The following is a 62,532-nucleotide window of genomic DNA, read 5'->3' on the forward strand; positions in this document are numbered from 1 at the left end:
GGCGTGCGTTGTGTTTACCCCCCTCGCCACTCGCTCGCTTGTCAATCCTATGTCACCGTGTAGTTTGTAAGCCAAATGAGCTTCATACTTCAATCGATACATCGACGATCCTATCACCCTCACTACGAAAAGGAGGTCGGCGGCATCTCACCTATCCACACCGATCACGGACTGCCACGAAATGCATCTGGAAAATGGTTGGCAGGCATGGTGAGTGGAGAAGTTGAAAGGAGAGCAGAAAAAGTGTGGTGTTCCAGAGAGCAGAAGATGGAGCAGCAACATTTCTCCCTATTAAATTCATCTTCCAATTTTCATTTCGCCAGTACGACTTTGCCTTTCCTTTTTTTTTCTGCGTTTCTTTTTTTATCATTTTGTCCCACAGACACATAATCACAAACAGGCAAACATACCCACACCCACACACACGCACGCGCACACACACACACACACACACACACACACACACACAGGCGCACGCGCGCGCACACACACACACACGCACGCACGCACGCACGGGGTCGGCACAGATCGCTTTGGGAAAAAATAAAGAGTGTGAGGTTTCGCTCGCTCCTGGCTATCGAGAGGTGTTACATTTTGCCGGAGTTACTTTTGCTGATTGATTCGGGACGTGTGTTCCATTTCAATGCGTGGATTCGGCGGGAGGGCCGCCCGACGACATAGCGCGCCAATAGGCGCACAGGTCCGACTCGATTTAACAAATTGAAACCGTTTCACGGGGTTCTGAGCGATTAACACCTTGTCGATGAAGAATCTGGTTTGATCGTCGGACTTGTTAGCGACTGTTAAGCGCGCGGGAGTTGCCGCGTTAATCAAATTGTCCCTCATATCGCTGGATAAAAACGAATTTCTTACATAGTCTCAGCCAGGAATGGATACTGTTTCAAATCCCCCCCCCCCCCCCAAATGGAAAAAAAGAAAACCGCTTGACTTTTTTTTTTATTAAGAAGAGGGTTGTCTTACTCATAAGCAACCATATGTTGCAGCGTGTTCTTAAATGTTGTGCAATTTATGTGATTAGGAAATTATATCCTTGGGTGTTAAAATACACGCAAACGGTTGTAACTCTTGACTTTTTCTGAAGAGTCATCTATCTACACGGACAATGCTGATCAGATTCTCTTTCTCTCTCCCTCTCTTTCTCTCTTTTTGTCTGCCCCCCCCCCCCCGCCATTTTGATAGACTATATTTGGATGTGAATCAGATAAAATGATCAGCTCAAAGAAACACAAATATAACAACCATATCAATCTTGGTCTCAGGTAATTTACATAAACGTCCTTGTGCCACGACTTTTATTTCAAATGATGGCAGGGGAAAGAAGTCAGTTTCATTTTCGGAAGTGCGAATGTGTCCTTTAATGTATCACCTGGAATTCTTACAGTACTATCGAACAATATCGACATTTTTGTATATTTTCTCCTCTCGCTAACTACTTCGACGATATGTACACTCTTGACTGCATTCACTTCGTTTCAAAGACGTTTATCTTACTATTATTATGATACTCTCCGAATCTATAACCTCTCATATTAGTTGAAACTATATGTTTTCTATTTGTATTACTCTTCACTATATAGTTGTTCTCAAAGCTTTCGTTGTGGTCGTTTTATATGTAGATATCATTATAAATATGAAGGGTAGGAAATATGGAAAATAAATGATGTAAATGGGAAAAGAACGAGACATAATTTAAGAGAAAAAAATGAGTAGCAAGTAGAAAGTTCTCCAAACTGTAACTTTTAATTAGAAGGAAAGAAAAAACCTCCATCGTGATCAAATGTGACGGCGCAACAAGTAGGGCGTTTACATGACTATGCGTGTGTGTGTGTGTGTGTGTGTGTGTGTGTGTGTGTGTGTGTGTGTGTGTGCGAGTGCGTATGAGTGTATGTGCGCGTCCGCAGTGTAGTGACTTCGCTCGTAACACATTATTACGTGTGTACGTGAATGTCGGAATGTGTGTGTGCATGTGTGTGTGCCTATGCTCTTGTCTGTCTGTCAGTCTGTCTGTCGCTAGGTCTAAACCAGTGAGTCAAAAGAGATAACACGTCAAGTGAACGATTGAATTGTCAGATCTGCTCCAACATTTCTTTTACTAAGGTATATACTATGACAAACACTGCCAAGGAAATAATCTGGGTTTATATATATGTTTAGAGATTCCTCACTGTATATTTGTTATATATTCATATGCATCAGTGACGAAAAGTGTTTCCGTCGCTTTACAACGTTGATTAGCAATTGCCACATTCATACAGTCACACGCACGTGTACTTAACCCCTTATTAAAGATCACATGCTATCTTTACTGACATTACATAGTTACAGACAAACAGACAAACTATCTTGCATACTGTATTTCCAAAAAAAAAAAGCGAACTTAATACTCACTCATACGCATCATTTTCCCCCGCATAATGTCTTTTCCCGATCTCCCCATATAACTTTATTTCTGGATATATTTTTTTTTTGATTGTGTGTCAGTCTTAGCTCTCTGCTCCGCTCTTGCATATTTTTTTTTTTCGCCATCTCGTCAGCGAAACCGCAGCCTCCTTCCCCGGCTCAAACCAATGATGGCTACCTACACATATATTATGGGCCGACGTGTTTTCATTTAACGCGCTCAACGTATACCCCTCTTCTTATCAACCCATCTTTTATTCAATCGCATCCGAGGGGAAAAATTCTCGCTGAAAGACAATCTTCGACTTACCTGCAGGACAGGGCCGGGTATATTATACGGTGGATGACTCCAGACACCCCCCCCCCCCCCACCATCATTCTCAAGTTTAGTTTGGGTCGTCTTACATCTTGCAGTCTCTTACCTTCCCGCTGTATTTTTCAATGTCTATATTTGTCTGTCTATCCCTTTCTCTCTTTGATATTCTTCCTTCTTCTTTAGTCTCTCCATCTGTCTCTCCTCTCTCCATCCCGATGTTTATCTCCCTCCCCCTCCATCTCTCCCTCTCCCTCTCACATTCCCGTTTCCCTCACACCACAGACAGTCGATTCAATAGACTCATTTTACCCGTCCAATTAAGGAAGATTGTGATTGCTACTAAGTGATTGTAATGTGCATGTATATCAGTTGAATGGCAGTATATCTCGCTCGGCCAATGCGCTCACTTATAGGTCCAAGCGCGGTTCTACCATCCCTGGGAGCGATGCAATGAAATCCAATCTATTGCACGCATCTTTGTCAAATTAAATGCGCTCTTCTATAACCGTCAAGGGCGGAAGAGCTATTCAACTACAACTCCTTTCTTTTTTCCCGCGATAGAAACCCAAAAGTTCAACAGAGATTCATAACTTGGGATTTGTTCAGCAAACCCATTATATGATTTGTGTGGATGCGTGCATGGGGGTGGGGGAGAATTCATATCATGTATAAGTTCATAGCACCTTTGCTCGAAGAGCTTTGTGATTACAAATCACAGAAAAATAAACGAAGTTTATGTGCATGTCTTCACTAAGATATATCAACGATCGCCAAGAGAATAATATTCTCCTTGACTCCTGCCACAATCATTTATCTTAAAGGGATGGCATAGTTTTGGTTGAGAGGGGCTTCCGGTCTTTAACTCTTTTTAAAAAATAAAATAACGAGGAACCACTCATAAAATATGGAAGAGCATAAAATTTCAAGAAGAAAGAATACAAGTCTTTGACTTACTGGGCATCATCATAGGTAATTCAGGTAAAGTGGTCCTAAGCAAAGGTGGGACACAACGTTTATTCGGACCACTTTGTTCTTGGACATCTCAGCCATTTCAAAACCAATTTCCATAAAATAAGCCTTGATTTCGTTTTAGATATTGTAAGCTTTTTATATTATTTTCATGAGTAGTTTCTCATTATCTCATCAAAAAAATAAATGAATTGATAAACATATAAGGCCCCATCTCATCTCAACTATGCTATTCATTTAATTCATAATTATCTGTCATCTATTTTTCTAAATCCAGAAGTATATACGTAAATTTTACCACGTTTATAACAACTTTTCTCAGGGCAACATAATCCCGGCATCCAAATGTAGACCAACACTTGAATATCAGTGCATGAACTCTTCGGATTTGCCAGTTTAGCTTAAGGAAGTATCAGGATTTGACTATATCTTGTACCCTAATCTCCTTCTGATCCTCTTTTTCTCTCTCCCTCGATATCTCTCTCCTGTTCTCTCTATCTCGATCTCGATCTCTCTGTCGGTCGGCGTAGCCATCTTATCGATCAATTTACCATCTCCTTTATTCGTTAATAATCATTTCCACAGTTATTCAGATGTTACAATACAGCTGTAATTTCCTTCTTTTGGAGAAAGTGAATATTTGCTTTTTGTTTAAGGTTATATCTTCATGTGAAATAGTGTTACATTCATTGCTCATCTCATTTTCTTTTCATTTTTTTACTCGTTTCTCTGTCACAAACAGATTCTCTCAAATCTTCGTTTTTATCAATACTCTCTCTTTTGTTGTTGTCTTTGTTCTGAGATCGGACACCAGTCGAAAAGTCCGATCAATGGCTAGCTTCCTGCTAGTCTTCCGCCGTTTCCTTCCGCAGTACTTCCGACACCGCCTCGCACCAAGATAGGGGGTTAACCGAGAGATTGCGTGGCTCTCCAAGTACCGACGATCAATTCCCTAGAGTGCTTCTCCTTACTCTCAAGCCTTTTTTCTGTCCGTCCGTATGTTTATCTCGCCTCTCCCACTTTCCCGCGCTTTCCATCTCTCCCTCTCTCTCTCTCCCTTCTCTCCATCTCTCACTCGCTATATACCCCCTCTCTTGCTGTATAAACATAATACAGATATGTATGTTATATAGTATAATCATTGTCATGAATAAACTCATCTCTATCTATCTTCGTGTAGTCATGATGATATTGGAAATTCACATTGCGCAGTTTGTTTAGGAATATACTCAACTGCGCATAACAGCTGGTGGATATTATGGAGAGATAAGAAGTTAAAACTGAAACTTAAATTGAAATCAGAACAGGAAATCTAGAAAAACAGTGCGAATACGGAAAAGGGGAACTAGTGATAACAAAGATTATTTCATTTATTCATTTGCTCATATTCAACAACAACAACAACAACAACAACAACAACAACAACAACAACAACAACAACAACAACAGCAACAACAACAACAACAACAACAACAACAACAACAACAACAACAAAAAGACAGGCTGACCCGTTGCCACACTTGATCTTCCACGGGTCCCTGTGATAAAAGATGCAAAGTGATTTAAACATGGATATTCTATGACAAAATTTATGCAAACATAGAACATAACATACAAGTAACTGCAACAAAAAAAGTGGCGTAGAAAATCAATACAACAATTTTTAAAAAGTATTATAGAAATTATTGCATATTGATATTACCTCAATGATTACATCATACGTATATATGTATATATATATATATATATAGATAGATAGATAGATAAATAAATATATTTCTCGCATATCGTGACATGTATCACATATGCGAGAAAGATAAGTGGTATGCACTTTTTCAACAATCAACAAAACAAACCAACAATTTTAACAAATTTTGAATTTGACAGCAAATTTAATCATTTGTTAGTCATTTTGGTCCTCGTCGCAATAGCACTTATCTAAGGTATAAAACACATACACACACTCACAAACACACATACACATATATATTATTTATATCATTCTAAGAGATATGAGTCTCCCTCTCTCTCTTCTTTTTTCTTTGTGGTTGTCGGTGTTTTTTTTTTTTCTCTCATTCTCGATCGCTGCCACGTTGTGATCACTGCAAAGCAAGGGCGCGTTTTCCACCCCATTGAGTCGTCAGGGAGGCGTCAGACCATACCCAAGAGGCATGCAGAGAAATGCTGGGGAGAAAGATGTCTCTGGGATATACGGCAAAGTGGAGAGACAGATCGGAGGTATAGGAGATTAAAGGGAAAGATAGACAACGGCAAGGAAGGAATGAAAGAGAGATTAGACGCAGCTGCGATAAAAATAATCTACACAGAGTTTCGATTTCAGTTTTTTTTTTTAATTTATCAATTTGTACAAACAAAATCGTTTTGACAAAATTAACAATTCTCACCTAAAATGTAAGCAAGAGTACTCAAAATAATTGGATGTAATTACACGTGTAATATAAGTATTATATTTCTTAGTTATCTTATTATCTTAAGATATATAGGAGGAGGAGACCGTTATCGATAAGCAATTCTCTTGACTGGGAAAACGGCCTCTGGGCTTTATAGTGTTTTTTTTTTTGTTTTGTTTTGTTTTTACGATTCTCCCTTACTTCTAACTGAAGGAACAAAATATATACACACTGATAAGCAACTTGAATTTCCAAGTATTTTTAATATCATTTGGCCGAGGAGGACAACACAAGGGGAATATAAGAAGACAGGAGAAAAGAAATAGATGATAATTACATGCACACAAGGAAGGAGAAGGAGAAATAGAAAGAGATTGACATAGGAATGGACGTGACTCCAGGAACAGATCATTATGGAAAATTCACATGACACAAACAACATCTTATGAGCAAGGAAACGGGAGACTAGTTTATGACATCTTTCAGCAACAGCTTAGGTATATTGTATCAAATGTGCATTTTGTGCAATTAAGTAGATATTGATGAATTTGATCAAGTTGATCAAGATAGATGTTTGTATAATGAGATTTATGTATAATTTTTGTGTCACTTTTGTATACACGGTTTGAATTCGCGTATAATATTTTACTGCATGTTAAAAAATGTGATTTAGCAGCACATTAGGTTAAAAAGATATAATTTCTCAGTTTTGTTTATATTCGTTTCATTGTAAACATGATGTTGACATTGAATGAAATTCAAATAAAAAATATTAAGAAGCATAAATTACGTAATAATGTCAGGTTGGCGCACACTTCAAGGCCTCATTACACTCCAAACTTTTTGGAAAAGTCACAAAGTTATGTCAAGTTTAACTGTTGAGGTTACATCTGAATGATTTGTCTCTTCTTGTCTCTTCTTGTTATGCTTTCGTCTTGAAGATGAAAGAAGAACCAGACCATTAAACTTCACGAACGCAATACAGATTCCTTGCATGGCGGCGTTTATTACCCTGTGAGAAAGAAGAAGCCTAATTGCGAGATCAATTATTGGTTTGTATTCTCTTTTACTTTGTTATTGCAAGATAAAGGTCTGAAAATATTGACCACAATAAAATAAGAAGAAAGAATGAGAATGACTTCAAGGTAAATATATTCTCCCTTGACAAAGAATTCCCTTCTTTTCGCGCCTTTCCTTCATCTCATTATGTGAGACTATTTAGCCGCGGGAAAACCAAGTGATCTAACTATCTGTGGTGGCCAACAACTATTGGTTAGCTTTGTTGTGGAGAGGAGGAGGGGGGGGGGGGGAACAACACTATATATGCTCCGAGTGAGATTTGCTTCCAGTGAGAGAAACCTAGAAAGCCACTCAACCATCCCAAAATCGAATACAAAGAAAAGCAAAACACAAACATGGTGTTCGAAGAGGGGATATCAATGATGTGGAAAGAATTCATCGAGAATAAAACGGCATTTTTTTGTCTCTCTCTCTCTCACTTATTCCGACTTGACACACACAGACACACACACATATATACCTGAGTACCTTTCTGTGTGGACATATATCTAGGCAAATGTATATATATATATATATATATATATATATATATATATATATATATATATATATATATATATATATATATATATATATATATAAACAATATGCGAGATGATTGAAAGAAATGTATTGCAAAGAGAGAGAGAGAGAGCTAGCGAGAGGGAAAAGAGAGAAAGATTGCGACATGGCGAAATTCCCTAGAGCTCTGGGATGCAGGAAAAGGGATCGAAAACATCGACTATGATTTCGCCGAGGAAGCCAACCAGAAATGATGACTTTCATCTTTTATTCCCAATTTTCCTAACACGTCAGCTGCTGTATTTTTTCTCCCGGTGTGTAAGTCAATAAGCTAGATCTATCGATGACAAGTAACAGACTTCTCCGCTAAGTTGATTTCTTGTTGCAACTCTCCGATAGTAATACAGAAAGTAATACTTCTGGCCCAGATCTATAGAGAATAGAGGAAATATTCCCACCTCTTTCTCGACGCCTTGTGTATATCTATTTTATTTCAGAATTTAACTCCTTCTGGCAGTGGAATGGGTCGATAAATGTGGTTTTCTCTTTGTAGAAGGAGGGAAGAGAGAGAGAGCTTGATGCCGATATTGGCATTATTTGACGAAATGAAACGTTGGGAAAAGAAGTAAAAGAATTTGTCACACATCACTACAAAGGGAAATATGCCTGATGTTTTGCTCCTCTTATTCTTCGGCCGGGAAATCAAACTTAAAGGCTGATTTTTGTTTGCTCTCTCTCTCTCTCTCTCTTTTCTCTTCCGTCAATAGAACAGGACGCAGATAATGACCACCTCAAAACCACTCCTCATTCAAGTTGACTCTTGATAATGGAGTCAAATGAAAAAAAAAACTGAAACAAATAAAGTTTCATCTAAATCTAATGAGAAATATAATATGCCAGGAAGTTAGTAGAATTCAAAATTGTACATGTTTTGATGAAACAGGGTGGACACACACACACACACACACACACACACACACACACAAATAATGCAGTTTTCCCATATAAAGTTGTCAGTGCTTGTTTATATTAATTCTAGATTAATCTCAAGCAAAAGATGTACCATTTTCTTGTGGAAGGTTTTGTTTACAAAGAGAAAAAAAGTAAAAAAAACAAACTAATTATGCTATATTACCTCATCACCCGATTTCATATGCGCTGCTGGTGACAGACCAGTTACAGTACACAGTGTTCATGGTGCACAAATCCTCTCCGAAAATAATGAAATCTCAAATGGAATATTTAGTATTTGCATGATGTAATACATTCACACTTCTTACAGAAACATCAAGGAAGGCAAAAGATTACCTGAACTGATATCCGATATAAACACATTATGCTGTGCCCTTTATCATCTAAACAGTTACCTTCATATATTTTAAGAAGAAAATAAAATATATGATTACGTTCGTGAACATATCATATTTACCTAAATGCTAATGTCCTACTCTGTAAGCACAAGTCATTGTATACAAGCTAGTGCGAGTTGCAGGCATACACACTAGTTTACGTCATGTTGGGCTCACACCCATCCGAGTCGTGATACACGAAATCTATAACATGTATATTTTTGCACATCATTTCTATGGCATGTGATATAGAAAGAAATTCAAAAGTGCATACATACATTCGTTCATTATGCATAATTTATACTGATTTGAGGGACATTACATAATTATTGTAGTTTTTCGTCTTCTTGAGATATAGAAATAGACAAATTGCGTAAACTTTTGAAATGAAAATTTAGATTCCATGTTTACAGTATGTACTCCCAAGTAAATGCAATATTTCTATATTTACGAATAGAGTGCTCCCGATTTATCTCTTTGAATATCAATGATTAGAAATTGAAAGTAAAAAAAAGAAGAAAACCAAATGAGACTGAGTGGAACGGCGAAATTGTGACGTAATGTAAGTCATATGTATGTGCATATTTGTATGTGTGTGTGTGTGTGTGTGTGTGTGAATATAATATATATATATACATATGTGTGTGTGTGTGTGTGTGCGTGTGTGTGCGTGTTTGTATGTGGATGTGGGGTTTTCTTTTTTGAGGGTGGGGTGAGGTTAAGACAGGATCTATTCGGCGCATTTCTGATAATTTAATTTCACCGTCGTTCTCCTTCCCCACCGTCACCACACGGAAGGGAGTTGCAGACATCCCGGGCCATTACAAACGCGGAAACCCATAAATCATGCATAAAAAAAGACGACATACTCCGCTGGTATGGAGCGGCACGTGGTCGCCAGGGGAGGGCTCGCCGACGGCGGGATTTCGCCCCGCAGTCTTCCCTGTTCTTCACTGATGGCATGAACGAGGACGAATTTTACCACGTAAACCACGCCCCAGCAATAACCGTTAGCTGTTTATAGAGCACCTCTACATCTTATCAAAGTGCTTGTATTCTATTAAGACACACGTCATTCTGATATATGCACACACACGTTTACTTTTTTCTTGGTACACGTACCACATCATGCTACCAGCGAATTTGGTTTCTTTTTGTTTGTAGTGAAAAAGTAAGGGGAGCTCCATTATTTATACGGCAAAAGAGAAAATGATTATCACATTACTGCTTGACAGGACTACATAGACACATGACTTCTTCGGATTCGCTTTGGTACTAAAAATTACCTAAATATATTGGTTTATATTTGCTCGCATTTGATGGTGGTAATCCAGTAACAGATCTGAGATGTTTGAAAAGACTTGATATCAACCCAATACTTTCATGAACTGGTTAATACAACTATGCTTTGTTTTAAAGGAGATATATCATCGTCGCTTTCTTGTTCTTCCCCTCTACGCATTCCTGATAGTTGTTTAATCCATTCTAATTTGCAAACAATACGTCTAAGTTACTCTGATTTTTCAGACAGTACTGACTATATGCATATCATTTGGATGGCACATATCAACACTGATCATAATTAGGTAGCTAACGAGTCGCCATCACCCTTTGTAATGCATTTACTGGTAGTTCAATATCTGATAACCTGCAAGATGATTACTTGTCGTATTGGGAAAGTTGACGTTGGATGTTCATAATCTCATCATAATTCTGTTCACAGTTTGAAACAGAAGCTACAATACATGTATTTTTATCAGCAGACCATTGAAACGTTAAACACGTAACTTGACATTTACCAATCCAGATGTTTACATTGCTTTCATGTTCACCGTTTTTACTTCATTTGTATGTGTGTGTGTGTGTGTTTAAGCAAATTACTAAACTCATATCATTTCTTGATTTCTTTTATTATCAGATTTTTATCCTTCATTTTCTTTCTCGATTTAGAAATACATGAATATCTCTCTCGCTAATAATGTTACCAAATAAAGGCACTTGTTCTTTATAAAGTCACAATACAATGAGATCGGTCTTCTTCACTGAGATCTTTTATTTCATTTTCCTAAAAACGAAATAAAAGACACTTAATGAATATGTGCATGTATAATGTATGTATATATAGGTGTATATATATGAATATATGTATGTATATATATATATATATATATATATATATATATATATATATATATATATATATATATATATATATATATACACACATAATGTGTGTTTGTTCGTGCGATTTCCTATGTATCTGTTTCACAGTTAAATACGTGCCTACTCCTTCCCCCATGTGCGCTACAAATGGAATTGATGTGGAAGTTGCAATAAGCTGGCCAATGATTGGTCGGCATGTTTATTGATTAGTCCAAAGTAATCACAACTATTGACATGATTGTTATAACGCAATTGTAATCAGGCAAATTGCCCAGGCCTGGAAAAACCGCCGTGATTGCGGCGTAATATACTATAGTAGTGGGCTTCCAGAGTTACGAAAGCCAATGGGAGTAAGCCAGAGAGAACAGACACGGTGAGAGAAGAAATGGAGAACGGGAGGTAGAGGGAAGGCGTAAAAAAATAACCGAGAAGAAACGTCGAATTTCAAAGGAATGAAGAAAAAAGGAAATCTTTGAGAAATGAGTGAACGTTAGCAATTAAGTAATGAATATTTTAAGCGAGGTTTATTCCTTTGTCCGCGCGATTCCTATACTAGTGCAATTGGACATTTTGATCAAATTGGTTTTTGTGTTGTGTTTGGTTCACGTTGTACAAGGAAGAATGTCGCGGTTTTTCCGGCAGCTATGGCTAAACAATACGGACAGTGCGACGCGCTTCGTATGTAAATGACATATACATCGAAGGCTGGCATTGAGGTATATCTTAGGATATCAGCGTGTGATGATAAAGCGAAGAAAAAAAAAATGATAAGACAAACAAAACGCAAGAAATAAATGATGATATTCAAAGCAGTGCCGATGAGTTCACAGATAAGAACGACATTGATTAGAATGACAATCTCGAATAACATTGTTGACAAGAGTCATAAAAACAATGATCACTTTGATGATGATGAAAATGACGGTAACAGTGCAGAAATACAAAGCTGGATGATAGATAGGGAGATAGATAGTGAGATAATTAGATGTCTCTAGATGAATGGATGGATGGATAGATAGAAAGGATGAGAGATTTCGAAGATGGGGTCCTACAAAATTCGAAGTGCACTGACATGAGTTAAAGAAAGGCATTGTCCTTTCTCCGCGTCACACCAAAGGCTGTTGCAGATGTCAACCACGCCAGGCTTGGGGCTGTTATCCGCCGATGGGCCTCCAAAGCGACCAAGATAAAGACATCTGAAAGCTGCCGAGACCGGGCGGCCTCAGCATGGATGTCCGCGGAGTCCGAAGACTTCGCTAGATAGTACAGAGCCACCGACTTCACAAGCGAGGAAATTCAATAACGAAATTCACGGGTCACAACTATATTTGGAAGCAACTTCAACTTTGTACTAAATGTAATGTGTGTAAGTGTGTGTGTGTACGTGTGTATTTGTGGGTGCGAGTGTGTGTAAGTGTGCGCATGTGTGCGTGTGTGTGTGTGTGTATGTGTGTGTGTGTGTGTGTGTGTGTGTGTAGTGCTCACACTCCTAGTTCATCTACAGGTCTCAAGAGATCAGCATACATCCGTTTATATGCACAGTTTTTGACTTTCATATTTACAAAACTAAATTTACATATATATCAACAGCTTATCTATTCGGGGATTTTACATTGAATCATAATATTAACATATTCCTTACAATTTTAGGATAATGGTGTAAATGTTACTATAATGTTGTATCTGTAATTATATTCCTCATTACTATATCTTTGGTTATCACTGTTGTCTCAGTAACGATTTGATTTTCATGGATATCACATAAAATCATAGTTTGCCATATTCATTTCTACGCACCTCATATGATGTATAAGTATGTAATATAAAATAGTATAATATAATATAATATAATATAAAATAATATAATATAATGCAATATAATATAATATGATATGATATAATATAATATAATATAATATAATATGATATGATATAATATAATATAATATGATATAATATAATATAATATGATAAAAGTAATAATAGAGAGACTCTTAAAGCGCTCATTCTACCTTAAAAGATACTCATGGCCCTGTAGAACAGAGTACAGTACATAATGTATCACGTTACAACAGAGTATCACAGGAGATAATAAGAATATGATATAATATAATACAATATAATAATCATATTTCCCCATATCTGATTAATCCTTGGACCTACGACTGAACAAGCTTGCTTTTACGTAGGCCCCATCATTATTTCTCGTACTTTGTGCATAATACACTATTGTAAACAAATTTTCTGTCTATATTGAGACAGACTTTTGTACATTCCGATGAAGTTTCACCTATTTTATGCTTTGTCTTTTTGGTATTTTGTACTTTAATCTGTGCTATTTTCGTGAGAATGATAAAAATAAATTGAAATTGAAATATATATATATATATATATATATATATATATATATATATATATATATATAAGTATACATAATATACCAATTTCATGGCGTTTATAAAAAGAAACTAATTTTTCAAAGCTATCATTGACATCTGCATACGAATTGGATTAAGAAAACTCGTGCTCACTTATAATGCTCCGGAAGTACACCAAGTGTAGTCAATACTATTTAACAACTGCAAGTCCGCGATCTATAATTATAATTGTTCTTGTTACGTTGCATGTAATTATGTTCTGAAAATGACACGATTTCTTCAACATAATTTTCTTCATAGATGTGAACAAATCTTAATTACTTGTATTCAGTTTGCGAGATCTCGCCATAAACTTAAAAACAAAAAAACAAAAAATACCTGTACTATCAAAACACAACACAGACTATAAATGTAAAGCCATGTTGGAGTGATTAATAATTCAAATGCATTTTTGCTACTCTTTCTTTGCAGTCTTCAGACAAAAATGTCAGGACGGCAGACTGAGAGTGTCCCGCTATGCGCACGTCAGCCCGTTGGTTTGTTTTGATAAAGAGAATTTAATTTTGACGAATGGCAGAAGCAAATGATACATCATTGCACCACGCATGAGCGCCGTACGGGCAACCACCGGCGAGACAAACTCGCGGCGCACCGTCCCTCTCAAATATGCGTTATACCATTCAACGGGTAGAGAGCTCGCTGTTTTCAATCTGCGGGCCTCTGCTATTCATTCTTGGTGGGTTTGTGCTTCGCTGGAATTGGCTCGCGCTCGCTGAAATCGCTGGCATACGGTGCGGACTCGGCGGGGGTACAGCGCGGGGGGTTTTCGCTCTCCGAATTTAATTCATTAGCGGGCGCCGTGGAGTTTGGCTAAGGAGGTTGGACGTACAGTTTAGCGCTACGAGTTTTTCCCGGATAACAGGTCTTGGTAATCAGCGTAATTACCCCCCTACATTAAGCCTGTCGCTCCTTTTACACCAACGGCGGGGGAAAAAAGGGGGAAAAAGACAGGAGCATTTCCTCTTCATGAAAAGGGAGGAGGTCTGGGAGAGAGAGAGGGGGAAATATATATGATGAGAGTGAGGTGAGATTAATCTCATTATGCTAATAATCCTGGCGTATTGCTTAGCTTTGATTAATCAGGACTTATTCGGTATGTTAAATGAAGCATGGGTTTTGCTAAACTGCTGTTAATTACAGACTTGCGGAAAAGCTGATATTGATGATTTTCATTTTTTTTTTCTGTGATCTACTGTGCACGAACGCTACCCCTTTGGCCGTGTACACTGATATTTCTCAGGAATATTAACTTTAAAGCGTCGCAGATAAGCAACACCAATAATTCTATTACGTGTGCATACAGTACCGTTAAACATATTTTAGTGATCAAACAAAATTATCAACGAGTAATATTTTTGTGATGATATTTTAACCTGCGTAGAGGTAATAAAAGCTCATTTTCAACGATGATATCCCCCCAAAAAACAACAAGTCAAATAATCAGCCACATGAGAATGATCAAACTGACAAAAGACCAAGAAAACAACAGCGAAAGAAGTGAAATTGATAGATTACTGTACGTAATATAATCAGTAGATAATTGGTGGTTATAAGCATACAGTGTGTGATGATTATGTTTACTTATGCACCAGAATAGCACATTAAGTCTAAATTGATCCGACAGTCTAGCATAGTGTGACAACTATTGAGACCGTGAATAACTCCACTGTCGGTAATATTGGCGTGCCTGACTTTGCCTAATTTCATTTAACATTTTTATTACATTGTTGAGAGGCTGATAATGGTCAGTTTTCCCGTAAAAAACACACACTAAGCAAAAACAAAGCAAAACAAAACATGGCGACTGATAATTCATGGAAACGAATTATATCTGTTACCTTCCTCAAGATTGGATGTGTGTGCTTCTTCTTTGAATTTCTTCTGCAAGTCTTATCATCAAGATTAAAAATCTCATTTTTACCTGATAATGTGTCCTAATCCCCTTGGATTCAAGCCATTGGGAGCCAGGGCTCACTAGTAAAAGACCATGAATAACACTTTGGCCAGTAGTTCCTTGAACTTTGCAATTCATCACAGTCATTGTACAACATTGTATTCCATACTTATGTCGGAAAATGAAATACAATGAAATTAAAGGAAAATATTTGTTAGTCTGTTTGCTTCCTGGGAAACAGAGATAATCGTCCTGTCTATACTATAATTGTTTAAAAAACAAAGAATGCATAATCTACGTCGGAAGCGCAAAGCAAGGATATCCATTTTTCAAATTCAAAATTCAAATTCAAATTCAAATTTATTTCCGTTTTTCGACAATAACATAATATCCATCTCACTTTCTTTAGTGGCAGAAATCATGTACTAGTAAACAAAACAATGTGAATTGAACAGAGTAAACAACAATAATTGTAGAAAATTACAGTAACAAAACATTGTAATGAGACCGAAGTAAAATGAAGTAAAGTGAAATATCAAAATATATTGTGCGAAAAACTGAGGGACCCACTGAAAAGACAATGCTTGTAGAGTGTGGACACATCGGGGGAAAAAAAAAGAAAGATATAATGTCATTTTCTAGCCATTTTCATGACAATGTGCACGTTGTCATTTGCTTGTCATGCTGTAAATTCAGTAATGTTGTGGAGATCAATTAATTGATTTCTCGTGAATTGTCTCCTAAGCACTAATTCTGCAGTTTATTTCAATTAAGTAAAACGATCTCTCAAAAAGTTCGTGGCAAAATCACCTACATTCCATTCCGGCTCGGGATGGCGTGACGTCACAGTGGTCGAATAATGTCTGTGGTCATTGGACGCCGAAGTGGTCAGGTCCAAGCAGAATATCATTATGATAATGTGACTGACTACATATTTGATGATGGTTACCATGTCACGTGTGCATGTGATGCTGGTAAGTAAATTTCCACCGTATTTTGTTTATTTGTTACTTTCTTGCGTAAAAGCAGCTGCTGTTGAACAAATATCTTTCGTAATGAATGCATTCGTACATATACACTATATATATATATATATATATATATATATATGTGTGTGTGTGTGTGTGTAGGTATATCATATCCTGTATGAATCATGTATAGATAATATTTGAAAAAGAATAAGATGATTAATGTATTTGTTGTGATATTACAGCAAAAGCTAAAACTAAAACTCTGACTAAAAGTCATCAAAAATTATTAGGTATTGTAAGATTATTATTTACTTCGGTGTTTTGTCTGCTTGCTTGCGCGTTTGGTCTACCCTATTTATTAACTCTGCTTTCTTGCCTATTCCAAAAACAATAGAAATCCACCAAAAATCCTTAATTTCCAGTCTGAGTGGTCCACGGTACATAAGTTCTACTTTTCAATGATCCCTTTATTGTACACGGAAACGGAAGCATTAACATTGACTTTGTTTGTTGTTGTTATTACCACACAGTCAATCATCAATGATAACCTGTATTTATAAAAATGTATATATTAAAATCATTGTAATTGATTGATCGTGTTTTCAGTTGGAGAAATAATAGCAATATCGATTTGAACTGAATTGACGAAACTAAAGTTATCTCACCGAAATTCAAAAAGAGATTATGGTCGTTAAAACTGTGTAGTTGATTTATATTGTTATCACTATTATTTTTATCATTATAATCACTTCTGCAGTCATCGCTATTATTTTCATAATCATTATCATTGTCATCATCTTTATCACTGGCATCATATGATTATTATTATCATTGGTGACCAAAAATATGGCGTACTACTGAAATGAATTGGCAACCACAAAAATAATGAAAAGGGATAAGTAAAATCAAACGCTATAACTATAAAACCTTATAGAGATGATATTACGCACACAAATACGGACATGGCTTACAAAAGATGTTAAAAACGGCATCGAATTTCTAGACTCTAGGAATTGAGAACGTGTATTCATCTATCCAATAATTATAGACTAATATTCCGTCGATAGGATTGTTTTGGAAAACATATATATAATCGTTTACGTCCCTTTTCTTTTCTTTTCTTTTCTTTTTTTTTTTCGCCGACGCAAATGAAACGAAACAAATGAATTTGCCCCTTCCGGGGAAACTGATCAAAATACTCATGCCAGTCTCACAAACGCGTTAATGTACCTTGTTTGAACAACAAAGTGCTTTACCGCGCGATCCCCGCGCTCTCCAAATATTGCTTACTCTTCATAATTCTGGAGTAATTCTATAGCCTGCCCACAAGCGTCACCTTAGACATGTTTGTTCATAAAATTGTGCCTCCTTTCATCAGGTGATATTAGGCGTGATGATAAGTAAATAAGGATCTTATACACTGATCACTTTCCCCCTCTTTCAGATGAACAGGATGAAGCGCCCCTCTCGAGGAGAGTCTCGTACACACACAATGATGAAAACATCCATTTTTCTCTTTTAACTCACGGAGGTAAACATTTCATGCGATCGTCACAGCATGCGAGAAATGTCTATACCGATATAGGTCCTTGACGCACGGGGAACTTCAGGCGGCGACCGCCAGCTAGGAGCCGCTCTGATATTCCCTATTGAATGCCGGGGTACTATTATATATACTAGCATTATTTCGGAGGCCCAAAGTTGCTGCATCGGATAGGAAAGTTATAAGCCTGATTTTTACGCAGAATTACCCGCGACGTCGCATCTGTTAATCTGAAAAAAAGGGGAGCGAAAAATAAGGACCTGACCTAGGAATGATTAGCTTTCCGAAAGAGGAAACCGCTCCCAAGTGAATGGGAAACCACTTTGGTGTACCCACGTATACTGGTTTAATCCCTTTGCGTGGAGTTGATGCCTCCGATTTTAATCGCTTTGTTATAGCGAGAGGTGATTAGCGGTCTGTTTATCTCACTTCTTACTCAGTAATGAAATGCTTTTATGATGCCATAAAATGGATGAATTTCTCTCTTTTTTTTTGCTAACTCCTTTTGAGACACATTGTGTGTGATAATGATGTAAATAACAGGCTTCTTCAGACAATCTAACAAAGTACATAATAAGTTAATAGATAAAATAAATAAATGAATAGTAGATAAATAAATGAATATATATATATATATATATATATATATATATATATATATATATATATATATATTGATTGATTGATTTATCTACATATATATATATACATAAATATATATCTATAGTTATGTAAGTTTATATATATATATATATTTATATAAAATTTGTGATGTGAAAAATGAATACGGGATATTACTTTAATCAACCATCGATGGTACCTTTACTGGGAAACTTTCAAAAGTATATAATGGAATCAAATTCTAAAGATCAGAAAATGATATCAGCAATAATATGAAGGAATATATCATTATGTCTGTATATGAATAGATGATTTAATATGATAGTTATGTCATGTGCAAAATGAATACGGGATATTATATTCAACAACCAGCGATGGTAACTTTAGTGGGGAAATGTAAAGTAATAGAATCAGATTCTAAAGAACATAAAATAATATCAGCGAAGGACTGCAAAAATCATGACTGACGTCTTTGGTTGAACTTTTTAGTAAGCGTCTATTTAGGATACATAGCCTGCAGTGCTCTGTGAATGCATTCATATCGCAGCGCCTCGTAGGTGTCGACCAAACTATACTGCTCCATTTAATACTTTTAATCTAGTTTTCCCGTATCTATCTCAATAATCACGCCTCTAATAGCATTGGAAGCGAAATCCAGAACATCATTTAACCAGTCTCAAGAAGACACAGAGGGATATAAGGGGGAAAATGAAATGGGGAATCTGCAATCTGCCAAACTTTATTGAATAAAGCAATTTTGTGCTCATCGAGCGATGATCACGAATGACCATTTAATTCAACGTAATGTTGATAGAATGAGTCACACGCTTCGCTCTCGTTCATTTAGACGTTGCCATAGCCCGCACACACTGCTCACACACGTGTGTGCTTTTCATTCATGTTTTTTCGACATTTCCTTGACGTGGTTGAGAAAAAGCTATAGCTTTTGTAGGTTATTTGAGATGTTACTCTTGCACAACAAAAATATGTGCTCATAAAATGTTTTCTGATATCTTTTATTGACACAGTCATGCGAAGCAGCGAGTTTTATGTTCGACCATAAAATATTACATCTCAGCGAGATATTGAATGAACAAAAACCAGAACAAAACAAGGCTAAAAATCAGGAAACCCTAGCCACTGCTTATTCCCCTTTATTATCAGTCTTCTTTTCTTTTTTTTTTTCTTTTCTTTTGGGGGGGGGGGGGAGGGGAACAACATTGTCACGCTTTACCGTTAGTATATACAACATTCTAATCTATACTTAATTGCTTTATTTTTTTGTGTTAATGTTTCTAATGAATGTAAGAATTAACATGCCGTAAGTAATTAACATGCATATAGAACGTCAGAATGTAAGATACTTTTTGTGTGTTATACTTGTGAAATTGGTTTGTCATTTTTTTTTTTTGTTATATGTACATTACCTGCACGCGACTTTATCGATACACCAATATGCATGGTATGTTGCATTGGTGTGTGTATGTTGTTTTGTGGTTATCATGTGTTTATAGAAGCATATCATTATTTTGTATTAATGAAACTATGACCTTTAATATGTACATGGTATCATAGAACAGCGAACTGAAAATCGCAATTCCATTACACATTTTTGTTATATAGATATCAGAAAAGCAAAGCCTTTCTATGCATTCCTAAAACTTTACCTACTAAAGCTTATACTTAGGATGGTAAATGTTCTATAATAGTTGGACGTAAGATAAAGTTATGGGCTTTTGAGTTTCACATTTTCTTTCATAAAGCTTAAGTAAAATAAGATGAAACATTTCCTGGTGATATCACATGGCCTTCTAATTCTCCCTTTGACTTGTTTACGATTCTTCACTGCATGTTCTATTTTTCTATGAATGTCAAGACGTATAAAATTTTCATTGATTATAGTATCTTACGTTTTTGTTACATTGGCGTTGATGACTTTCAAAGGAAAGGGGGAAATGTATAGTTGATAAAACAACGTCTATGACCATGATTTTCATTACATTTCAGTTTTTACTAATCAATAAGACAGTTAAGAGACGATGGCATCATAAAAATGCTTTGACTTACATCGGTATTGTACGAAAATCTAAGAGTCCATAACTCCCATTTAATGTCCGATCATAACAACACTTCCGCCATTCTTATTGTTATATGCTAGTCATTCAAGCCAAATAAGGAGAGGTGCCTTGCCTCCCCACAATACTTGTAATAAAATGATGATAAATTCATATAGTATTGTCAATTCCATCAAAGAATCGCTCCTGTGTGTTCAACGCTGGTACATCTATATTGCTTTTGTCGCTACTATATATTTCTTATGTCCTCCGTATTTCTCTCAGATTCATTTTGTCTATATTTAAACTGCTGTGACTGCATACTTTGTGCAAATCAAGGGTTTTTGTGCATATTTCAACATCGAAAGAAAGCTTCCCCGAAGCCTGTCCGACATAGCAACTACTCATGTTTGCATAGTGAATCTTCAAGTATTTTGTATGTGTAGCTAATAGATTTGTTTTGAACAAAATCAATGAAAGTTCCCACCTTACGAAAGATGATTCGTTACAACAAGAACAAGAAATGTCGAGATATACTCTTTCTGGTCCACACTATCAGATGGGAAAATTAATTCAACTTTTTCTAGAAGTATAGGATTCATGATAAATTCTTTATTCTAGTAATCCATTGCCCATCCTAACAGAACAAGAAGTTTTGGTCAAAAAATACGAGAAATATCGATGAGGAGTTTGTTTGGTATTGTCATTTTCATCTGTTTTGGATGCTGCAGATTACCATGCTATTCATGGAAACAGGCTGCCAGTTGATTCGATTCAAATTATTCAATCCTTCTGCACCAATGAGTCAAATGTGCCCAAATTTCCCGCACAAACCTATGGACAGGAAATTAATATGACACTCAGGGGGTTGAAAGATAGAAATTAGAGATTAAAAACATTTAACCCGATATGTGCCTTGATTACTAGGGGGGGGGGGGGGAGAGAAAAATTCTCATATCCTAGCGCTGCTGGCATTTGACCAATGAATCAGAAATCTTTTGAACAGTATTGCAATGGTAGGAGTGTTAGTTGGCTTTTTTTTTTTAGCATACGTCAAGAACAGATTTACAAAATTGATAACTTTTGGAGGGAACAGCAGGTTAGTTTTTTTATTGACTCTATGCAGAAATACACACAAAGTTTATTCTGATATTGATAATGATACACGGCGGCTGACGTCTTTCTTGGTTTTGGACAGAGTATCTTCAGCAGAGAGAGAAATTTGTTATTACCAAGGACATCAATTATACTGGCAGAGCTTAAAACTGTAATAAAGCTGCAAGACTGGAAAATGGATAATGATTTCTAAACGATCAGTACTGATTGAACCCTGATTAAGAACTCACTGCATTTCCTTTGCTGTCATGCATCATCTGCTTTTTGTTGGCGATTGCTGTATCTTCGGAGTTCAGATAAAAGTACTTAAAACAGTTCTTTATATTTCTATCATACACATACACAGAGATTTGGCAAACGCCACAGAACAATATAATTGATGCGCCCTAATTTCTGCTTTAGGGAGGACATGATATCAGTCAAACTTTCAGGGAACGTATTATGTCGAGAGACGGGTTATACTTTTCGTCTTGACAAGGTTGCAAGTTCACGTCATTTCTGTACTTTTTAAGGCATGGTTGTAATGTATATTATTAAAGATCGAAGTAAAATGAGTTCTCTTTGGTTGCCATGCATGTACACTGTTCGATCAGTTTGCCGTTGTGGGTAAATTAAGCTGACCTTGGATTGAAAATCTAATAAGGAATACATCTTCTCCTAGTCTTCAAAAGCAAGCATTCTTCGGGGAGACCTACAAAAACGAGACATCATTTCAGCCCTTTTCCCCCGCGATTTTTATATTTCTACCAGAGTTGCCACTTTTGATTTCCCTCCTTTCTATCACAAAATGTCGCCGCGCAGCAATCGAAGTGTGGTGTTCAGTCATGTGTACTGTGTCGCAATGTCTCACATTGGAAACAAGATTCCTATTCAGATGTTTTTTCTGTTCTTTGTATCCTCTCTTTCTCTTGCCTTTCTCTTTCTCTTTCTGTCTTTCTTTTTTTTTTTTTACTTCCTCGGGTTTTTCTTTGATTGACTTCTAACTTACCGTTGAGAATTGACAGTATCGATCTACACACTTGAAAGAAACGCACAGATGAGTAGATCGCAAAGTTTGAAAGGAGCGAGGTTTTTTTGATTAATATTTCTCACTTTGTAAAATTCGCACAATACGCGCGGCATTTTTCTGAAAACCCAGCAGCCCTCAAAGACAACATTTACGTTTTTGCCTCTGCTCCCAGCTGACTCGCTGAAAGTATGAGCGTACAATATCTACGCCACCAAACTCTGACATGAAAAGAAGGGAAGGGAATGCAGCGGAGACTGTGAAAATTTCAAACAAAGGAGTAGAAGCATAACTCAGGCGTTTGGAGACTTCGGGAATGAAAAGGGGCTGAACAATTATACCCGTGTTGTTGTTTGCTTCTTTTGATTTGTTAAGGAAGGAGTGCGAAGATTTGTCAAATTATCCTAATGAATTGGTCGGCGGGTGTACTGTGTTTAAACATACTGGTTGTTAATGCGAAACCCCCCCTAACAACTGGCGTGGGTCGTTTCTTAATCATGGAAAGCCAGTCGTCTGAGTGGAGGCCACACCCCTTTCATCAACTATAAGGTGCATATGTAAATAGTCCCCAAGACACTGTGCCTCTTGTTCCGTGCTTCCCGATACGGTCCTACCGCTATGTGTAAAGAATCAGATCTTTGACAAGGCGAGAAAAGTAAAGGTCCCGCTTGGCCCATCCACTAATTATGATTAGAAAATTTTGCATGGGTGGAGGGAGAAAGAGGAGATGAGGAAGAAAGCAAGGAAATGTGAAAATATGGTAAATTGAAAGCCTGTTTATTGTCTACTGATCGCCCAACCGAAAGAGAAAACTGCGACATTAAGTGCCGCTGCGCACGCGTGTACTGGGGCAGAGGGACCAATAAGTGGTGCAAACATGTCTAGGCTACGGGCATCCATACTCCTGTTCGGGAGGGTTGGGGCACCGAGAGAGAGGTGCCCTAGGGGAATCGCCTCAACAATCAGTTTACACATGTCGCGCGAATGGGATGAAAGGCATAGCGCAGCATCTCGCCGCATCGCACAATGGCGGAGCCTCTGCCAGGGCGCCACGGGGCATTACGTTCTACACGCAGTCATCGGCGGAGACTAGATACGCCCCATTCGTCACGTGACATCCAACTTCGCCGCATCATGGAGCGCCATGGTGTGCATTCACTGACGCCACGCAAAAAAAAAAAAATCACCATCGGGGATATACGCACGCGCAGAGCGCGGCCTCCGCACCCCTAACATACCTCACTTTCTCCTCTTCGCTGTTTGAACTCGTAACGCGCGGAACCCCGTTCTCGCTGTCTTGCTTAAGTGTATTAAATTGTGATTACTCACCGAGGTTCGTCAGGGAAGTGCCTTGGCTGCTAGTCTCAATTCCGATCCTCATCTGACTTCTCGGCGACTATCTCACAGGCGGCTATTACAACTGACAGAAGAAGTTTACACGGAGTCCTTACGCAATATCCATAACGTATGCACTGATTGCAAGATACTCCAACTCGTTTTATCAGGAGCGTTCCTTCAAGTTACATGAATTCCCTTTTCTGTAGGAATCATCATCAGTTGCGAAAAACGAATACATACAATAACGCCAGCTTGACATCTCACTGTGTGTGTGTTCATGAGATGCACTAACTGGCCAATCAAGAGCGGGCTACGTGATTACGTCACGGCCAGGCAGCGTTAAACACCGTCTTCATCTCTCAATTAGATCGACTCGTCTTATCTCGTCTTATCACATCACACTCATCCACTTCTATCTCCTCTGCCGAAATTAACTCCAGATAAACTCCATCAGTTGGGAGAACCCTCCAAGCACGTCCAAAAGAACAGATGCATTAATTGTTATCTCCGCAACATACATTACTTTTCCAAAAGCACACCCCCTGTCGTGAATCCAAATTTTGTCGATATTTGGTCAATATTTTAAAGACAGTTGGTCTTTGGCCGTTCCATTGCTAGCATGATGGATTACTCTTCTTATTTGGGCCAAAATGCCTACGATTCCTGTCTCGGTGGTGTTGAAGGAGCGGGACTGGGAATCCCGACATCTTACGGAGAATTCCCGGGCTCGGTCAGTTCCCAACCCAGCCAGGGCTATCCGTACAGCAGCCTCCGACCGTCGGTGAGCTACGGGACTGGAGCGGGCGGCATGGCGGGAACATGTAACCTGGCTTCGATGATGGAGCATCAACAAATGTCGCAGTGTTCTCCGTATTCCAGCGGTAAGTCCTTTCCACAACAAAATTACACCTTAAACGGAAAAAAGAGCGTGCCTTTTTCCTGGAGGGTGAGGTCTAACTGAATCCCGACTCTCCAATCTCCCCAATTGCGGCTTAAATCGTATCAAGTCATTTTTATATCTCTAAACTCCTTCATTTATAGAATTAAGCGCGGCGCTTGGAGAACCAACTCCCCTATCCCCGGTCCCCTGTAACCTCTAACTAAGTTGATCAGGTCCAAATACAGTTTGCTGCCCGCCAAATTACATAACGACATTTACACCGAAGTTAATTCGATCAATTTTGCCCAGTTTTGTTTTTTGAGCGCTTTAGTGTCGCTGATGATCGTTCATCATGTGATTTGTCTTGTCTTGATTTGATTTGTTGGTAAATTATTGGTAATTTCGTTAACAGCTGGCGTGCGCGTCCAGCAATGACATTAGTTCCGTTTACCAAGTCGGTCTGCCAGCTAATTCGAACATTCTCCCTCTTTGCAGTCACCAAACCAATTTCGATTTTCTATTTGTTTATGTTACGCTTACCTTGCCCATCAAATGTTTTTTTTTCTCCCTTCTGAATCCCGTTCGTGGAGACTGTGTGCATTTCAGAGCTTGTAGTTCAATAAATTTGCGCTGGCAGATATAGTCAGCATGTGACCCTGAGTTTGAGAGCCAAATGATGTCCTTGTGTCATGATGGTGGGAAAGCCAAAATTGAAAATAAAAAAGACTTATTTTAAACACGTTGCTAAGTTAATTAAATCGATTAAAAATTTTCCTTCTCTTTTTCTTAAACATACATGTATTATGCACATACTTACATTCTAATATAATTTATATATATATATATATATATATATATATATATATATATATATATATATATAGTCTGCTTTCTTGCATTTTGACAATGTTAGTAGCAAACTCCCTTGCCTGGTGTATCATACAAGATTAATATTGATTCTAAAGTTCGTTGTCATATCAACGTTTTTTAGAATTGTTTTATAGAATATAGTTCTTTTTCCCCCTTTTTTGCAGGTCAAATCCCCATCCCACTTCTTGTTTTAAATTCAGCATTCGTCTCATTGAGAATCAATATTCATGCATCGTTTGTATAAGTCAATGTGTCAGAAGAAACTGCGCGAAATCTGTATATGCATTTACGACATAAAGATATTAAATGTCAGGCTTACAGCTGGAATTTCATGTTCTCCAGAATTGAATAAGGCACGGGCTCTAGTCATTATCCTTCTCTATACTTTGGAGAGGTGCATACAATGGGAGCCTTTGGGGTTATTTGAACAAGTGGTAGATTCAAACATGAAGCAAATATAGCGCAAGTATAAGAACGTTACCACTCTGTTGACAGTTCGGAAACTAATTTGAAATCCCATGCCAATTCTCTGAAACCATATAATGAGTAATCTCACAAACAGCAGAAATTATGAGAGCTTCTAGGAAGAAAAGGCATAATATGTTGGCTTAAAATGGCTTTTGATGAAAGAAGGAACGGAAATAAAAAAAAGCAGGGAAAATATACGGAAAATATAAAGGTGATGCATCTCCATTTTCACAAAATCGAACGCCAGCAACAAGAACATGTCTTACAATAGCATTATTACCCGTAATAAAATCACCTCTGCAAAGACGTAGCATTTGCATTCCTAATTGATTAGCTAAATTCCGTCCAAATCCAGGCTCGCACGTTCGCCCTCCCTCTAACGTCGACGACGTTTGCCTTTTGAATAAACAGGAACAAAACTTCGACAAGGAAACTCGCACGACTGAATAGCCTTTTTCCTCAACGCGAGGAACATTACATTAGCGAATTGGTAATTCACACAAATTGTATTACTGCATTGTTTACGCCAATGAGGAGGGCTAAACTGAATTTGGCGGGAACAAATTGTCACTATCAAGGCATCGCGAAGTAAAGGAGGGTGCAACAGTTATTAAATAAATCTCAATTGAAGAAATGTTTAGCTCTGCAGTGATGATATAAAATGCACCAGGAGTCCGCTCAAGCAGTTCTTTTTTTTTTTCATCAGTACTTCATGTGTTTTGTTTTTTCATGTTAAGCAAAAGATCTCTTTTTGGCACAAAACAGAAGACAAAAGGGCGACGTTGAACTGTTTCTTTTCAGAATGATTTTCAGAATACATTGTGATAAAATAATAGTCATATATATAATATTCTACAGGAACACGAATTTGAACCTAAAGATAAAGATATATGATTATGTTAGTGATGATTTTCTCCCTTCTCTGTTTGGTCTCTTTTGCGTTTTCGATATTTTGAGGTATATGCATTCAATTCAATTTCAATTTCAATTTGATTTTCGTATTTCTCGATGGAAAATACATAGAACAATTATAACAAAATACGATAATAGGGTCTTGCAATTCTTTAACTCAAAAAGCTTGGTTATGTAACAGACTTTATAATTCATCCTACTTACTTTACTTTACTGAGGTAGCAAACAGGTAGGTATCTGGTTTATTATCCAAACAGATCGTCAGAAATAATCATTATTCTTGTTGAGTGTTCGTCTTTCATTCATCGGACAAAGGACTATCCTTCATTATTTAGTTTCCCTCTTTCCTTTCATTCTATTTCGCCTCACGCACCTCCTTTAACTCGGATGCCAACTTCTTTTCCGCGACATTCCTATTCAATCGGCAATCTTACAATTTAGCAATTTCCCGGCAACTCGACAATTTGGATGTGATTTAAGTACGGTTATCGGTGCCGAACTGGCGTTTGCTCAAGTAATTGCGGAGCATCCCAAACGAATTAAATGCTATTTGAGGACCCATCGTGCTACTTGATAAACAAGAAGTGACTAGCGGTTGATTTGAATCGGATTTCAGCCTTCTCCTGCCTGCAAAATTTGTTTGGAAGTCAACGTCACGAAAGGCGGAGGGAGGAGAAAAAAGAATCAGGGTAAATGTACAAAGACTTGTTGGTAAAATCCTCGCTTAGCTCTTCAATCCCCTTTCTTTATTCAGTCGATTACTGGGAAGGTGCCGGATAGCATGCTCTAGCTGACTTCTCCAGGAGAATATTGCCCGTAGCCATGCATGCTATTTCATCTTTTTTTTTTCCACGTGTGCAATGTCTGTGCCTTTTTTTTTTAATCCAGTCCCCACAAAAAAAAAAAAATGAATAGTGATTAATTAATGTAAAGCGATATGAGTGGCCCGTGCACAGTCCGATCTCGTCTGGAGAATCCGCGGGCTTTTCCGACTCAAATTCCAGCGAAGGAACACGCACCCAATCAACCCCGCGCTTCTCCGCCGATGAGATTTTCTCCTTCCCGCGTTTTTTCCTCCTCCCGTTGATGCCCACCTAACATCTCCTTAGCTACGCATCCTCCTTTTCCCCGCCATCGTCACACAAGGAGGAAAAGTCATCTGCCAAACCCAGGCAAGAGGCTATCCCCTAGGTGTGTGAAGGACCCTATTTCTGATTAAATCAAGTTGCCCATCATCGTCCTGAACATGCACAAAGGTAGCTTGAGCGTTGAGAGGGATCGTAATGAAATTGTCCATCCCATTTTGGAGGGGGTCCAGGTTTTTTGCCATATTTAGTATCATGTTTTGTGTGGAGATTAGCACCATCCTCAGTACTCGATTTTTTCCCCCTTTGCTCTACGCAACCTAAGCACACACTAGGGGATAAAGCTTATATATAGATATGACTGACAGTCGAATTATACATCATTTCCTGAGCTAAAATGTTTTAGAATCACAGGGCTATGTCAGGAAAAACACTATGTCATGTCATGTCATGTCATCTGGACTATCCTACATACGCAACTAGTGGAAACAAGATTTTAAAAAAATGCCGACATGAAAAACGCCTGGAGAGCTTCATTACACGAAATATCAACAGAGCCCTGCTCATTTATGTCTTCTGAAGTATATTTTATTCCGATGTAGTGCAAGAGACATCTTCAAAAGAAAAAAAAAAGATAGTGTTCTACTTCATTTTCACCGGCTAACTCTAATTCACTATTTAAACACACGAAAAGCAAGAACTCAATTTCGACATTAGGTACGCGGAAATGTAAAAAAGATTTAAAAAGTACACACACACACATCGTCATATTAAGATGCCTTCCTGTCAATAAGAGTAACATGATTTCCCCATAAAAATACTGAAATTAATGTCATCCCTCAAATATCTTTTTTTTTTCAAGTTGAAAGAGACGGTCGGTTTTTCTTATCTGAAGCATCAATTTTGATGTGTTCATGCCCGTAAAGTTCAGTGGCAGTCCATGCTCCAGTTAGCTTTGATAAAAGAGTGGCATCATAATATAAACAAAATGGTAGATTTATTCATTAAAGGAGACACTAAAGTGGAGTTGTGATATTGACGTATCACAGGCTTTTTCGAAACGACGTAATATGCAAATGAATTGATAATGGTGCTGCATAATTTCACAAGTTTCCAAAAAATCTCTCTCATACAGGATTTCATCAGATTTACTTTCTTTAATTGGAATCAGAAATCAAGATTTGGGATTGAATTCTTCATATCTAATTATTGCCATTCTTTGAATAATCTATATAGGAAAGATTTGTTCCCTTGGGATGAAATAAAACTTCAATCTCACAATACAATAGGAGGATTACACATAGTTCCTATTTATAGATAATTGATAGTCAGCTTTCAGGATACCTGCGTCTATTTGTGAACATTTTTATAATAATGAGAGTTCAATAAGTTGATCAAGTTAACAATCTCAATGAGATAATTGATATTGCCTCCATCCCAACTACACCTCAGTCAATTTTGATTGTGAAAAATAGAACAAAACATACTGCAAAAAGTGACTGCACTGTTGTTGGTGTTAGTGTCGTTTTATTGTTACGGGGTGTATGACGTCTGGACATGATATTCATGTCAATCTGTAGATTTTGACAAATTCTGTAAATAGAAAAACACTACCAAGGAAGAAAGTATAGTTGTCAATCATTATTCCACTAGAAGATTTATTTCGCTATAAAAGAGCACAACAGCATATAAAAGTTGTGAAAAGGACATGATCATTAACATTGAAAATTGCAGAATGAAATATATAATTAATGTCACGCTCAACATAAAGGATGCTGCTTCATAATATATCCGATTGATTAAAATCTGCTGTAGTAAAGACTTTAATTTTCTTCATGACAAGGTAATAGAAAAAGTCAGGTTCACTAGGACCAAGACCTATTATTGTTGATTTTCCTTCCGTTGTTGGATATGTATGGGTTTTTTTTTTCTATCATATATCATCACCCAATCTGTTGGTTGGGTATATTTTCTTTTTGTCACTGTTGTGTTTTGTCTGCAGTGTGCCTTTTTTTTTTCATTGTTAAAGCCCGCCGATCAATGAATAGAATCCCACCAGTAATCCCCCAGTATGAGAAATTACCTCCTCCCGCTTAAAGTACAACCAATCGCTGGTACAATAATCATCGACTGCGCTTTCCAATCCGCCCGACTTGTACAGAAATCATTTCGAGGACACGGCAGGTCAATTATGGAAATGTACCCGTATTGTTTAAGAGATTGCTGATAAAGAGACATAAGAGGAGGGGGTGAAAATAGACCGGTCATAATCCGCTTTAAGGACGCTCCCAGCTACTATGAATTGATTTCGCCATTATTCGTCGCGTTCCGCCCGCCGTGGCGCACAGACAGCACCCGCTAAATCCCCCCAAACAGAAAGGGCAGTAGCGGATGCCAACTTTGGCGCGCCGTTCCGCATTCTCGCACGCGACAGAAGTGCAGAAATGCTCCATATGGGCAGATTTTGAAAGCCACAGCGCTCTCGCCGTTCTCTCGTGCCCGTGCCACCCGCCTAGATCCTTATCGGTCCCCCGCTTGTCAACCGATGCGTATTCGCAGAGTGCCATTTATACAGACAGCCTTTGACATGATACCGACTGTGTGAAGTGAAAGGAGTGAACGTTCAATTGAGAGCGCCATAAAATGACGATATCATATTCATTAGGGTCAGGCCTGACAAATGATGATGGATCGCGTAAGAGAGCGATCCAGTAAAGCCAAAAAATCATTATTATGTGGCGTGTAAAAAAGCCGGCCCAGCTAGCAGATAACCGTTGAATCACGAACGTTACCTTTCTTTCCTGTATCTTATGAAAAGCTTAAAACATCGATGCATTTGTCTGCAGGAAACCAGATAGCAATAATTGGCGAAATCCACGTTCCCTGAAGCGGCATAGGGACTACGTAACGCTTCGACGCTGTATCACTGTAAGATATCTCCTAACATCGAATCGTTATCTAAAAATAATACAAATATTGATATGCCGTATCAATCTCAGGTAAATAGTTTCCACAAAAATAGAATAAAAATTGTTGTCATTTTTGTTGCATCTCGTCTATAATAATTCATTGAATGACATGCAATATCTCCTTTCAATTTCCTCAAGATTGCAACAATCAAAATGAAATGGATCATTTCCTCTCCTATTCAGTTCACTTGCCACAAAATATGCCTTAAACACAAAAGTAAAGAGATGAGAAAAAACCCACCTATTTCACATTTACATATTGATACATACAAGATTCAGGAAAATCTCAATTTGAAGTAGCCCTTATTAAGAGTTTGTCATCCTTAAATGCTGCTAGATATGTGACCAGTTGACATACACATGTCTCTATGGCACGCAAAAAAGACTGTGATCAACCTCCTATTAAACAGTTGTTATGTACGCATTTTCTGTCTCCGATCAGTTCAAATACTTGGTACGCTATCAGTTCCTGATTCATATGATTTCTTGAGTCCTGCCACCCTTGACGGGTGTATCTTCAGCCGCATCATGCATAGTTATTGTATTCATCTAGTAATTATGTGCGTAGTTTTATGCGAATTTCTATCCCTGTGTTAGGGAATAACTGTACACGTTTTAAATCGATGTGAATTGGTCGTTCTATTGATATAAACACAACGATGTCTATCTATTCAGAATGAAATCGAAACCGTGTAATAGTGTTACCGCAAAGTTACTTTGTGAGCAAAAAAACCAAGCCAATCCAGTAAATGAATAACACTTAAACCATTACAAAATCGTTTGAAGACAATAAGCTGTAGGGAAAATTATTGAAATTGATCCAGACGTGTATAAGGTGACATAATTTTGTTACATTAGAAGTATTGCACCTACAAAGACAGTTTTGATTACAGTATCATAATGGCTGGGATTTTTTTTTTACATCATCTGTTATAATGTTTTGGTAGGAATAAGTAAGAATCTCCCATAAAGTGAGACATATTCTGGATTCTCCGTTGCAGGATTGCTGGAATAAACTGAAAGGTCGGACTGTGACATTCCGTATGTTTAACGTTCTCCACATCAATGCCATCTAAAAACAAAATGATTATGGCTGGTGTGTGTGCATGTGTGTGCATGTGTACTTTGGCATTTTTTTGTTGTTGATACAGTCATATATTATGTAGAATTGGAATAAAGTCCATTGATTGAACACACACAATACAAACCGTTTTTCAAAGAGAAGAGTAAAACATTCTATATAGAATTTATTTTTTTTTCTAGCCGGATGCTTTTCGTCGTAATCTGTATATCTCCTTACTATCTCCTGGCTTTTAGCATATCCCTGGCTTTTGCAATTAAAGATATGCCGTGAAGTACTCCCAAAACTTTAGCTACTAAAAATTTGATATTTATTCAGGAAATCAAACTGAGTAAATATCTTAATAGTATATGTGAACGGTGATATCAATATATATACGGCCAACAAATATGACTGCTTTCAAATTGTTGAAATGTATTCGTTATTATTCAAATCTTCTTGTTTTTGTTGAAATGTAATCATTTTTGGTTCTCGAAAACGTTGATGATATTATCTGACAATGAATAAAGAATAACACACGAAAAGCGTTTAAACAGGGAGGTTAACCCTTTCAGTGCCAATAAGTCAAATGTACACAAATGTCACACACAAACCTATGGAGAGGAAATCAATGTGGCATTCAGAGGGTTAAACATTCGTCGCTATTGTTGGAAAAGCAACGAGATTTCAAGGAAGAAAATATAGTATTGATTCAAATCAAATTCAAACAGGTAATTTTGGACGGTGTAAGAAACCATTTTTTAAATGAGGCCATTTATAAATAATCTACGAGATATTTCATTACTTATCCATTTATGGCAATATTTATCCGCAATAAATCACGTTATCGGAGTAAATTTAATGTCAATTACATATTTTCAGACTTTTGATTCAAGAAACAAACATTTTGACATCATAGTTTTTGTGTTTATGTGACGTAATCATTTTTTATCTTGTAGTTTTACCCATAGTGTATTTAACCAATTCGTTCCTAATTCTACTGTCATATATCACGTTGATGTTCTATATAGTTTACAGTTTCTAATGGCTACGCTGGATAAGATATTTCTCTAGTTTAGATTATAATCAAATTCAGTAAGCAACTACGCTATTATATACGTTTCCTGACTGGTGAGGTATCAAATTATAATTTGACTTATTTTCGTTCTTACATCTGCTGGTGGACAGTTTGCAAAGAAGAAGAAGAAGAATCACATGATTACAATTCAATTCTGTGTCAAAGCTTTACTTAAAGTTGTACCTACTCAAAGTTGACCGATCAAGATGGCTGCCGTACAAAATGACAAGACTTAAACTTAGTACTTATCTTTTTATGTTTTTGTATGTATGTATCTTTTTATGTTTTATCAGTTAATCTCATGGATCTCTTGCACAGATGGATCCGTTACATATGCGATACAAACAATTAACGTATAAACCAAATTCACTAGAAGATTCCAATACATTAAGAAACAACACAGAATGAAACACCGTTAAGTAAGTTAAGCAACATTTGCACCGGTTGTCATTGTATCATACTTTCTCGTTGACGTAAAAAGAATCGATTCGGACGAGAATCACGATCGTTTTCTCGATATACACAGGGGGAAGAAACGTTGGAAAGAAAGTATAATTTCTCAAATGACATCTTTCATTCTTGTAAATCACATGTGAGCATTAAAAAGACCTCAAGTTCATCTTTTTATTGCTGCATGCCCTCTCCTTTGCAAGACGTCGAAAGATCACGCGCTATCAGCGAGCTAGCATTACTCCAAATAATTAATCAAGTCTCTCCCCGCTAGTCGAAAGAAAAATAAATCACTGTGATTGTTTGAGCGATGCGGAGTTCACTCTGTTCAAATTAGGAGATGTTTAAATGTTGACATTTGGACGTCTATATTCCAGTGATCGTCTCTATGTGTAGCGGGGGCCCCAGTGTTTGCTTGTCTTCGCACGAGAAAATGGCAATATCATTGGGCGATGAAGTAAGGAGGTAAGGGGGGAAAGGATGGTTGTTCCACGACGAGATTGAGCGATGCGGGTCGATACCAACATATGGCCGGGGTTCCCCCGCCGCGACAGACGGCGAGAGGTTGCGCCTCCGCCTTTACACGGGTATACGGGGAAAAGGGGAAGACAGAAAAGCGCGGGAAATGAAGGAAGGAGACAACGAAGGAGATAGAAACTTAAAGAGCACAGGAAAAGAGATATAGAAGAAGAGAAAAGATATATTATATATGGAGAAATGATAAAGGGTCGTATATAGAGTGAGAGAGAAAGGGAGAGGGAGAGTAGCGGGCAGACAGGCAGAGCGTAAAGAAAATAAAAATCAATCAATCAATGAATTAATAAGGATCTCGGTCCGTGGCGTGGATGGGACGATGTGGAGGGGAGTTAGAAAATCGTCCTTTTCTTGTACTCTATAAAGTCAGAGTGGCTCATACATGTAGGTGTACTATAGGGCATGTGTTTATGAAGTGTGTGTGTGCGTGTGTGTGTGTGTGTGTGTGTGTGCGTGTGTGTATGTGAGTGAGTGTATCTGCGTCTGTGTATATAAGTATGTGAAAGGAAGATGGGGTTTTACATTGACTTCTGTTTCGGGAAAATAGGTGGGAGGTTTCTATTACTGTGTAATTATGATGTAAAATTATTTGATATTACTTTACCATTTTACTTATAAATTCTGCCTGGCAAGACAGGGAGAATAATAGCAGCTTTTGGAATGAAAAATAAATCCATTTTTATAGATATAAAAACTATATTTCAAGAGGTATTTTTTTTTAATAAAATGAAGTTATTTTAGAAAAGATTTTATAGAGTGGATCATCTGTTTTCTATTTTCCAATCTAGTTTTTTTTTTCATTTGTGCTTTGTCTCTGTGTTACAATTTTTCTTATCTATGTTATGCTGAATCAAATGTGTTTTGTGTTTACCCATGTACACATGTCTGAAAGGTCAAATAAATAAATAAATAAATAAATAAGTAAATAAATAAATAAATAAATATAAATAACAATAATGATAAAAATAATAATGATAATAATAACAATGATAATAATTTGGAAAGAGGTAAGAAAGAATATGTTATATGTTAACTGCTTAAGATCATCAATGAAATTATTCAGCATTTCTTTTTTTTTAGTATCTAAGTTGAAGAATGTTAATAGACTTCATTTTCAGATAAATTCAAATACGTTGAGAAAATACGTGCATTTTATCTTCAAAATTATGAGCAAGCACAGTGCGCACCATTTATCCCTAGGTATTATACTGCTGAATTATCTACCGTTTAAGATAGACGGAAACGTATACATCTTATCAAGGATCTTCTTCACGATGATTTTTGATGGTTCCATGACATTTGCTCATGTGACAATTGCTCCCATTGAATATCTATACAAGCTAAGCCAAACATAAATTCTACCCGCAAACATAGCCATATAGCCCTAATCCCAATCCTCACATCAAACTAAAGCCCTTTCACAACCCTAACGAGGCTAACTATAACAAGTCCTTGGATAAGATAAGACCGGAGCCATTGTACAGTTGCAGAAGCAAATGTCGTGACACCCTTTTTTGATATCGATAGAGGAACATGTTTGAAAGCGAATTATAATCCGACAAGGAATTTGTTGTTGTTGTTTATCATTCTGTATATTCGGAAGAAATGAATGTTTCTCCCTATAGCAGCACTGAAAATATTTTCTTGTTCCACTTTTATTTTTGTTATTCTAAGTTTAGTAAGTATTTGTAAGGGTTTCTTTTTTTTTCTGAGCAATTGTTAAATGTGTGTCACTTTCCATGAGCTCCGTGGATTTGGGAATCTACAAGGTTAATGAAAACAGTAACTGCCGCTGATGATCACCGAAGTCAGGCGTATCGAATTCATCATTTGATTGATTTACGTCTCTCCGACACACTTGTAGCCGTCCTTTTGTCATCCCTTTCTCCTCGCATGAAGGAGGGGAAAGAGCGGCGGTGAAAACTGACAGGCGGAGTTTATTTTGTTTCGCGCGAGGAAAATTCAGACCCATAGGCCAGTAATCTAACCACGTTCCCGTGGCTATAGTGGGTGAGTAAACGACACGGAAAGTGGAACAGGATAAGATAAATTAAACGCCTCATCAAGTGAAATAAAAAAGATTGCTGAAACATCTCGCTGAAATCGTATCCGTTCCGAGTTTCATGTTGTTTCTCTTTAAGTCAGGCGCTATAGCTCATGAGCTTCTGGGTCGGTGGGAACGTTTCGGGGCGCACACCCGTCAAACATTACAGCGTGAGCATAGAGAATGTAACAACAGAGTGACGCAGACGGGCCTACGAAGAACAAGCCAAGTCTTTGCAAAAACTTTTTTTTTTCAGTCTTCCCTTTTCCCCCATCGGAATACCTGGAAGTAAAATCACAACCACATCAATTGGCGTGTTTCCCCCTAATGTGCAAGAACTCTAATTTCAGGTCAGCAGGCGGGAAGGAAAGAGGGAGGGAGTGAGGGAGGGAGGGAGGATTGGAAGGAAGGAACGGATTGGAAGATGGGGAAGAAAATAAAAGAAAGAGAAAGGGGGAAAAGGAGCCAATTTGTTTTTAATGTCCCTGGAAGTATTGCCCCCCTGGTTATGTTGCCTTTGTTGGTGCGGTTGACGCTCATCATTTCGTCTCCAGTTTGTTTTCGCGCTGATTGGTAAAGGGATGAGGGGTTTGCTGAGACAATCTATAGAGAGTTTCATGTATCGGTCTCCAGCCGGTTGCAAGTCAATAGTGGTTAGGGGTGATTTTCTCGATCAAACCAGAGCCACACAACAAACAATTCCGGCGAAACGGAAACAGCGACAAAAACTCTTAGGATTTGGGCTTTCAATCTCAATCCCATTTTTCTCCTTCCTCTTTTCTTCTTCTTCTTGTCCTCTTGAAATCGAATTTTGAAGATTGTTGGGACTCTAAACATCTTGAATTAGGGGTGACAGCTTAGATATTATCGTATTGTCTGTTGGACTATCTTGTCTCTGAATAAATGTTTTACCAGAGATAGCTGTTTCAAAGCTGCGCTTCGCCATGAATCTCCAGTCTTTTCATTTCCTACACTAAATATCTTTCATTTTTACAAACACCAAAAGCCAACGTTGAAACTATAAATCTAGCTCAAGGTGGAAATCAAGAATAAGAAGCTTGAAAATATTGATCAACTTCCAGACCAAGCTGTGTTGTCTGTTCAGAAATACCACCTAGCGCAGACAGAGTGGTTATTTTGTTTTACACTTCTTCTTAAGTACAGATTGTGTTGCACAGTAAAACTTGGCAAACATAGTAGAAGGGAGGTCACTAAGAATAAGAAGTCTGAAATGATCCTACAATTGCCATTCCCATGTTATAAACATTGGCAGTTTTTAAGTGATACGCAGTCGGAGTTTGGCGGCAGCACATGCAGCCAGTATAGACAACGTTGCGCACCGGGGCGATCCTGGCGATGGGTCACATGCAAGGACGATGGAGAACAGATGCAGCAGAGGTAACCTACTCCCGTGGTTGAATTTCGAGGCCCGTAGGCGCTCCAGGATTATGATACCATATTCTCTCCATGGAAAGAAAAACTGACTGAGAAAAGACTCAAAACTATGGAAATAGTATGAAACTATGGAAATGGCTGCGTTAGGACCCAGCACGAGGAATATCCATACATTTGGGGTAGAGGGAGAGATAAAGAAAGAAAGAGAGAAGAAGAGATATAAGAGAGAGAGAGAGAGAGAGAGGGGGGGGGGAGAGTTATCGATGATATCGTGGACGAAGGAATTTATACCGGTTTTCTTCTATGCCAGCTGAGAGGGCTATTCGGCCTGGGGCTACATTGCTCATCGTATCGCCTTGTACCAACAAGGGATTCGACAATCACTTGATTACTCGACTACTGCTTCAGCAAGCCAACAATGAAAGGAACAGTTGAGATATAAGAATATTTCCTGTTAACCGTGATGAAAAAGATGAACTAGAGTTGATGATATTTTTTCAAAAAAACCGTTTAAATTAACGAGTAACTGAACACGGCATTGATTGGTGCGAGTTCGAATTGCGTTGGTTTATTTCAGCAGTACTGATATAGTCTAGATTTGATAAGGAATATAAGGTTTCATAATAGTGTTTTTGACGAAGGCAAGAATTCAACCATTCTCAGTCTCTTACTCTGTCATATATCTCAATATACCAATCTATCTCTCTATTTACTTATGCTTAGTTTTATTCTATTTTGTTTCTTTCGCCTAAAATATTGCAAAGACTGTCGTTAAAACAAGTATAAGGTGCACAACGTATCAAGTGGCAATATGGAATTAAGACCTAGGTCTCGAGAGAAAAATCAAATATCCAACGATGATGATGATTATGACTGGGAACCCTAAATTCATTTAAAAATCTAATCTGACACCTGTATTCAAATCCCCATTGTCATCGCTAAGTGGCGTAATACGAGAAACAAAATTCATAACATGCATCAAAGGTTGACTAAGCTGGGAAAGAAGATACTAGTAAACGAGAAGAGATATATGGGGGGATGGTAGAGAGGAAAGTGAAAGAGAAAGAAGGAAAAATGTTAAAAGATAAGAAAAATAAAAACTAATGATGTGTTTACCTCGGCGATTGTTTCTATACGTCTCGCTTTGTATTGCAAGGCATATTCTTTTTCTTCTGAGGTGTTGTTAAGTAATGAATTTGTACCGCTTCGAGCAGCCTATATATAGACCTTATTACAAGAATAAAAGTCTTCTTGAAAGATATATTTTTATTTCTGTATAGTTTCATCGCTAATCGGGAGTACATCCACCAAACTTGATATCATTTTGAAAAAATATATCCCTCCCAAGATGGACTTTTTTGTCTTCTAGTTCTCGCGACACATTAACATGTTTGTAACACGAAAGGATATTCAAAATACAAGCACACATATACCCATTTTGGTAGGACTTCAATACTAATTAACTTCCGGTTCAGTACGTATCAGAAAGGAAGTGCATTTCGTCTGCTGTCTGACTTCGAGAAAAGGGTAAAACCGATAGCCTACTGTGTGTTTCGTGGTTTGTTTTTAGGCTTACCTTGTGCTCCTCCTGTGCTTATTGCTAGAAATGACAACACATTAGCCAAAATTAGGGAACTATCAAGTTGATAATACTAGTGACCTGTCATGAAGAGTTTTTACGGGAAATTTTGCAAGCAGAATATAGACATAAATCGGCGCTGACTGCTCCATTGTTATAACTCTTCATTTTTTATATCTGTTGCAAAGTGCTTTGATCTACGTATCTTGACAGTGCTGGTTGTCAGAATGCATAAGATTGTGGAACAAATTTAGAATGATAAAAATCAATTTCAAGATTCCTATTTTTTTCCAATACAGAGGAAGGGAAAGATTGTGGAACAAATTTAGAATGATAAAAATCAATTTCAAGATTCCTATTTTTTTCCAATACAGAGGAAGGGATAATGAAAAAAAAAAAAAAAAACTGTTCATAGCCTTTCCCTTGCAAATTGTTTTGTTATCGTCTGCATAGTGTTTTAGCAAGTTATCATGGTGTCGATACCCTGCTATTAATGTTCCATGAGCGCATTTAAAACGAGTCATAATTCCAGTCATTATCACCATCTGCTAACTGACGCGTCAATGTTCATCCAGATTATGAAACAGTAATCGATTCAAACCAACATACTATCGCTGAAGTCCCGCGTGTGTGGCCGCAGACGGCTGCTGTCGCAGTTTGTGTGTTAAAGAAGGTAATCTTTTGATCCCATACTCCGGCGCGAAGTCATTAAGCGCGAGACTGAACAAATTTGGCACTCAGCTTGGTATCGATTTATCGATGAAGCGGATCATTATTCGGCTGGGATTTTATTTGTCTCCTTTTGTTTTGTCACACGCTTGGCTTTTGTTTTCCGTATCGACCAACTTCGTTGGAACTCTGGACACAAAGCATCCTGACAGCTTTGTTTTCAGCGCGCATATGAAATGATATTCATACTTTGAATAAACACCAATGTTAGAATTGTTCTAGTTGTAGGTTCACAATCAATAACGACATTTTATGGAATAGGTGGTCGCAGACGCGTAAAGACGTGTATTAATGACATGTTATTGCACAAAAAAAAAACTAAACACCCAAAACAACAGCACTATTTACCACAACCCCGATTAACACAGGCCCGTGGCTGTATTGTATTTGATTTCGTCAGAGTATTTTATTTTCTAATTTCATGTCATCTCCCTATATAGCTGTGATTCCGCTAGTAACCCCATTTTCTCTTTGCTTAAATTCTCTACCGCCAATATCTCAGTAAGTTCGTAAACATCTTCAATGCCATAACGATAACACAATCATAAGTCCTTAGCTGTCAACATAATTATTAAGAAGTGTCCTTGATAATATCATGAACCACTTTTACTTTTACTTATAATCGTGTGTTTGTTTGTTTGTTTGTTTGTTTGTTTTACCAACATTAGCACGAATAAGCATTAAAAACAAAGCCAAATTATTAGCGATGACAACGATTATGATGATTACTTGACAAATAAATATAAAAACTACAACCGTTCAGAGTTACATCTCCAATTATATGATAATAAAGATTACGATTGTGATGTCAGTTATGGTTAAAACAAACATAATCGTACTTAACAGTCACCGTATTTACTTTTCTTGCAAAACTCTAATTTCGTTCTTTTTATATGGCTGCAAAGTGTAAAACCTTTCTGAAGGTGTTATTTACAATATAGCAAATTTATTACCTTCAATCTCATGACTTTGGAATCTTAAAGATGAAGAATTATCGTCATATCTTAAGAAGTGCAATCATTTGGCAACACAATTAGACCACGTTACCGCCTCCTAATTGCCATGACAAGATGCAGTTTGTTGGAGGAAGGGCAATTTGGAACGTTACACTAATCAGAATCAAAATTTTATGGATTGGAGCGAGTTTCTTGGAGCATTCTTGCACACATGCGATCGCCATGGTTACACGTGAAAGCCTTTCGGATTTCTGTCCGGCGGAAATAATTAAGTTAAAGTCTGAATAATATCTAATTTTATTTTCGGCCGAACAAGCCAAATTATGAAGGAAACACTAGCTCCGTTAAGGCTGGGGGAAATCACCTCTTTCGCACAAGGGCAGAAACGTCTGGACAACCACGCATGCATTATGCATGCATTTGGCGCCTAAGAGTGTATATTATGTACATGTATGTACGATTGTGTGTGTGCCTGTGTAAAAAAACAAGGACTTCACAGCATTTAAATCACTACAGTAAAAATTGCTAACAATAGTCTCATGAATGTTTATGAGTTCATACAATATAGTGCACTTCAGTTGTATTTGAAGAAAAAAAAAAGATCATCTCGCCGGCATGTTATGAAGCCAGGCTTCTTACGCAATGATTTTCCTTATTGTCCTCCTTTTTTGTGCATGAATCACACATTACATTGGAAACTGACGGTTTTTGAAATTACGCATTATTTTCACACCAGAGGAGCTCCTCTCAGGGAACGAATTTAAAAGAATGATAACTTTTTTTTCGCCATATCTGTCGCTACTGAAAATAAAGTAGGGCCTATCCTTGCACGTACCTTAATTCTTCTACGCAAATAGGCAAACTTCCCCAGAAAATGGCAATAAAATTATATATAATTGTCAATTACTACATGTGCAACAATTCAAATACACAGGGATTACGTCAAAAGTCACTGCAAAGTTTCTTTCGGGTTTGTACAAATATTTGTTGTGATGTTATGTTATATTATGTTATGATATGTTATGATATGTTATGTTATGTTATGTTATGTTATGCTATGTTATGTTATGTTATGTTATGTTATGTATGTTATGTTATGTTATGTTATGTTAATGTGATAATGTTACAAAATGTTATTACTTCCAAAACAACACACACACACGGATACAAGCATAGTGTATCGTGTTATCATGTATGACGTAATAAATATACGTATATCATACCATGTTTACTTTTATTGAAATAAGAAAACAAAAACAACTGTCAAGAACACTTTTAGAACTTAATATTCCCTACTTCAAATCATCCATGAACGTACATTCTCGTCATTATGAATACAGAAACCCGTAATCGTAATTAGCAGCAAGAGTACTTCACACCATGTGTACGCGACAATCACTCCGGCTGAAGTATGACGCTGACTAGAAGTATATTATAACATCATGTCATTCAAAATGATACTGCATAAGTTCTACATAGCATTACTAGTACAAATGTACTTAAGCTGCCCTTACACACTGCTCTCTGCACGCTCGCATAGATGCACGCATGAATTCACGGTATCAAAGAAATCGCCACCAAACTTTCCGAACGCGTGGAGCGTGCGCCAAATGCTGCCGAGAAACCTTGCGAATCACCCCTTCAGTCGAGAACCATTACATTGGAAAAAAACCGCAACATTATAAGACAGCTAGCCAACGGGCTTCTCTGTGTAAAACTGCATGGCAATGGTACAACTTATGTAATTGGAAGGACAACTATACAAGAATCATTAAGTGTATTATACAGAATGTCATAACTTTGTAATTATCAATCTTATTTAATGCAGCTTGCTGATTGTCTCAACGGGACTTCACCTGTGAAGCGATAAAGCAGTGTTATGCGCGTGGCACCACTAGTGAGACCTATGAAATATGAGAAGACTTTTGCCACTTTGTGAGGTCTACGGACACGTGACTGAATGCAGTTATGAGACGTTGGGCAGAAGCAGATAATGTCAAGGGTCTCCCATCTCATCACGTTAGGCTGACAAGGAGGAAACTCTCAATTTTACCACAACAAACACGAGATCGCAGTTGCAATGTAGGCCTTATGTGTTAGCTAGGTTAGCACGGTTGAGGGCGCTTTGCTGATACGCGATTGTTTCTGTTATATTGCTTCGTTTTAAAATGGGAAATTTGTTACTTCCACCTTTCTTCACTATATCACTTCTATAACATCATAAATGTGGGTATAATAGTTTAAGTGCCAACCACAATAGTGATTTCTGTGATGAATGGCGTGAGTGATAATGTATTATTTTTTTTTGTGATTTTTTTTTTTAAGAAGAGACCATCATTTTTCAAGGATGTATCATAACTTTTGCGTTATTTCTGAATCACAGAAATATATAGTACGACTCACGCGCAAAAGCACATATAAAGCAGTCTACAAGACAGTAGGAAGAGATCTTATCTGCTTGAAAGCATTTTAATACAACTGCCAAACATATTCATATATCTCTCTCTCTATCTTTATCTCTTTCGTTCTTTCTTTCTCTTCCCTTTGTTGCTCATTCCTTTAGCCATGCTGTACCCCCCCCAAAAAAAAAAAAAATCTTCACGAGCAGTTTAATTTCAAAAACTGACAGCAGACTTCCCACAGTGAATTTGACAAGATTTACCACGGCTACACAAATCCTCGTGTTTAACATTCTCTTCCACACTTACGGATGAAGAGAGTGGTGTAAGGAGGAAGGGGGGGGGGGGGTTAATACCAAACAGGTATAAGAAAAACCAACAGAGTGGTAACACGCTTGCATAATGTACATTAACTATGCACAGACTATGGTGTGCGCGTGTAAATGCATGCGAAGATCCCCTTCTGAGCAGCCCGGCTCGTGAGCTCGAGAAGTTGGGGCGGCCTTCGGAAGGCACGTTCGCCTCACCCGTAATCGACGAATACGACTTAGGATCACGCGCTGCGTAGATAGTGCAATCAGGCGAGATGAAATACAATGTATGATTTCCTTCCTCTCCGCAATGATTGTGATATACGAGGAAAAACTTCATCCAAAATAGAAACACAGGCACATTGCTCTACATCAGTATGATACTCGCAGAGAGAGATGGAGAGCGAGCGAGAGTAATTCTTACATAGCCACAGTCATGCACTGTGTTATGCGCTGTTATTGTTGTCGTTTGTTTCAGGGGTGCGTATATTTACTGGCTTTCATCGCAAAGCTAATATACATGCGAGATAGCTTCGATTCTCGTTCAAAATGCCAGCATGTAAGCTAATAATTGTGTCACCTCATTAAACGATTCCTTCGAGTTCATTAAAACATGTATGAATTACTGATACGTTTCGTTTTAAAAGTGCCTGTGAATCACGAAACTCAATGCAATCTCTTGAATGACGCTTTCACGTGGTCGTGAACCGTATGTTGTTTTTTTTTTTTCTACATTAATTCTTACAGAACAGAACTGAAAACAGGATTCAATGAATGACGTATCATGGCAATTTCCGTTTAATATTTTCGGAATTCTTGCATTTGTTGGTCTCTATCAAGAAGGTTTTGATAATCTATAGTATTCAACAAAACGAAAATGATGCAAGGAAGTTTCAAAAACATTCTTATTTCTGTTTCACTTCGTCTCTGCTGATATTGTGATCATCTAGAAAATAAATTAAAATTCCCTTTGATATAAATTGACAAAATGACAGTCATGTCTAGTTTTCATTCAAACCTGAAACAAAAAATCAGGGGAATATTTTTTTGTATTTCATTATGTTTTCCTGAAGTAACAGATGTATGATAAGAATCTTAAATTTACACAGAAATTTTAAAACACGGTATGAGCAGGCAAATATTTATGATTAGATCATCATTAACGATCGCCTCTTTTTATTCCTCTATCCATCTTCAGCCGCTGGAATGCCGTACATGCACCGCATTCTGCACGAAGGCTCGGCCGCGTCCAACGGCCTGCACGAGAAGCGCAAGCAGCGTCGGATCCGCACGACTTTCACCAGCGCCCAGTTGAAGGAGCTTGAAAAGGCCTTCCAGGAAACACATTACCCTGACATTTACAAGAGGGAGGAACTAGCCCTTAAGACGGACCTCACTGAGGCCAGGGTCCAGGTACGAAACCCTCTTTTTTATATATATCGGTATACTCGGGTTTTTTTTTTTTTTTTAAGTATTATCAAGGAGTTACTACCTGGTAACTCCTTGGTATTATTTATACATGTATATCTATTGCAAATTGGTACATCTACTTGTATAAAATGTATGCTAATGTCGTGTGAATACATGTGCAAGGTTGGATGAAAGGTAAAAGAATTCTCAATGATTTGAAAAAGACATGTGGACATTCGTCATATTCGGGAATTCGATCTTTTCGATTATTTTTTTCAAACAAGTTAGGCATGACTTTTAAGCAGATGACTGTAATACGAATAGAGAAAACAACATTAAACTGGACACTTTTTATGTGGAAACAGATTTGGCAATATAGTTTAGTATGCAAAACAAGAAATTAGGCTTTATCATCAAACCCTGGCCAGGCTTGTTAAAGATGCAAAGAAACAGGGTTATTAAGACTTAGATTATTACTATGTTCGCCCATGTTATCTCATTGCGGCTGTTTTTCAGCCCTGATCACAAAAAGGCTGACAAACAAGACTATCGAATTCTTTGAATAATAATCATTATTGACATTGATTTATGAAAATAACCCTTTCGCTATCAACAGGATGATTATAGTGACGTGTTACAAACAAACAAACAACCAAACATCACCTTAAACGTTTGAAATGTATTTGTGCCATTATGTTTAGGTGTGGTTTCAAAATCGGAGGGCAAAGTTCAGGAAAACCGAACGCGCCAACGCCGCCGCAAATTCGTCAACCAATAATAATAACAACAACAGCACGAACAACAACAATAACAATACTGGCAACAACAGCAACACAAGCAACAGCAGCAGCAACAGCAGCCCCGCCAACGCCAGCGGTGGTGCCAACACCGGAAGTGCTACCACTAATGGGACTTCCGGTTCGACCGGCCAGCACGGAGCAGTCGGTCAGCTGCAGAACTCCCAGGGTGGAGTCGCCCCGGGACAGCCCAAGGTGGCGAGCGGTGCCGCGTCGCCGGTGAAGAAGAAGACTCTGAAAGCGGAAGACCTGTCCCCAGTGGCGCCCACGACGGGTAGCTCGGGAACAAACGTCAGTTCTTCTGCCTCTTCAGGTGAGAACCGACAACCTATTCTCAAATCTCTCCCTCCTCCCCCTCCTCTTTCCCCCACCCCCTCCCCTATTGCCGCCCCCTCACATTCCTATAGCCGGCAACAAACAAAGTAAAGAAGAGGGGTACAATATCATCTTTAAAATTGACATCGCTACCTACCACAATGGTGTATGAAAAAAAGAAATGTACAATGTACTTGCCAATGTTTTCTGGATGTTGTGCAATGTTTAGTGTTCGTTATTATGTTCTTACTATTTTATATTGGTTACTTCATTTTCATCAATTTCCTAAATTGTCTAAAATGACAATGAATGACATCATTATCGTACAGATCTTGTTTGTGAAAATCTTTCTCCACGCTTTACTCATAAAAATCATAAAATTCTAAAGAATTATTGAATAATTTCAAATGATTGCCCATTCAGTACTGTGTACTATACAGAAGAAGACGGTTCTTGAATATATAAGGCTGCAGATTAAAAAGAAATAATTGGCCGACATTGGAAAAAAGTTCTAAGAAATTACATCGAATGACAAAAGTCTAAAGGTTTACACGTTCTTTCAATCTAACGTATACTTTATTCTCAATGAATGACGATATCTCTGATACAATCATTACATCGTCTGGCTATAACATGATTTCAATGAAGAAAACAGAAAACTACACATGAGAACGATTCTTTATACATGTATCTTACGAATCCCTTTCTATTCAAACGAGTGTACATAAGAAATGAAGACGCTTTTTAGTGATAACGCCGTGACATCGGATACCGAGTGCCAATACGCAATTATGCAGTATTCACAGAGCAAATTGAAACACGTCTGAAGCAACAACAAAGAAAACTTAATAGACTAATCTCCGTTTTTCCTGTCCTTTTCGATTCCTCCGACAGTATCGCACACCTCATCTACGGGCCCTACAGTATCCAGTCACCCGACCCACTCTCAGCTCACCAGTGGCGGCTCGTGGGCTGCCACAAACTGCGGCTCCGCCACCCCGCACCCGGCGCTGCACAGTCCCTACTCCACGATATTCCCGTCTGCCTCCGCGCTGCAGCACGCCGCTACGGCGCCAATGGGACACGGTCAAATCAAGACATCCCACGCCAAAGCTGCGTCGCATTCGAGTCTATTTTCGTTGAATTATTAAAGAAGCACACTGTATTAATTTATTCCAGCAGTAGGAGAGAGAATGTTATTACCAGTTAGCGCAGAGGCTGAATTTATAGTGCTGTTCTTCATCAGACGAACTGTGACATAAGTTTGATGTGCGTGTTGTCATTTTGTTTTTTCACTTGCATGGATAACCAACAGAGGAGTAAGCAGCATAGCTCAGCATATTCGTGGACTATGAAACAAACTTCGATGTACAGCTGCAAAGTGAGGGCGGAAGAGATACATTGTTACTTCACAGTGTATATTTTGTATTGAGGGAGAATGGACGGTTCTCCTACAACTGCCATTGCATTTGGTCGAGACTGAAAGAATATTACCGACTTACTCGTCTTGTGACTCCCATTTGTGACCCCAAACTTAGAGTAGGAAGTGTTGACGTTCATCACGTTCGTGTTTGTATTTTCTCGTCATGGAGCATAGTCATGTTTTTCACGTTGGCGGCGCTGTTCACCTGCCAAGAGCCAGGAACTATCAAAGTACGAGACGTCTACAGGTATATCTTCTGTGCATCTCCTGTACGTGTTGGTTCTCAATACCTTACTATTCAATATCTAGGGTGTAAATAATGATGCGTTGATCACGTAAGGGAGCAAACAAATTTGCTAACGAGAGGAGGGGACCAACTATAATCCCTTTTATTGGCCAGTACAGGTCTCTTCTCGATGTGACACGTGTTAGTTTGATAGCTTACTGCCCAAAATGCAAATTTTAAAGGCAATGAAATTGTCAAGAGGCAAATTAATCTCATTTATGATCTGAATCCCCAGCCTTTCTTGAAAGATCATACGAAAACAGGCTCCATGTATCATTAGTAGAATTTTGGTCCGGACTGCGTACAATCGAATTAACTTTCATAATATATCTACTCAGCAACAACGACAAGAAGAAGAAGAAAAATGATGTATCATGGGTTCCACAAATAGATATATTTATTGTATATGTCTTTTAAGTATAGGCGGGATCAGTCTGCACTTTTTTTTTTTTTTTTTTTACTTCGATCGCAATTTTGAAAAAAGAAGAAGACCCAGATAACCAAGAAGTGTTTTTTTTTCTTTTGTCGCTTAATCAAACTATCAGAAAAAAAAATTCAACCAATTTCTCCCGAAACAGGCTTAGCTGGAGTATAGTTCCTGTTGCTGCTGTTGTTGATGCCAATACGCTGAATGCATTTTTATGGCAGTCATATTTTATATTTCGTCAAACGACAGTCGAAATAGATTGAAAGCAATGTAACGCGATCTGTTCGAATGTCGTCAAACGTTTTGAAATCATACTTATCACAACAAACAGTTTCAGACAGTGTTCCAGATGGCCTGCCCCGAACCGTTTCCAAAATCACACCAACCTTCCGGTTTTGAAAAGAAAAAACCACGAACTATGGACAACGGAGAAATGAGAAAGAATTTGTGAATCCAAGCCCTCCATATTAGCCTAGTTGCTTCAATTTGATTCGTCTACACACATACAGAATGTCCCAGCCCTGTGATCTAGTTAACTTTATACAGAGTGTAACATAATGATACACATTGATTATTTTCGCGGAGTGTATCATGGCTCGCCAGTGGACTCGAAAAAAAAATCAATGGCGTTCCCAACCCAAAAATGGTCATCGATGGCTCAAACTTGATCCTTCGGCCGGCAGTTATTCATTCCCACAATTCGACATGCTTTAAAGATTCGTCACGTGATCTTTCGAATCTGGAACATGACAATATTTCAATTAACATTCGTATTTCACTGGTCTTGTGTTTGATTTGTATTGTTTTGTTGATAGAGGTCAAAAGTTGTTTATTCAAGGTTGAAAGATGATAACAGGGACATGATGAATACTAATACTCTTTGACATGTGTTCAGAGTATGGGTGTCTTATCAACAGCACGTTGTGTAGTTATCAATTGTTTTGGTAAGATGGTAGCGACTTGCTTTACGTTTTGTGGTGAAATTATCATTTCATGAAAGAGACAGGTTAATATGTGAATGAGGGCTATTTGATACAAAATCATCTCGGCGTACTATTCTTGAGACTATATTGATTCAATGCAAATCGTCAATATTCGGCAACTCAATGTTTACATGGAGATAATATCCTGAATCACTTTACAGGGTAAGCTCATAAAATCGTACCGTGGTAATTGGCAGTACGGTTCATCTTAGTGTCACTGTAAAGCTATTTCCCTTTATTATAATCATTCATCTGCCGGAAGCGGCATTTTCGACTATTTTCGTGAAGATCCAGCTTTTGCCTGATTTGTTTCATAGAGTTTTTACTCAGCTTGAAGGGTGAAAACAACCTATCCCACTACAGCATAAAACACACATAAAGTGACATTGCTGATGTATGTGCCATATCCCCGCTGGAAAGATTACAGTGTTTCACAGTGTGAAACACGGCGACGTAAAGAATTTTATCAATTTGAACAGTGTGGAAACGTTGTGAACACAGTGTGAAATCTCTTCCCATATTGTTAAATTCGAGCGTTTTGACATTTTGAACACGGTGATTGTGAATCTACAGTGTGAAACAGAACATTTATATGAACACAATGTCAAAAAAAAAAAACCCTACCACAGTGTGAAATCATCTTCAAACTGTTTGATTCAAGCATTTTCACATTGCCGACATTGTGAACACACTGTGAACACACTGTGGGACACTGTGTGCTTTCCAGCAGGGATATAGTCTCAGGCCACCAAAACAAAAATCGTAACAGAGTAAATGGAAATGAGATAGAATATGATTAAAGGAGGCTCACACAATCGATGAAAGAAACATGAACGGCAGTTTCAAAGCGTGATGTGTTACGGACATAACGCTATGCACATAAAGCCATGTGCCAAGAATGAGCGGTACAACAAATTTTAACCCACTGTGTCTATGGCGTATGGACACCTCCAGAAAGCTAGAGCCGTTTCATAAAATTCTCGATCCATAGCGTTGTTTCAACGTACTGTAGCACAGATGTTCATAGCATTCTCAAAATAAGCTTTTAATTCTCCTGGTATTATTCTGCCAATATTTTTTTTTATATTGTTGTTGTTCATTTCTCGTTTAGTCATTTCTTTTCGACTAAGTTTGTGTGCGATATAATCACTACATAGCCTTAAAACGGCAATTTTTACTGGCGCCGTGATTTGCTTGTGCATCGTCCAGTTGGATGTCTGGGTATCTAATAACTCCTCCGCACTGTTGCCGTAGGGTATCTTTATCTCATCGTATTGCCACATAAGTGACTGTCAGCAATATCACCGTTTCGTAGAAATTTAAAACTTCCGCTGCTCCCGATGCCGTCTATTTTCTGCTATATTATACATGCCATGACCGTGCAACTGTCATGGTTCAGCGTGGCTTTGCAAATACCACAATACAACCTTCACCGCTCTTCGTGTCATATTGTGCGCGTTCTTTTGTTTTCTTTAATGGTCTACACTAACAGGGTTTACTGCTGATGCATTACAGGCACTTAGAGAATCTATTGCATGCGAAATGCAAACATTTGTGTAATGAGTATCATGACTCTTGTGTGTTTTCATGCATTCATAATCTTTTAGCTAAATCGCATTTATATGAAATGTAGGCCTATACCGAAGAGAGTTCTTCGTTTGTACTCCACATTTCTTATGACGATTAAAAAGAGATAATTTGATAACTGATAGATTTTGTTTTTAATGTACAATAGTATGAGATTATGGATTTGTTTCAATGTACCATACGGGTTAGTTTGCGAACGACCTAATTATATAATGTGTAAATAATTCAGCGAGTGAATGCTGCCAAAGTGTGACGTAATTCCTACTTCATGGAATCAGTGTGACATTAGCGAAAGTATATGTTGATCACAACAAATTGATTTGAATGTGTGAAGGGATACCGGTGAAGTAAAATGGACAATTATCTATTACACATCACTGTCCTTACGTTAATTTGGCTAAAAGAGATGGTATAGTTTTGGTTGATACAGGGATTAGGATTCTAACTTTTTTTTGTGAGATAATTAGAAACCACTTAGATATCAAATAGTAAAGTAGTAGAACATACAATTCTAAAAGGAATTCAAAGTTTATTTGATGAAAATCGGTTTGTAAATGGCTGAGATGTCCAAACAACAGAGTAAAACAAAGTGATTTAAATAAATGTGGGTCCCATCTTTTATTAGGACCTCTTTGTTTTTGGATATCTCAGCCATTTCAAAACCAATTTTCATCAAATAAACTTTGAATTTCTCTTAGAATTGGATGGTCTTTTATGTTCCATAAGAGGTTTCTTATCATCTCACAAAAGAAGTTGGAAACCTGAAAGCTCCATCTCAACCAAAACCATACCATCCCTTTAACTTATTTTCTCTCATTTAAATCGCTGTGTCACATCGTAATATTTTCTACAAACTATATGATATTTGTTATGGTGGTCTGTCTGCACTGCATGGAATGTCTTCGGCCACAGCAACCAAAAATTCGTCGCTTTAAGACGTTCCATGCTTTAATATATGTAGAAACAACCCTAAAATGAAAATTCGTGTGGGAACGATATTACTGTGTTACCGACTACAAAACCAGACGGTCGAATCGTTCAGAGACAGGAAGTAGAATTGGAAATTTGAATCAGCTTTTTCATTCAATGGTATTGATATTTTAACGAAGTTGAATGTTTCAAAAGATTTTTCGTGTTGCATTTTCACCATTATTTCGGGCAACTCACATCTTATACATAGGAATAGGATCGCTTTATGCGGAGTCACGCGGATACGCCAAGCAGTTGTTTAAGTGAGGTCACCATCGCACTTGGTGAAATTGGAAAGCAAACGATGCTGACCACCAGGTTTTGATAATAAGTGCAATATTGTTCTGTGCTACACCTCACATTGAGGTGAGGAATCGATTCATGTTATGATTTGAAATCCCCGTTTTGAAAGAATTACCAATGCGAAACACACGCTAATATTTCTCTTTTAATCTATTATTTTTATCATATGATAATCGTCGGACAAAGATAGTTTGATATGACAGTGACAAAAAAAAAAATAATACTGACTGGTCTTGTTGCTACTATATCAACGTCATGACAAGCTCAGCAAAAGTTTTAGATTTTACTTTTTTTCCTTTTTTTAGGGGCTGAAAAATATATGCGTGCCGACGTTTTATATCATCATTTTACGCACCATGTTTGATTGTATGCATGTACATAATTATTACCGATGACTGATCTTGTAAAGTGTTTTGAATTGTGCCAAAAAGGAATAAAGGAAAAAAGAACACAACATTGGTTCCTTAATGCTATCTTCATTCGTCAAGTGTGTTTATGCATCATTGTCAATATCATGCAGGCAGTTAAGCCTTACATTCTTTTCTTTTACTCTCTTTTTTTCTTCTTTTTTTTTACTTACTTTTTTCAAAACAGAAACATAGCCTTGGATTTTATGTGCTGTAGAAGTTGTCATGTTTTGCTATTTTGGTAGTTTCTAAGTTGGATGCATTGATGTAGTTTACAAAGAAAATAAAAATCGTGACAGTCAAGAAGCCATATCCTTTCAACGTCTTGACAAATAGAAGAACGTGCGCTAGGAATGGAAACAAACATTAAAGTCACGAAAATATAAAATCGTTTTTCAACGATATGAAAGGATTTGCCGTAGTAGACGACATGGTACAGGAAGCAGCATATATTTTGAATGAAAATATTGTCGAAAATGACATGAAATGTGCAGGAGAATTTCTGCAAATACAACCACTTTATTCAAGAGAAAGGCCTGAGGAAAATATTCTGGTGGGGTTTTATTATGGGGGAGGGGGAATCAGCTGATATCTTTCTGCTAATAATTATCATTTCACCTATGCCCACTTCTACCCAATATCTCAAAATAAAGTGAACACCCAAGGAAGTAGGCGTTCGTTATGCTTGTTGACGATAAGGAAGAAAAAAAAACTTGATACCTTTTCAAAATAATAAAAGTTTTTGAATATGTTATTCACTTTGATGCCAGAACTTTACTCGTCGGATCCAGAGATTCTTTGTTAACTTCACCATCGATTCAGGCCTTGTGAGCCAGTGAATGATAGATGCATGCGTTTGTCATCTTTTTAACCGTCAACTTGACAACAAATTATCCTTGGATATAACGTAATCACACACTTAGTTAAAAGATTACGTGAATTGGCATGTACCCTGATAAAGTCAAACAGACATACCAACAAAAATAGCAAGAAATCATTATGTACTCACAAAGAATAAAAATACTTTCGTCCTCGTATATTGCGAAGTTGGTTTCCATTCCCCCTAAATTTACATTATCGCATGCGAATGTTGAAGAAGTGGAGATGTTTGAAACTACTTCAATAACATGATCCTTTTTCCTCGAAGAAAAGAGAACGATGAAAAGCTCATTCTAACTTCTTCCAATGACATGCAACTCAACGAATTCGGAGTTCGATGTTCATTTCGTATCATGTTCTATTACCGATGGCGGGCGTTCCTCTTACATTTCTCTCTTCTCAAACTCTTTGTGTAACGAAATATAAATGACACGTCGGGGGAATTCATGGCTTAATGGCGCGAAAAATATGCTTCTCCAAAGTTTATTCAACAACAAGCAAAAAAAAAAATCATCATTTGATACGGAGAGGCGATAGAAAAGCATCTTCGACACATGTAAACATATTTTTTGTAAAACAGGAGGGGAAAAAGGAGCCGGCGATGGCGGTTCGGAAGAAGGATGAAGAAAGGAACTAAATATTCCACGCACGACCTGCTTGTGAAAGAGAAGCTTTAATAGCTCGGTGAAGATGCGAAGCGCGGGAAACCGGCCTGTCACAAATTTGATTATCGTCTGCCGGAGCAGGCCTTGGCGCGCTTTCTTTTCTCTCGCTGACCTATTGTCAGGGCGATTTCGCTTTTTCGAGTTGGTCACACACGAATCGACGCCGACTGGGAAGCTTCGGAGTCTTCCTTAAACATCTCCCCCATTCTCACTGTCATTTCCTTCCTATCTTTTCTATCTCTTTTTCCTCTTCCTCTTCTAACTTTCCTTTCCGTCGGCTTTTTTCCCCCTTTCTTTCTTTCGTTCTTTCGTTTCGACAACTCTTCGGGCTCTCTACCAATGCCTCTCGCCTGCACGAAAGACCATCCCCCGTTCAAAAGGCCTTTTATTGTGTAAGTAAACAAGGAGTGAAGTGGCTCTTATAAAAGAAGGTGTGTGCTGCTCATGACAAATTTCCCACTCCCTGTCTGTTTGTGGAGGGGAAGTGCAGGCGAGGGGTGAGAGCAGTTATACTCTTAACAACCTCCGGGTCTGGCGACGTCATTGATCAATGCATTGAAAACAATTACTCGTATCTATACAAGTATGATGTACAGTATACTGTACATAAATACACTGTGCATTAGCATAGTAGTTGATCATGTCCTATCACTTTGCAGATTGAATTGATTTTTCTCATTGGCATAAGGTGATGAAAGTATATATGTGTGATGCCTCTATCAATTTTGATGAGTGACATGAGAGAAGGAACTCCACAAAACCACAAAAAAATATCACGTTATCAAATTCTCTTTAGTAATATTTGATACATCAAAACCTTTTTATGTAAATCCCAGCAACAGCAGGCAATCAATAAGATCCGTTAAATCAAATATGTTACTTTATTATCTGACGAGTTCAGGATGAGTCCCATGAATATGATAAATTGACTAATGCATTCACCAAGCATAAAAGTTTCTATCAGTACAATATTTGTTATGGCATCAACAGTATAGGGATAAATGACTTTGATGGAACATTTTTCTTTAAAAACACACAAAACCGATGGACATTGATGGAAAGAAGAATTCTTCAATACCCTTTGATAAGATTCTGACAGTACTTACAAGCTTGGTAGTGTCACTTTACCCAATGAGAAATCGGAGTTGTGTCTGCTATGAACACAAGCTTAAAATACGTGTATATATCACAAACACGACAGGTTAGCAAATTCCAAAATTATTTCTGATACTCGAGGAATGATATAGCCTGTGATAAGGTGGGTTCATTATTGCTTAAACAGCAATCAAGACACACTCAGCTAACCCAGAATACACGTGTACAAAAAAGAACATAATCTTCTCACTTATACAAGACCATTCCTCCATACTCCAAAAAGTCGATATCTTATCGAGATATAAATGACATCCACAGGGCTTATAATTTATCAGTTAATGACATAAGAGTTATCTTGCTGTGTTAACGTGTGTGTGTGTGTGTGTGCTTTTGTGTGTGTGAAAAACTAAGCTGAAAAAAAAATCGCAGAAATCAGCGCCCATGTTTGACAGTCATTCACGAGATAAACGTTTTGATTTGCAGAAAGAGTAAATATAAGTCAATGAAAAAAGAAAATCAAACACCATTTCCATTATTTACAAACTTATTTCCCTTTAATATCTACAGATTTTAAAATTTTCTCATAAAAAGTTATACCCTCATTGCTTTCTCTTCATATACAATCTTTTCCCCTAAACGAATTAGATGGAAAGACTAGATATCATTCGGCATTTCTCAATTTTAGAACTGTGAGGAAAATAATGCCGTTCATAATTATGAAGGTGATGAGATTTATTCAAATCACACGATATATTTGGCATTCGAATTTTCGCACCTCATTACACTATTCCAAGAATCCTTGATAGGTCTCTCGAAGGGGACAATGTCTTGTGTCATCTACATATCCCGTCTCTAATTGGTATGTTTTGTATTAACTGTAGAAGCATTTTTCCAAGAAAGTAACGCGAAATACGAAAAAGAAAATTATCTGTAAGAACAGATGATATAAATTCATTCAGTTTTTGTTGAATCTGCACCTATTAAAGCCTATTTACGTGTTTAACATTACTGTCACGTTCATTAGAACACAAGAAAGTATGTAATCATTATAGTTCTTAATGGTAAGGAGAGGTTGAGAAGAAATAGATTGTACATTCTAGTATAGCTCTAGTTCTGATTCTTATATTCATGATGTGCATAAATTATTCTTTCAATGTAACCTAAGAGGTTATATAATGAAAATGAGCTGCCGATGAAAGAAGTTATTTGATTGGTTGATTTTTCCACTGCGTCATCACGCTGTGTGTGCCATCTAAAATAATAACTCACAATATTGCAACAAACAAATCAAATCAAATCGATACTATCGATACTTAAAGATACTAGCTCTCATATACTTGATAAATGAACAATCGCGATATCATTTTCACTGTCTTCAATGTTGCAACGCATTAATTCTACGATTCACAATTCTCCGTCGGTTTTTTTTTTCTTCTTCAAAAACACCTTCCGTCTTTGTTTCCTGTTCCTACTCTAATTATGGTGATTATGCAGTGTTTCACCATTTCCTTGAAAAAAAAAAAAAGAAGAAGAAGAAACCTTCGTAATATCCGTGCCAAACGAAGTACAACTCAGGATGTCAAACGGGAGAGTAGATCGATCGATAAGTACTCATGTTCGAAGCTAATCAATTATTGCTCCCACGTGATTAAAGAAAAATACTACCCCTTCCCTCGCAGCCGATCAGCACCTCCCAATATACACCGTGTGCTTTTATACCAAACGGGTGGTTACGCACATACACGGGGGGCTCTGCAGAAGAAATCCGAAGACACGAACGCTTGTGGAGCGACGCGGGATGCCTGGAAAACCCAAGCGTTTACCCTGCGAGCCAGAGAAACCGGTTCTCATCTTTTATTAAAATATTAACAGCACTAGGAGGTACATTATTCAAAATTCGCATGCCCATCGGGATGGAGCAGGGGAGAGGGGTGATGAATTTACATGTTGGTAGAGAAGGAAATAGGCCAATTATACGCAATCCTGAAATCACAGAGAAGGCATGTTTCATCGGTGCGTGTTGACAAGCCGCAGGCAACCAGTGGCAAGAGAAACAGCCAGAAGATAACCAGTCAATACTACCATCTCTCCGATAGAATAGAAAAAAAAAAAGATTCTTTAACAACTTCACAGAACGCGTTCCTTCCATGCAATTTCGAACGAGAAATACATTAGAAAGAGTAAAGGGGGGAAAACACCGCATAACCAAGCCCGCCCTTAAATGCCTCAGAGTTAGTTAATAGCACCCTAAAGATAACAACATCCTTGTTATTACTTGATCGAGGGAAAATGGATTTATTCGCGATAATTTCAAGAAGAAAATCTATTCGTACAAATTTGACGGGGAAATTACAAGCGTGACGTTGTAAGAAGAAAACAAGTTACTGTCCGCATTTATTGGCTTTTTTCACAATTATTGCAATGTTTCAAAATAATCGCCGTGAAATCGTGAGCCTACGCACAAATTGCAAACGTATTTAGAAAATTTAAAATCAAAGTACGCCCCAAATCTCTTCGAGCTTATTACAATATTTATACAAATTTGCTGGCGCTGTATTAGCCTGATTTTTTTTTTAATTTGTTCCGTTCATTCTTCGCGATACTTAATCATACAGAATTCACTTTGATATGATCAATAAGAATTGCTTTTGAAAAAAAAAAGAAGAAGATTAGGATGACATTAACGACATCGTGTTACTTGGAGAATCGCTGCAACGGAATGGAGCCTAATTCAGTGTGCGGAAGACTTCGATATGAAACAACAGAGATCAAGGAAGTGCCAGGTAGAAAGTCGATGACACTGTCGCCCTTTTTCTTCTTATCTGGAGATATGCCCCTCTTTCTCCCTGTCACTCTCCCTTCCCTATGCCCCTCTTTCTTTTTTATTATTTGCTCTCCTCTTTCACGTTACTTGGAGTTGCTTTAAAGCTATCACCAACATTTTTTTTTTTTCATTTCACATGGGGGAGTCTAACATCATCGGTGAAAGTATCAGCGCTGCGGCAAACAGTGCTCGGCATAACGGAGATTTCCTTAGCGCTTCTCCGTGTGATATCGTTGCTAATGTCGAAATAATACAATTGTGTCCCCCAGATTCAAATTTCTCGGGGGATATAGCATCGCTCTCACTAATGCTAATGAAAGCCAAGTACTCCATGAAACTCTTCGTAATAAAGCTCAGATGAGAAAATTGCGAAGTCAGAGAGCTCTGTTTTCTTTTTTCTTTTTCATTCTTTCTTTTCTTATCCCCCGACAGCAGATGAAATCGCCAGCATGGTCAAAGATGGTGCATTATTTCTTGCGCAGCCAATATTGCTGAAACCCAGCAAACAAATTTGCAAATATAGATATGTTTGTCATACCTAAGTTTTCCTCTTTGTAGCTTGCCGGCTGGGTATACTTTAATTTCTTTACCCTTTCTTCTCTCCTTCGCCTTTTTTTTTAAATTTCTTAGCTTTTCTTCTTCTTTTGTGTCGTATTATATATATAAAGGCAACATCGCTTGCTCTTAACGTATGTTCCCGCTTTAAATTGGTATTGATTGGGCGAGGGGAATTCAATTAGGGAATTAATTAGACGACTCCGTGTATACACTGGGATGTATAAGCGAACGCATGGGGGACATGACAAGACAGAAGCGTTGTCTGTAAATGGTGAGAGTTCGTTTGTATAGAGAGCCTGTCATTCTGACTTACTTTGTATAATAATGCGTCATGACTGAAGTACTACACGAATGTCGATTTAAAGCCGATGTCACATCCTAAAACAAACACAATTTGATACAGGAGAAGTAAGACTGGGAGAGATTAACGAAACATGTTTTCTTTCTCTATTTTTTTTTCTCGAGGAGCATTTTGTAATTTTTGGTTGCTGGACGGTCGAAACCTTGGAATTACATGAAAAATAAATAAAAAATGTATCACATTAAACAGTGCGTTGATACATTGATTTTCTTCGTTGCTATGCGTGCAAATATAATCAATTCGATCAATTTTACTAATGTACTGTGCTTTGTTAATTGCAATCGCCATTATATATATATATATATATATATATATATATATATATATATATATATATATATATATATATATATATATATGTATATATATATATATACATAATTATATATGATGTCTTATTTTATTACCTTGATATTTTTGTACTTAAACTTATCCATATGACTAATCGTAGATATGATTTTTGTTTAGAATTACAATCGTTAATTTCATTCAAATCCTGTCATTCAAGAAACATACACAATAAATGTAAATGTAAATGTCGATCATAAGTAATGATCATATGGAAACAAACAAGCACCAACTGAAACTAGTTAACAAAAGGTGCCCTTCATCGACGCAAATAAGCTCCAATTTAATGTAGATGAAAGTTTACATAATGAAATCATTTAAAGATTACACGTTATATTTCATTAGCAAATTGTGGGCACATGCAATGCTTATACACGTTCATTTTAATCTGTTTTGTCAAATTCATTCCACCCTGATAAAAAGTGAATTGTCAAGTCATGTTCAATTATAGATTGACGATGCGAAATGACGAAAAAGACATGAAATGAAATGATTTCAACTATATACAACAGTTGAACTGTAAAAGTTTCATTAAAAATTTAACACTGAATTAATAGCAAAGTTATTATATTTGTGTTTTTCACATATTTTCACAAAAAAAAAGGGATACTGGTCACATTGACATGGGCAAATAACAAAAGATGGTGTGATCATTTCAAATGTGTAACACTGACTTGCATTCAAATATCTATTTTTTTTTGTTGCTGTACTTTTAGAAGTTAACCCCCCCCCCCCCCCCTCAATCAGCACAGATAAAGAGAAGAGAGAAGTACAGTTCCCGGTTCTTATTATTATAATATGATATATATATATATATATATATATATATATATATATATATATATATATATATACATATATATATATATACAAATATATTTATATATATATACACACACACACATATATATGATATATATATATATATATATATATATATATATATATATATATATATATATTTATATATATATATATATACATACACACACACACACATATATATATATATATATATATATATATATATATATATATATATATATATATATATATTGGACTGACGTTTCGGTCAAAGACCTTTATCAAAGTAAGTCTGAACATAAACAATTTGATGCAAGAAACTAAGAAGACGCATAAGTTGCCAAGATACAAATAATAATAACAAAAGGCTGGCTGGACGCATGGCTGGACGGTATAAGCGCTTAGGAGTGACGCCACTAATTGACGCCATAATATATATATATATATATATATATATATATATATATATATATATATATATATATACACATATGTATATATACATGTGTGTATATATCTATATATATATATATGTATATATATATATATATATATATATATATATGTATATATATATATATATATATATATATATATATATATATATATATATATATATATATATTAACCAATAAACATAAAGAGCCTGTTAGCACTATAAATCTTAGTAATACCCATTTGTAAAACAATAAATGTGATTTACGTCGATATAGGGCGATTTGTCAATATTACATGGAATAAAAACGTGATAACATTCATCATATCAACTGCTAACAATCATAAAAACGTTACGTCAGAAGCATACGTTCCCATAACTGTCTGATTATGGCCGTGAGTTCCAAAAATGTACTATCCACAGACGACCGAGTGCCGGTGATGGCGCTATTTTGGGCACGACGGCAAACATCGTCAAACAACAAAAACAAAAGAAAAACGATGAAAAATAGATGACCGGCCCTTTTCACTTCAATTTCGAGCAGCAGGCCCAGGGATACGGTCGACGACCTTTCGTTAAACTTCTCGGCAAGTTTGGAAAGGAGCAAAGATGTAGACTGATCATCATCTTCACCTTCACAACATATTGAGAAAGAGGTATGGGAAGGGATGCACCCGAGAAAATAGTGACTAATGATCCCGATAGCCGTTCCTTCCTGTTGCTCCTGGGGCCCGTTGCATAAAAGTTACAATTATGGTAACTTTGCCATCCAGTGGTAACTACCATGGCAACAATACTCAACAGTTAATCAAAATCAAGAATTCCATAAAGGTTACCATTAGATGGCAAAGTTACCATAATTGTAACTTTTATGCAACGGGACCCTGGACACTAAGATCATTATTACACATGGCTAAGTTGAGGGACTTTATCACTCTTAAATATTAAGAATTCAGCACTAAATATACTGGATGTAATCATCAAAAGTTGGTTGTTTTTACGTGGAGAAGACTTCACCATCATCACCATCATCACCATCACCACCATCACCACCATCATCACCATCATCACCATCACCATTATCACCACACATACATATATATGTATATAATAATAATGTGATGATGATACTGATACAATGTAGTAATGCTGCATTGTAGTCATGTACTACTGTGGTCTGTCCTCAACTACCAATATTTTGATTAAAAAATGCAAAAAAGACCAGATTAGGAGTAATCTGTCTGGAGAAATGGATTAACTTTGTGTAATGGGGTGTGTCAGAATTGTTGTTTGTCAACAAAATCTACAGAAAGACTTCAAAAACTGTGACAATTCAAAGAAAAATAACCCAGATGACTTTGTGAACTTCAGTTGATATCTTGATGGAATCATTATGGGTTACCCACAAGTTGCCACATCAAAGAATTTGTCAACAAAGACATCGACATCGAGAGAACAGCCTAAAGAAGTCATACCTGTATTCCATCTGTCCGACAGGTTTTCAAATAATCTTTCATTGGCTTACAAATTCTCTCACTTTATGTGAGCACTATACTCGCTCCTAACAACACAAATGAAAGTATCATTGGCACCAGGCAACATGTACACACACTGACATACATATATCAACAAACAAGTCAAACTTCATGATCTTACTTGCACGCAAATCCCTTGTTAAAATAAAAGTTCCCTTTGATAGAAAAATCAGACAAAGACATAACCAGGCCAATAAGTTTCACGCTTTG

General features: G+C 37.3%; 1 protein-coding gene across 1 annotated transcript; it reads left to right on the forward strand.

Annotated features, from left to right (window-relative positions):
* Positions 1-24,810: 24,810 nt before the first annotated feature.
* LOC140235207 (uncharacterized) lies at positions 24,811-47,583 on the forward strand. Its single transcript, XM_072315240.1, has 4 exons — positions 24,811-25,069; positions 45,109-45,323; positions 46,022-46,430; positions 47,327-47,583. The coding sequence occupies exons 1-4, from the start codon at positions 24,811-24,813 to the stop codon at positions 47,581-47,583; spliced, it is 1,140 nt and encodes a 379-aa protein (XP_072171341.1).
* Positions 47,584-62,532: the final 14,949 nt, after the last annotated feature.

This window comes from Diadema setosum, chromosome 11 (assembly GCF_964275005.1).
Source record: "Diadema setosum chromosome 11, eeDiaSeto1, whole genome shotgun sequence".
NCBI classification, from domain to species: Eukaryota; Metazoa; Echinodermata; class Echinoidea; order Diadematoida; family Diadematidae; genus Diadema; species Diadema setosum.

Excerpts from the sequence above, each read along its gene's own strand:
- LOC140235207 (XM_072315240.1), top strand. The coding sequence starts at position 24,811 with ATGATGGATTACTCTTCTTATTTGGGCCAAAATGCCTACGATTCCTGT. Across the intron at positions 25,070-45,108 it reads GCAGTGTTCTCCGTATTCCA|CCGCTGGAATGCCGTACATG; the intron begins GCGGTAAGTCCT and ends ATCCATCTTCAG. Across the intron at positions 46,431-47,326 it reads CAGTTCTTCTGCCTCTTCAG|TATCGCACACCTCATCTACG; the intron begins GTGAGAACCGAC and ends TTCCTCCGACAG.